Genomic DNA, 72,089 nt, shown 5'->3' with positions numbered 1-72,089 from the left:
CTTCAGGATGAGGAGTGGAAGGGGGCTAGACAAACACTCAGTATTAAACACAGGATATAAGGATATACACAGAGACTATGGCCCTTAACTCTTAGAAGCTGGTTGTGCAACTTGTGTAACTTCTATGTACTTAACTAACATTAGATCAGACATCCATTGTCTAGCAAATACTATGATTAGATTGTGTGTGTGTCCTTTAAACTCCTCAGAGCTGAAAGTCATTACAATAGCAAAATACATTTGGGTTATATACAAATAGCGATAGACATTTTATACTAAATAATTATCATGTCTATCACACCCGAGTGCTGCTGAACTGTTACTGGAATGAACCTCAGATGTTCTGCAGAACACCAACCACCAGCTGATGACAAGTCAAAGGAGGGATAAACATCATAGCTCCTCCCTGAAGACCTTGGGCAACAAAATAGTGTACAGCGGGCAACTGGAAGGGTGGAATTTATAAAGGAAAGGGGCTTCATAGTCAACTATGGATACCTGAACTTCTTACACCCATGGACATGGAGAATGGAGGATATTGATTGACACCAATGTAATGGGCGTGGACAGATTCCTCCTTAGGGTCTGTTCTTTGGCTAACCAGAAAAAGTAGTAAGGGCATATTAATCTCTTGTTTCCTTGCAGAGAGACTGTTTAGGTTTAGGGTCCAAAGCAGATCAAGAGAAGAGGAAAAAGGTACATTTTGTATTCAACATATAAAGGTTTTGATTTTTTTCCATTTTTGTTTTTCCTTGAACCTAGATTTGACAGGACTGGTTTTATGTTGATAGCAAATGAAAAGATAGGGAATAGTGTAATAAAGGTGAATGTATTGTTATGAAAACTATGGAACATTTCTAAGAAACACTTAAAAGTTAGTAATCATTCATGGATACAACCTGAAAATAAAATCATGTTGTGTCAAAAGGTATATTCAAAATCCTAAATTGGATGTTGACTTTGTATGCATTTTGATCACATTATGGAATTGTTGTATAATTCTTTTGAGTGATGATGGCTACAAATAGGCATGGGTAGATTGTGGTGAAAATATAACTGGCTATGTAGCCCTCCATCTTGTATTCGAACAGCCATGAATGGTCAATGTATAAATTATAAGGATTGTATAACTGAGTTTTATAGACCTGCTGGAACCTTGTTAATATCTGGACATAGTATCACCATTGTCTTGTAATTCTACCAACATTGCCTATAGAGTCTTGTGATTATATTGTCTAATTAGGCATGAAAATCTCTCATCACTGTATGAAGACTAAACTGGGGCCTTATGTATATTTGGAGCTAAGTGTTGTCATTGTTTTAACGCTTTCCAATCCACTGTCTGACCTCTGAAGACATTATGATTTAAGGCTGTACAGCTCCGATGTTGGAAGACGTCCATCGGGGTTCTCTTACTGTATATTGCCAGCCTCTCTGCTGTCGGAGTCTATCCAACGTGTCACCTCATGCAGTACTGGCTTTAGCCAGCATATAGCGCCGTTGCATAATGGCAGAAAAAGAGTAAGCCCCCTAGGAAAACCAGGATACAAATTGGATTGGAAAGGGTCAACAATCAGTTTTGTTTGATCTGGTTCTATTTGAGGAATGGTCACTTCAGATTGTGACCTTTTCAAACAAACAACTTTATGCATTGACTAGCTGATATACCCGGCTTCGCCCGAGTTAATTTGGTACTGGTGTTTATCTGGTGTTCACACAGAAAATCTTATGAAGTCGTGCTTACTTTAGAGATACCGGAAAAACATATGTTCACCATTTTGCATAATTCTCTGCGTTACCCAGGAAACACCACGTGGAGGTAACCATGTGACGTTTACTTTATATAAAATGACATCAGGAAGTGAGAGAATTACATTACGTACATAAAATTTGGACACTAATTCTTTTGCGCATAGAATTGAATAATCAAGTTGAGACCCATTAACTTTTCCTATTTATGACATAATCAATGCTCGTGCCAAAAAAATTACATTCCGCACGTAAAATTTGGATGCTAATTCTTTTGCGCTAGAATTGAATAATCGAGTTGGGACCTATGAACTTTTCCTATTTATGACATAATCAATGCTCGTGCCAAATTTCACGTTTCTATGACATTGGAAAGTGAGAAAATTAGATTCCGTACGTAAAATTTTGGACGCTAATTCTTTTGCGCATAGAATTGAATAATCGAGTTGGGACACATTAACTTTTCCTATTTATGACATAATCAATGCCCGTGCCAAATTTCATGTTTCTATTACATTGGGAAGGGAGAGATTTATATTATGTACGTAAAATTTGGATGCTAATTCTTTTGGGCATAGAATTGAATAATGGAGTTGGGACCCATTAGCGTTTCCTATTTATGACATAATCAATGCTCCTGCCAAATTTCACATTTCTATGACACCGGAAAGTGAGAAAATTAGATTCCGTACGTAAAATTTTGACGCCAATTCTTTTGCGCTTAGAATTAAATAATCGAGTTGGGACCCATTAGCTTTTCCTATTTATGACATAATCAATGCTCGTGCCAAATTTCCTGCTTCTATGACACCGGAAAGTGAGAAAATTAGATTCCGTACGTAAAATTTGGACGCTAATTCTTTTGCGCGTAGAATTGAATAATGGAGTTGGGACCCATTAGCGTTTCCTATTTATGACATAATCAATGCTCGTGCCAAATTTCACGTTTCTATGACACCGGAAAGTGAGATAATTCGATTCCATACGTAAATTTTGGACGCTAATTCTTTTGCGCATAGAATTGAATAATCGAGTTGGGACCCATTAACTTTTCCTATTGATGACATAATCAATGCTCCTGACAAATTTCAAGTTTCTATAACACAGGGAAGTGAGAGAATTAGATTCCGTACGTAAAATTTGGACGCTAATTCTTTTGCGCATAGAATTGAATAATCGTGTTGGGACCCATTAACTTTTCCCATTTATGACAATCAATGCTCCGGCCAAATTTTAAGTTTCTATGACATTGGAAAGTGACAGATTTAGATTACATACGTAAAATTTCGACGCCAATTCTTTTGCGCTAGAATTGAATAATCGAGTTGGGACCCAATTACTTTTCCTATTTTGGAGATAATCTATGCGTGTGCCAAATTTCATGTTTCTACGACATCGGGAAGTTGGAGAACTTTTGGTGAGTCAGTGAGTCAGTGAGTGAGTCAGTGAGGGCTTTCGTCTTTATATATATATAGATATCTGATTTCAATGGAAGCCGTCCCTGTGTATCCGCTCTGAAAATAGAGTATGCTGCGATTTTATTTTGACACGTAGCAGCCGCAAATAAAATCCGCTTGTGTGCGTGGAGTAAGGAATCTCCACATACATCAATGGGCACATTGAGCAGCGGATCGCCTGCGCCTGCTGACAAGCACAGGATCCGCAATTCAATTTTCCCGTGTGCATAAGGCCTTAAAGCCGTATCCGAACTTGTTGTTTTCAAGTTGGCAAAACACTACCCTTCTTGTCTTTTTGTTGCCATCTTCTTTCCCTCCCCCTGTAGCACCGTGGGTGCAATCTTGTGCATGGGGCTCAGAGGGATTACAGCTTCCCTGGAGTTCCCTGCTTCTTCTCTGCCTCCCCAGCTCTCCCTGCGTGGGAGGCAAGGGGATCGGGGAAGCCCACTTACACTGTTCTCGTCGTGGGGAATTCTCTGAGTCCGCTGCCTCTGGGACCCTTAGCTGGTCTGCGCCTGTGTCTACAGCCTGCACCTCTGGCTCTCCTCCTGTGTCCCATGCTGGGAAAAACTCTATCAGCCGCCGCGGTCCTTCCTTTGTCGGTCTTCTCTTCGGCATCTCTTCTTCTGTCCTACCCGTTGGTGAGTACAAAGTCTTTCTCTGCGTCTTTTTTATAGCTTGTGAGGTCACTTGTCAGCGTAGCTCAGTATTCCGTGTCTGCGCTCGCTGCCATCTAGGCCACACCCCCGAGAAGCTATCCAATTTCTGACTTTGGGAAGTAAATGTTAGTCAGTGCAGGCGGACAAGCCAATGCAGAATGTACTGGCCTCATGTTCACCACATGCGTTCTTCATACATCCCTATTCCTATCATTAAAGCCTCATGTGTAAAACTTCCAGCACATCAGCCTTTTCTCATCATATGTAGAGTATGTCAATTAATATACAGTAGAATAATAAACACTTAATACAATCATCAAAACAAATTTCAAATCTACCTACAGAAAGTATGTGATGAAGATGTTGTTAAAGTCAAATGCTGCAGAGAACTGTCAAGTAAGGTAAATGTCGATGCCGTGTGACCAAAATTATGAAGTGCTTACTGCTCCACTGACACAAAAGGATATAAAGCAATGAAGCTATACAGTAAGGCTGCACTGGTTTTGATTAATTTTCTAGAGGTGATGTGACAAATAATAATAGTTCAAGTGCAAATCATCAAAATGCTGAAAAACAATACAAATATGACAATAAAGCTTCAGTTTTTATAACCATCAACTCGGAGAAGAACATACTTGTCCTTCAGATGGCACAGGCTTTGTGTTCACACATCATCATACATGACAGTTTCAACCTGTTCTGCTCTTTACATCAAGGCCTTTCTTTGTCCAGCAGCAGCACAAGAACAGGCATTTATGTCTCAATGAGAAGTATATTGACGAATCAATATATACAATAAGAAATAATGGAATTCTCTGAATGCAAAAGCGATTACATCACTGAGTGATAGAACAAACTGATGTTCAGGGTCAGTACCATTTATGTCTCGCTTATCACAATGAGGTAAATGACCAAATTTGAACTCAAAACAATCACAGAAAAATGGCCGTTACTTACTGATTGGGGAGTGCATATAGATGCATCCTCCTCTCACCTTGCAGGTAGCTGACTACTTTCCCCTTCTGTGATGCACCAAATTTGAACTGGTACCAGAAATTCACCTATAATTAGTGAACCAAAACAGTAGAAGCCAATTTCAGGTCGAACTTTCTAAAAGTTAGGTTTGGCCTGAACATGAAACGAATTTTTAACAAAGTTCGACATGAAACCGGGTTCTACTGGTACAGTTCGCTTCACACTAGTCCTGAACACTCGTGTATAAAACTGTCTAAGGCCTCGTTCACACGAGCGTGCTTTTAGCGCATTATAGGCAGGCAAGAAGATTGAGTCTTGTAGAACCAATGGTTTCTTGTAGAAGTGTTCACATAAATGAACTTTAGACACGCAAAATACTCGCACCTAACAAAGATAGAACATGCTACTACAATGCTCGCGTCTAAGGTCCGTGGAGCGTGAAGGATTATTATTAGAGATGAGCGAGCGTACTCGGAAAAGCACTACTCGCTCAAGTAATTTGCTTTATCCGAGTATCGCTGTGCTCGGGTCTGAAGATTCGGGTGCCGGCACGGAGCGGGGAGCTGCAGGGGAGAGCGGGGAGGAACGCTCTCCCCTGCTCCCCGCTGCGACTCACCTGTCAGCCGCAGCGGCACCCAAATCTTCAGACCCGAGCACAGCGATACTCGGATAAAGCACATTACTCGAGCAAGTAGTGCTTTTCCGAGTACGCTCGCTCATCTCTAATTATTATATTAAAGTACTCAATAGTGACGGGGTCTGTTCCACTGTGTTGGTGCCTCGCCAATGTGGTGCTGTTATGAAGAAGAAAAGGAGAGTGGTGGTTGTGTGGGATTCCCTATTGAGAGGAACAGAGGCCCTGTCTGCAGATCTGACAACTCATGAGAGGTGTGGTGTCTTCCAGGTGCACAAATCAAAGATGTCTCTGATAGGCTGTCAAGACTGTTCAGTCGTACAGAACACCACCCATTCCTACTAATACATGTAAGGACAAATGACACTACAAAAAAGGACCTTGAAATTATATGCAGAGACTTTGCAGACCTCAGAAAGCAGGTGAGGGAACTAGGTGCACAGGTGGTCTTCTCATCCATCCTCCCAGTGGATGGCCATAGAATAAGAAGATGGAACAAGATTCTAGAGTTGAACAACTGGCTACGGCGATGGTGCCATCAGCAAAGAATTGGATTTCTAGACCATGGAGTGAATTACCTATATGATGGACTGCTTGCTAGAGACTGGTTGCACCTTACAAGAACAGGTAAGCATATATTTGGTTGGCGCCTTGCTTCACTCATTAGGAGAGCTTTAAACTAGAACAATATGGGAAGGGAAGTGAAAGGCCAGGTAAAAATATACAGCCAATGAATACATTTGAGAACCTTGCTATTAGAAGTGAAAAAAGAGAACAGATACAAAATTCAGAAGGAAAGTAGAGGAGCAAGAGACACCGATCACAAACTAATATGTTTCTACACAAATGTACAGAGCATGGGAAACAAACAAGGAGGATTAGAGCTCCTAACACAGGAAGATAAATATAATGTCATAGGCATCACAGAAACCTGGTGGAATGATACACATGGATGGAATACAAGGCTTGAAGGATACAACTTATTTATAAGAAACAGACCTAAAAAGAGGGGAGGAGGTGTTGCATTGTATGTTAGGAAAACATTAATCTCCACAGAGATTCAAGCTTCAGAGCATGGGAGTTCTGTAGAAACTGTTGGGTTAAGAATACAAGGAGAGAACAACAGAAAGGACACCATTGTAGGCATTTACTATAGGCCGACTGGACGCGCAGAAGATATTGATGAACTCTTTCTATATCAGATGGCCAAGCTCTCAAAAAAGCATGACATAGTGATCATCAGAGATTTTAACTATCCAGACATTTGTTGGGACTCTCTCTCAGGTAAAAGTAATGGATCCAACAAATTCTTATCCGCTCTTGCTGGCAACATTATCTTCCAAAAGGTCGAAGAGAAAACAAGGGAATCTGCTATCTTGGACCTAATTCCTACCAACAGGGAGGAAATGGTTGCGGAAGTAAGGGTGGCTGGGACCTTAGGAGGCAGTGATCATGCTATCCTTGAATTTTGGATAAAAAGGGGAAGATGACTTGAGAAAACTGCGGCCTCAAGGTTGGACTTCAGAAAGGCAGATTTTAATGAACTCAGAAAGAGGATAGGAAGAATCCAATGGCTGGATGTTCTTAAAGACAGAAATATCCAAGAAGGTTTAGAAATATTGCGAAATGAGATTCTCAAAGCACAATCATTAACAATCCCTAAAAGAAGGAAGAATGGGAAGCATTTAAAGAGACCAGGATGGATGAACACAGAACTTGCACACATGTTGAAAACAATTGAGGCTTGCAACAGAGGCCACAAGCAATAAAAAAAGGAATTTAGGGTATGTCAAAAGCAAAAGAAAAGTCAAAGATGCTATTGGATGCTTACAAGATGAAAATGGTCAATTGGTTAAGAATGATGTTGAGAAGGCTAAACTTTTAATTTCCTATTTTGTATCTGTTTTCTCTCAGAAAGTAGATGGAACATCAACGGATCTTCCTTGTGCTATTGGGGGAATAAAATAATGCAGGCTACCTATAAGCCGAGAGATGGTGAGAGAACACTTAGCTAACTTAAATGAACCACTTTTTATGATACAGGAAAACCCAATGAAACAGGACTATTACTTGGTGAGATATTACTCACAGTGGACAATGCGGTGAATAATAGCTAACTTAAATGAATTCAAGTCTCACGGTCCAGATGAATTACATCCTAGGATACTAAAGGAAGCAGCGGAGGTGATTGCTGAACCACTCGCCATAATCTTTGAAAATTCCTGGAGAACAGGAGAAGTCCCAGAAGATTGGGAAAGGGCAAATGTTGTCCCTATCTTCAAAAAAGGGAAGAAGGTGGATCCAGGAAACTACAGGCCTGTGAGCCTGACTTCTATACCAGGAAAGATTTTTGAACAAATTATTAAACAGCATGTATGCAAGTACTTGAATAAAATGGAGTAATTAACCAGAACTAGCATGGGTTTGTAGCAAACAAGATATAAACAAGATCTTGACTTTAGTAAAGCATTTGACAAAGCATTTCATACAATACTTATTGAAAAAATGATCAAATATGGGATTGACAAGGAGACTGTTAGGTGGATTCACAACTGACCGAGTGATTGTACTCAGCCAGCACATCCAAGTCAAAGAATGTATCAAGTGGAGTAGCACAAGGCTCTGTCCTAGGCCCAGTGTTGTTCAACATTTTTATAAATGATCTGGAGGAGGGAATTGATGGGAAACTGATCAAATTTGCTGATGACACAAAGTTGGAGGGATAGCTAAAACTAGGGAAGAGAGAGAGTATTCGAAAAGATCTAGAAAAGCTTGAACAGTGGGCAGCGACAAACAGAATGGTATTTAACAAGGAGAAATGCAAAGTCCTACATCTGCACAAGAAAAATGAAAAAAACGCATACAGAATAGGGGGAATTGGGCTAAGCAGCACATGTGAAATACTTGGGTATATTAACCCCTTCCCGCTCCTGGACGTACCTGGTACGTCATGCCATTAAAGTGTCGCCGCGGTGACAATCGCGGCGACACAGCAGTGATGTCTGCTGACATAGTCAGCAGACAAGTGCTGCGTCCGGGCTGGGGACCAATCAGAGCGGTCCCTCCCCCACGATCGCTGTGATTGGTCAGGGAAAAACTCCCTGACCAATCACAGCGCAGCAGCGGACTTCGCGCTGTTTACAGTAGGGGCTCCATGTGCAAGCATCCGGTGCTTGTAGATAGAGCACCTACTGTGATAAAAAAGAGCGATTAGTGTGTAGATTAGGCAGGGAGTGAGTGTAGTGGAGTGGAGTGGAGTGGAGTGTAGTGTAGTGTAGTGGAGCGGAGTGGAGTTAGTGATCAGTGTAGTGGAGAGGAGTTAGTCATCAGTGTGGTGTAGTGGAGTGAGTGTTAGTGATCAGTGTGGTGTAGTGTAGTGAGTGTAGTGAGTGATTGATCAGGCAGTGTAGTGTAGTGAGTGTAGTGAGTGATTGATCAGGCAGTGTAGTGTAGCAGAGTGGAGTGAGTGATCAGAAGTGCAGTGTAGTGAGTGAGGGATCTGTAGTGTGTAATCAGAAGTGTAGTGAGTGAGCTGTAGCGTGCGATCAGCAGTGTAGTGTAGCGCAGCGTGTAGTCAGTGTATCCCTTGGTGTAAAAAAAAAATAAATAAATTTAAAAAAAGTTCCTGTTGTTCCCATTTCGTTACCTGTTCCGTCACCCGTTATTAGTTAGTGTAGCGTGTCGTTAGTCCGTCTAGTGTGTAGCGTGTCGTTAGTCCGTGTACTGTCAGTGTATTCGTCTGTGTAAAAAAAAAAAAAAAAAAAAAAAAAAAAGTTCCTGTTGTTCCCATTTCGTTACCTGTCCCGTCACCCGTCATTAGTTAGTGTAGCGTGTCGTTAGTCCGTCTAGTGTGTAGTGTGTCGTTAGTCCGTGTTGTGTCAGTGTATTCGTCTGTGTAAAAAAAAAAAAAACACTTACGTGAATACACCACATAAGTTTCCGCGTTCTTTCCGACCCCCGTCCCGTGGTCACCCCATCCCGCAGTGTCCCATCTAATAAAACTTTTTCCCCGTGTGCCCCATTTTATATAAATATGGCCCGAAGGAGGTACACTTCAGAGGAACTGTATGCAATCATTGCATCAGACTCGGACTCAGGTAGTGGTGATGACGACCCCACTTTTTTGGCATTCTCCGACTCCTCATCCACATCCTCATCCAGCGAGTCTGAGCTCCCTGCACCCCCGAGAAGGCGTCCAAGGACCGCCACTGACCCCAATGCATCAGATGCTCACTGGAGTACCCCGGAAGATTACAGACCCCAGATCCCTGATTTTATTGGGAACCCAGGGATTCAATTTGACACGGAAGGGCTCAGAGGGAAGGACTTCTTCAAGTTTTTTTTTCTGAAGAGTTCATTGCCCATATTGTTACCCAGACGAATTTGTACGCCCAGAATTTTATAGAAGAAAATCCCACCTCCAGCTATGCCAGACCCGATAAGTGGACCCCTGTGGATGCACCAGAGATAAAAAAATTTGGGGGGCTTATACTAACCATGGGGCTAATAAAGAAGCCAACAATCAGGGCGTACTGGTCTACCGATATTTTGTACCACACCCCAATGTTCCGCATGGCGATGTCGAGGACGCGCTTTGAGTGTATTTTAAAATTTCTGCACTACAATGACAACCAGCTGTGCCCCCCCAGCGATCACCCCAATTACGATCGGTTGTATAAGATCAGGCCCGTAATAGACCATTTTAACGCCAAGTTTGCCCAGGCGTACGCCCCACAGATAAACATTGCAGTAGACGAGTCCCTGGTACACTTCAAGGGGAGGCTAAAATTCCGCCAGTACCTGCCCAGTAAGCGGGCACGGTATGGTGTGAAGTTGTACAAGCTGTGCGAAAGTACATCAGGGTACACCCACAAGTTCCGTATTTACGAGGGGAAGGACACTAAAATTGAGCCCCCAGAATGCCCCCCCCCCCCGTGCTGGGAGTAACAGGGAAAATAGTGTGGGAACTGGTGCACCCACTATTAGACCAGGGTTACCATCTGTACCTGGATAACTTTTATACCAGTGTCCCCCTGTTTCAGTGCCTCGCTTCCAGAGGAACAGTGGCATGTGGCACTGTTCGGAAAAATCAAAAAAGCCTCCCTAAGACGCTGCTTGGGCAACTGCTCAGAAGGGGTGAGAGCCGGGCCCAATGCAGCGACAATGTATTGTGCGTTAAATATAAGGACAAGAGGGATGTCCTTATGTTGACGACAATACACGGCCACAGCAGTACCCCCTGCCCAGTACGAGGTACCAGTGCAGAGACCCCCAAACCAGACTGCGTCCTCGACTATAATAAGTACATGGGAGGGGTCGATCTATCAGACCAGGTACTGGAGCCCTGTAGAGCCATGCGGAAAACACGGGTGTGGTACAAAAAACTGGCCGTGCACCTCGTACAGATGGCACTGTATAATGCCTACGTGCTGTTCCGAGGTGCAGGCCACAGGGGGACATTCCTTGAATTTCAAGAGGAAGTTATCAAGGACCTAATATTTGGGGACCAGGAGGTGGGGGAGAGGCCCAGTACTTCTGGAAGCGAGGCCACAAGAATTGTACCAGGGCAGCATTTTCTCAGTGAAATTCCCTCCACTGCGACGAAGGGAAGGACCCAAAAGAGGTGCAGAGTGTGCTACAAACAGGGGATAAGAAAAGACACCATATACCAGTGTGAAACGTGCCCCACACAACCCGGCCTCTGTATAAATGAGTGTTTTAAGATCTACCACACGTCCCTGAAATTTTAATTTTTTTATTGCCCTGACGTTTTACCCTGATGTACTTCGCACAGCTTGTACATAAAGCCACATGCTAAGTCCTTCCCTTCTGAGCCCTGCGCCCTAAAAACAGTTTAGATTCACATATGGGGCATTTCCCTGTTGGGTAACATCATGGGTTACGTTTTCTCCTTCTGCCCCTGGTAAAAAATAAAAATCTGGGCCTAAACTGAGCATTATTGGAAAAATGTGAATTTTTCGTTCTCAACTCAAATTGTTAAAAAAAATTCCTCAAATACCTGTGGGTTCAAACCGCTCACTACACCCCTTAAAAAATTCCCTGAGGGGTGTAGTTTCCAAAATGGGGTCAGTTGTTGGGGGTCTCAAATGCACTGGTACCTCAGGGGCACTGCAAACACTACACGGTGTCTGAAAATTATTCCAGCAAAATCTGCATTCAAAAAAAGCGCTCCTTTCTTTCTGAGCCCTGCTATGTGCCCAAACAACAGTTTACATCCACATATGGGGCATTTCCGTGCTCGAGAGTAATTGGGTAATGCATTATGGACTATGTTTTCTCCTTCTGCCCCTGGTGAAAAATGAAAATCTGGGCCTAAAGCTGAACATTATTGGAAAAATGTGAATTTTTCGTTCTCAACTCAAATTGTTAAAAAAAATTCCTCAAATACCTGTGGGTTCAAACCGCTCACTACACCCCTTAAAAAATTCCCTGAGGGGTGTAGTTTCCAAAATTGGGTCAGTTGTTGGGGGTTTCAAATGCACTGGTACCTCAGGGGCACTGTAAACACTACATGGGGTCTGAAAATTATTCCAGCAAAATCTGCATTCAAAAAGCCAAGAAGCGCTCCTATCCTTCTGAGTCCTGCCATGTGTCCATACAACAGGCTACGTCCACATATGGGGCATTTCCGTGTTCGAGAGCAACTGGGTAACGCATCATGGGGTACGTTTTTTCCTTCTGCCACTGGTAAAAAATATAAATCTGGGCCTAAAGCTGAACATTATGTGAAAAATGTGAATTTTTCGTTCTCAACTCAAATTGTTAAAAAAAATTCCTCAAATACCTGTGGGTTCAAACCGCTCACTACACCCATTAAAAAATTCCCTGAGGGGTGTAGTTTCCAAAATGGGGTCAGTTGTTGGGGGTTTCAAATGCACTGGTACCTCAGGGGCACTGTAAACACTACATGGGGTCTGAAAATTATTCCAGCAAAATCTGCATTCAAAAAGCCAAGAAGCGCTCCTATCCTTCTGAGTATTGCCATGTGCCCATACAACAGGCTACGTCCACATATGGGGCATTTCTGTGTTCGAGAGCAACTGGGTAACGCATCATGGGGTACGTTTTTCCTTCTGCCACTGGTGAAAAATGAAAATCTGGGCCTAAAGCTAAACATTATGTGAAAAATTGGATTTTTTCGTATTGAACTCAAACTGTTAAAAAAAATTCCTCAAACATCTGTGGGTTCAAACCGCTCACTACACCCCTTAATAAATTCCCTGAGGGGTGTAGTTTCCAAAATGGGGTCAGTTATTGGGGGTTTCAAATGTACTGCTACCTCAGGGGCACTGCAAACACTACATGGGGTCTGAAAATTATTCCTGCCAAATCTGCATTCAAAAAGACAAGAAGCGCTCCTTTCCTTCTGAGACCTACCATGTGCCCATACAACAGGCTACGTCCACATATGGGGCATTTCTAAAAACTGCGGAATCTGGGTAATACATTCCAAGTTTTGTTTCTTTGCTAACTCCTACTATTTTATATTAAAAAAAAAAGGTTTTATATTGAAAATCAGTAGAAAAAAGGAACTGTTCTAATTTTTGATGCACTTTCCTTTAATTCCTGTAAAACATCTAAAGGGTTAATAAACTTTCTAAATGCCATTTTGAATACTTTGAAGGGTGCTGATTTTAAAATGGGGCAATTCATGGGGGATTCTGATATACAGGCTCGGCAAAACTATGTCTGAACTGCATTGGTCCTTAAAAAATTAAGATTTTGAAATTTGCTAGTAAATGTGAAAAATTACTGCTAAATTTATATACTTTGTGGAGTCTGCAAAAAGTAAAATAACACTTAAAAAATGATTGCTGTGTAAAGTAGGCCTATGGGAAATGTTAATTAATAACTATGTTGTGGTGTTTGACTTTCTATCTTACAAAGAAAACAATTCAAAGTTTGAAAATTGTGAATTTTTCCAAATTTTCAGTAAATTTGGATTTTTTTTCCTAATAAGGACAAAATGTATTGATGAAATTTTTACACTAACAAAGTACAATATGTCACGAAAAACAATCTCAGAATCACCTTGATAAGTAAAAGCATTCAAAAGTTATTAGCACAGAAAGTGACAGATGTCAGATTTGAAAAATAAGGCTTGGTCCTTAAGCTCAAAATAGGCCATGTCATTAAGGGGTTAATAGATCATAGACTGAACATGAGTCAACAATGTGATGCAGCCAACAAAAAGGCAAACACAATTCTGGGATGTATTAAGAAATGCATAGAGTTTAGATCACATGAGGTAATTATCCTCCTCTACTCTTCCTTAGTCAGACCTCATCTGGAATACTGTGTCCAGTTCTGGGCACCCTACTTTAAAAAAGACAATGACAAACTGGAGCAAGTTCAGAGAAGAGTTACCAAGATGGGGAGCGGTCTGCAAATCATGTCCTATGAGGAACGGTTAAAGGATCTGGGAATGTTTAGCTTGCAAAACAGGAGGCGGATAGGAGACTTAATAGCTGTATACAAATATCTGAAGGGCTGTCACAGTGCAGAGGGATCAGCCCTATTCTCATTTGCACAAGGAAGGACTAGAAGCAATGGGATGAAACTAAAAGGGAGGAGACACAGATTAGATATTAGAAATAACTTTCTGACAGTGAGGGTGATCAATGATTGGAACAGGTTACCATGGGAGGTGGGGAGTTCTCCTTCAATAGAAGTGTTCAAACAAAGGCTGGACAAATATCTGTCTGGGATGACTTAGTGAATCCTGCACTGTGCAGGGGGTTGGACCCGATGACCCTGGAGGTCCCTTCCAACTCTACCATTCTATGATTCTGTCTTTCCCTCTCTAATTGTGTGGCGATGAGATCTCATCCTGGCTTTCAGTTTTTGTCCTGTTAGCTATTAAAAGGTATATTTACAAGAGTACTTGTTTTCTCTTACTGAGAACAATCAAATTTTGCTCTACTGGCTAACACGGTACCAAACTCTTTTCATTATTTCCATCATTACAATGAAGCTAGCTAAGGCTTGGAGAACATGTTACTTTATCCATCACCCCAAATCATTGTAATGTGACTTTCTGTTTTTTACCCAACAATAAATCCATTACATATCGCACAAGTAAAGAGCCTATCAAATGGCAAAAAAACAGACAACTCAATCATTTCAGAAGTGAAGTTGCATTTAACTTTTTTGAGAACATAAAAAGTTGGTGCAGTATTTAGCTTTACCCCTCAATCAAAGTTGACAGGGTTACAGGAGATGTGATTATAAAGATGTAGGTGCATGTAAATGGTGTACATTACGTATAGGATATAACATACATTGATGCATTAAAGAGCTGACAGCTTGAAAGCTTGTTTTACAGGGAATTGAGGCAGATTTCTTAGGTTGTCATGGCTTCCTCATTCTGTACGAACCACAAATTCCCCATTTTCTACCACAGGGACCAGAATTCCTCTGTATCCGTATGAAGCAAGTGACAGCTATGGGATTAAGAGGCAGAAGTCTCAAAGTCTGTACTGTAATGACATTCATTGGTGGTCATGATTTGATAATGTGGAAACATATGAGCTTGATGATTTGATCTATAAAAGGGTTGACCTACTAGGACAGTGGTGGCAAACCTATGGCCAGCGCGCCGGGGGGGCACTCATAGGCTTTTTTGTGAGCACGCGCTGTGGCTCCAGAATAGACGACAGTCGGATAAATAACTGTATGAGCACCGACATCACCCCTAAGGGCGTTAGCGTTCGTGCAGAGCATTTACACAGGCAGAATTCTGCCTCATTTAGATGGAATGAGCTGCCAGGCAAACGATGTCCAACAGCTCGCCCCAGTCATACTCGGTCCTGTGCGCTTCACCTTCAATGTGAAGCACTGAGCATTTACATCGAATTAGAAGACAGAGATCCAGCGAACGTTTTTATGCTGACTGAGGGGAAAAACACATGGGCATATGCGCAACTACGCTCGCCACACGCGGGCCATTGAAAATCTGCACCATAGCGCACAAGTTTGAAAAAAATTGAATACAGAAGAACAGGAAACTTCCTGATAAATTCCACAAAATATGGGATACTTGTGCAACTCTCCAGCCACAACATATGCAGAATACATTCCAGTATTTAATGGATATATTACAACCTCCTGCAACTCCTTGGACTAATTAATTTATAGCACTTTAATCTGCATGTTAATCTTAATGTTGATTGTGATAGGAAAATCTCTCTTTGATTGTGATTGCTGTACTCTCTTAGGGCAGAGTCACATGGGCATAAATTCATCTCGTATTACAATGTATGAGCACATAATACATGGTGATTGGAGTCAATGAAAGTACATTAATTTTCATTGACCCATTCACACTGGCGTTTTTTAATGGTGTATAATATGTGCATAAAAAAAAAAGAATGCAGCATGTTCTATTTTGCTGCATATTAGATGCGACAGAGCCCTATTGTTCTCTATGGGCGCGTAATAAATGCTGTACATATGCAATTAAATTGTGTATGTGCGGCGTTTATACACAACATTGCTAAGCGACAGAGCAGGAAATGTAAAAAAAAAAGAAGTCCGACTGCACATGATAGCGTGCGTGATATACGCTGTCAGGCGCAGTGCAAAATCGCTGCCGTAAGAAACGGTATGCCTGCTCACCACCGGCTCACACAGTGGTAAAAAACTGATTGCTATACATGCAGCGTTTTACGCATATGCTTGTGTGAGGCGGCCCTTAGACTCAGATTGTTTTTTATGCTTCTCCACCAACCATTATGTTGTGTAATCTTTGTTTGCACAAACACATATATATTATGTTCATGCTGCATCAGTTTTGTTGTATGTTATTTTTCAATAAAATGAGTTAAAAAAAATTGCTGCCCCTTGTTGCACCATCACTAATAATGCTGGCCATCAGTAATAACGATCCCCCTTGTTGTCCCTGTCATTAATAGTGCTCCTCCTTGGTGCCCCGTCAGTAATAATGCTCCTCCTTGGTGCCTCATCAGTAATAATGCTTCCCTTTGTTGCCCCTAGCAGTAATAATACTGCCCCTTGTTGCACCATCAGTAATAAAGATCCCCCTTGTTGCCCCTGTCATTAATAGTGCTCTTCCTTGCTGCCCCGTCAGTAACATGCTCCTCCTTAGTGCCCCATCAGTAATAATGCTTCCCTTTGTTGCCCCCAGCAGTAATCATGCTGTCCCTTGTTGCACCATCATTAATAATGTTGGCCGTCAGTAATAATGATCCCCCTTGTTGCCCGTCATTAATAGTGCTTCTCCTTGGTGCCCCGTCAGTAATAACGCTCCTCCTTGGTACCCCAGCAGTAATAATGCTGCCCCTTGTTGCTCTGTCAATAGAAATGTTGCCCCTGAAAGTAATAATGTTGTCCCTTGTAGCCCCCATCAGTAAAATGCTCCAAAGGCCCCCTTATACTGTAAAATATTAAAAAAAAACAGTATACTCACCTCTTTTGCTGTTTAGGCTGCTCCGCGCTAGCAGTTCTTCCCTTCTCTCCAGTCCTTCCTGAATTCCCAGTTGCACAGTCACACATGACTCCTTTCTCCAATTGGCTGCAGGGAACACATACCACATAGCACATGACCACGCAACGGGATGTCAGGTAGACTGCCATTCTTACAGCTTTACTAGAAAGTTCATCTGTTGTTACAAGCAGCATCTGTGTCATCTTACCTGTGAGATGGAGACTTCCCATCATGGGCAGTCCTACATCCATAAAGTGTGGGAGTAGCAAGTCAAGTCCAGTGATCTTCTATCTTCTAGATATGCATGTATTGTAGGACAGTTAGGATCACTGAATAATAAAATATGGTAAAAGGATAAGTGTGTTGTCAAAATTAGTACATGACCATAGTTACAGTTGCAGGAAAAAGTATGTGAACCCTTTGAAATTACCTAGATTTATGCACTGATTATATAAGATGTGGTCTGAATATTCTCTAAGTCATAATTATAAATAAACATATTCTAACTAAACAATACAAAGCATACAAATAGTTGTATCATGTCTTATATTAAGCATATTGAGTAAACTTCCACAGTACAGGAAGAGAAAGCAAGTGAGCTTGTTAATGACTTCTCCAAGAGCTAATTTGCAAATATAGACAAACGAAAAAGAAGAAAAGTCCTCAGCGCTCAGGTATATGGATACAGTAGGGCAAATGAAATGATGGAGATAAGAATAGAGTGAACTTACTTCACGGAGGCGTCCTTGTTATAGACGCCCCCGATCCCAGTAGGCGTAACAGATTACCTTTGGCTGCAGCAAACGTAGTTCCAAGTATTTATTTAAGCAGTAGACGCGTTTCGGCCTTAAAATATTATGGCCGTCATCAAGTACTTAGACAGATTAGACAGTACTTAGACAGTGGTTAGACAGATTATTACAGATGGAAAAAAGTCAGGACTGTTGCTATTCTCCCTAGAAGTGGGTGTCCTGTTAGGATCACTCCAAGAGGACAAAATACAATCCTGAAAGAGGCAAGAATGAACTCAAGGGTAACAGCAAAAGACGTACAGAAAACTCCACAAACTTCAAAAACTTCTGTACATATGTCCACTGCTTGAAAACCTCTAACCAAGAATAGTGTTCATGGAAGAGCACTATGAAGAAACCACTGCTGTCCAAAAATACATTGCAGCTCATCCGAAGTTTGCCTGAAACCACCTGGATGTTCCACGGTTCTATGGACAAATGAGACAAAAGTGGAACTTTTTTTTTTTTTTTTAATTAAATGTTTTTATTGAACATTTTACACTATAAATTGTAGTAGACATGATGATTAATTAGCGTAAAATGTCTATTGATCTGTATAAACTAGATGTATTACACAGTTGTAGTGATTGAACACTATAGAGGCTAATGGCCGCATAATTTCATTATGGTAATTGCTGGACAATGACATGGTGAAAGATGTGTTCTATAACATTAGCCTAATGTAAAGCTCTAGTGCAGCCTCTTAAAGGTTAAGTCACCTTGCTATACTCTCTCACAATAACTGTTCCAACATTAGAGATAGTCTGGGTGTCATTTGCAGGATTTCCTCTTAGGGCGATTCCTCGATCGGACCAATATCTGACTCCCATTTTGCTTCGAAGGGGATTGGGTTGCATGCATTCGTTATATCTTGAATATATGAGTATATCTGCGAGATTTTTCCCGCCGTAGTAGTTGCTGTTCCTATATCTGCCACTATATTTACTGATATCGTTACTTCCGCTATGTTCATTTCTGCTTGGATAGCGTGCCTACGTTGCAGATACCTATAGAATTCACTATTTGGAATGTCATATTCTTGTCTCAGTTGTTCAAAGGTTTTCATTCTCCCCTCTACTAATATGTGTGATATTCTCTTAATGCCTTTTTCTCTCCATCCCTGAAAGCCCAGTAATTTGTAAATTTCTGTTAAACATGGGTTGTACCATATTGGAGTATATGGTGTGCAACCTTTTATTCCCATCATACTTCTGGCTTTCCACCATATTTTGTGCATGAGTAACAGTGTGGGAAAAATTTGATTATTTCTCTTAAAGGCGTGTTTCTCCAGAGCCTCAAATAAATGTGACCTAGCGAAGCACCCCTTCAGCATCCAGAAGCTTGCGTCCCGTGTCTGTTCTGACCCCCAACCCTTAAAATGCTGTAGCTGTGAGGCAACAAAGTATGAGATAGGATTAAGCAGTGCCAACCCACCCTTGTCCTTGGGATTACACAGCATCTCCAATTTAATACGGGCACTCTTTCCACCCCAAATAAGCTCCCTAAATATACTATTAACTTTATAGAAAAAACGCTGCATTATCCAGTGGGGGGAGTTGTGCATTAGGTACAGAAGCTGCGGCATCCACACCATTTTGAATAAATTCATCCTCCCTATAACAGACAAGGGGAGCTTACGCCACACTTGGAACTTCTGCCTACCTTTAGTAAGGGGCGTATCCAGATTTATTTTCTTATAATCAGCAACATTTCTGGTAATATTGACCCCCAGATATTTAAATGTTGTGGTACATTGTATAGGTATCTCCCCATTGGTTATATACAGCTCCGAGATATCCACTGGCATCACCACCGACTTGGACCAGTTTATTACGAGCCCTGAGAAGGATCCGTATTCCCTAATTACTTGCATGGCTGTTCTAGAGAGGTTTCTGCATCCCCTAAAAATATCAGAATATCATCTGCATATAGGGCGATTTTTTCTTCCATATTACCACGTTTAAAGACCACTATAACAAAATGTGATCGTATTTTACATGCTAGGGGCTCCACCGCCAGCGCGACTGGAAGCGGTGACAATGGGCACCCCTGTCGTGTCCCTCTACATAGTGGGAACGTATCCGAAGATTCCCCTTTGACAAACACATTGGCCTGCACATCTGTATATAAAAGTCTGACCAGACGAATGAAAGTGGGTCCACAGCCCATATTCTGTAGTACTTTCCACAGGTATAGCCACTCGACACTATCAAATGCCTTGGCGGTGTCTAATGAGCATGTTATTCTGTTGCCTGGGTTGTCTACTGGTATTTGTAAGTTTAAGAATAGTCTACAGATATTTGTTCCTGTAGATGTGGCTGCTATAAATCCGCTCTGATCTGGATGTACCAGCAAAGACACTACTCTGGATAATTGGTTTGACAGTACCTATGCTATTGTTTTAACATCTGCATTTAATAACGATATCGGCCTAGCCAGGCGTTAGCCTCTTTCGGATTTTTTTAAAAAGGTGTTGTTCCTAAAGCAGCGACCCTTAATTTGGCTGGGTATAACATCACATATGGAATGTGCAAGTTCCGTAGTCGCCTCTTTATTTCAAGGAATGTCGCACGCTTCTTCTGCAGTTCGGTTAAAAAATCTGGATAGAATGACATCCTGGCTCCATTAAACTGGAAGTCACCCTTTTCGCGGGCTTTTGGCAAGATGGCGTTGCAGTCTTTAAAGTGCAACAGTATGCGGAGTATAGGTCTTGCAGAAGCTCCGGGGGGAAGGGGTCTTGTAGGTACACGATGGGCTCTTTCTATGGCAAACAGAGTTGTTAGCGAGTTCTTGCCATAGATCTCAGGGAGCCAAATTTCAAAGAATTCTGTCGGATTATTGCCTTCAGCCTTTTCTGGTAAACCTACTATTTACATATTGTTTCGTCTCGAGCGATTTTCCAGATCACCAATGTTATTTTGGAGAGTTGGAATGTTGCGTTAGGCTTTTTGTGTTTTCAATATCATGCTGTAGTGGTTGCACCACATCCTCCACATCGCCCAGTCGTTGCTCTGTTTCTGTTAGGCGTTCTGATAGTTTTGGTTGCTGTCGGATTTGGGTCATTTTCATGTGAAATTTTATTCTGTAATTTATTCTTATTTTTTTAACTATTTTTTTTACCATCCATGTCCCCTATTACATCATATAAGACCTATGGGGGTCATTCACATGGTCTTTTTTATATTACACACTTTTCCACTGAAGCTGGGGCATCCACAGGAGCCCCAGTTTCAGGGGTAAACATCCCCTGTAGTGACAATAGTCACTGGCAGAGCTAATCAGGGTTAGCACCCTGCAGCTCTGCTGTAACAGGGGGACCCAGTGGTCACGTGATCGTTGGGCTGCATAGTGGTAAAAACACTTCCACTTCTTTGTACATAGTGCTCATCGAGCGCTATGTACATGGGAAAGGAGAAGGAAAAAGCAGTTAAAAATACTTCTCCCTTCTTCTCCAGGTTCTCAGCTGTAACTAAGAGCTGAGAACCCAACCTGCTCCTGCCTGATTGCAGGAGCAGTGGCATTAATCCTGCACCGTATTTTTGCTATTGGTGGGGATTAAAGCCCAGGACCAAGCACCGTAAATTTACCATGCCTAGTCCTTAAGGGGTTAAAAAAGCAAAGAAGATCAAGCTAACAAACTCACAGAGCAGGGCTGTTGTGCTGAAGCATATAGCAAGTAAGAATCAAATATCCTCTGTTGTATCACTCACCATCTAGCAGTTTGATGAATTTATCTGGGTTGGTGGATGCTAGGAAAGTGACGTGGAGGAGGGATAATGGTCTGGGTTTGTTTCTCAGGGTATGGACCCTTATTTCCAGTGAAGAATGTAAAGAATGTTAATGCTAAAACATGCATAGACATTTTACATAATTGTTGCTGCCAATGTTGTGGCAACAGTTTGGGGAAGATCCTTTCCTGTTCCAGTAAGGCTGTGCCCCTGTGCACAAAGCAACATTCCTAAAGACATAGTGTAAAGGAACTTGAGTGGCTACACAAAGCCCAGACCTCAGTACCACTGAACACATTTTGGATGAGTTGCAGCATCAATTGACAGCCAGGTTGTTACGTTCGTCCTGGACTGCAATCAGGAACCTGGAACGGGGGACATCCAGAACGGACGCGCAAACTAGAGATACGGGTGGCTAGATGCAGGAAGGGTAACGCATTCAAACAGGACACGCTGGCTGGAACACCAACAGGACAATGAACTGCATATCGGGAACTGAACTCACAGACATACATAACATAGGGACTGAGAAACGACCAAAACACTCACCTTGCATACCTGCACACATAACAGATGTAATTGCTATGAAAGTACGAGATATTGGTTCATGAATTGGCCAAGTCACTTAAGCCCGCAAGCCACTTCAAGGCTCCTCATTGTCTCACGGGTCCCTACCCTAATGAGACAACATCCACCAGAACCCTGCCTGCAAGCAGGGCGATCGCCCTGATAAGGGTGGCCCCGCACTGGAACCTAAGGGCCACACTAGCCCAGAGAGGACAAACGATCTAGCAGGACAGGACACAGTTCACACCAACACACTAGGGCTAGCATGCAAGACAGAACACATACAGAACAAGACTATACACACCTAATGTCTGGCCATTTGCACAGACACCGAACAAGACATTGTTCACACACATAACACATGTACAGGCATGCAGGAAACCAAACCCTAGAGTGAAAAGATACAAGCATCCTCTTGCAGAGGGACTGGTATATATGTATATATACAGTGTGTGTTTGTCGTATATATATATATATATATATATATATATATACACACACACACACACATATATATATATACACATACACACACACACACATATATATATATATACATACATACACACACACACACATACATATATACACACACATATACACACACACACACACATATACACACACACACAAACAGCAGACCCATGGGGATTGGCTGGCAGGAGAAACTAAACTGCACAACCAGCCAGCTCAATTATCCCTCACCTGTGAAGCTGTGCTCATGGGAACTTGTAGAACCACAGGCTCCAGCAGCACAAACTTACACAGGCCTTCTTGTTCAGCATCAGTACTTGACCCCACAAATGCTTGTTTGGTTAAATGACATGCATTTTTATGTGAGTGACACATGTGAAGTAATGCATTTAATGTGTGAGATATGTGAATGAGGCTTGTGCTCAGTGTATAAGGCCACATTCATATCTGCGGGAAGCCTTAAGTATTTCTGTTGCATTTGGTTTATGTGTATTGCACTTCAGCAGTACTGAATGGATTAATGTCTGGGTTATGTCTAGAAAATGTATCGTTGTGAGTCATATGTCTATGTTTTATATATACATATGCATGCATATATTTATGTATGAGTTTGCAAGAATGCTAGAGAGTCTTGGAGAATACAGAGCAACAGCCAGTCTGAGCAGAGGTTTAGGAGCAGGCATCTGAGATTGGTCTGTGTGGGGAGCATGGAGGAGGCTGAGTGATGGTCTGATGCTCAGCCTGGGCCCAGTCTGACCAGGAAACCTCAATGCTGCTGGGTGCAGACAGTGAGACAAGCTGCTTCAAAGTGAGGAGAACGCAACTAACGTGAGTGTGAACTGGTAGAGAGTGAAAGAGAGAAGGAGTCGCCAGGAGTAAGATCACACAGATAACTTGGACTGTGGATCATCTGAGATACCCCGAGAATCCTCCCTGTCACACCACTCTGAGTTATTGCATCTGTGCCAGGACTGTTGATGTGATTTGGACTTTATCAAGTTACAGTAAATGGACATTACCGACCGTTCCCAGTTTAGTTCAGAAAGTTTCCCTGTGTGTGGACTACTTTATTTCATCATCAAGTTTCACTGCAGAGGACAGAACGGTGCTGTCATGAGTGACAAATGGACTCAAGGTAACCCCTGGTTACTTTCCCTGTGATCTCCCCCAGTAGTAACTTGGTTGGGTCCTGAGCTACCCCCAGGGTAGGAGATGGTAGAGCCCTGTGACAAGGTCTTTCTCTACCCCTGCTATCTTCTCGGCTGTGGGCCCACTCCTCGGATGCTGCATGACCTGTTGGGTGCAGATGCTGACCAGTCGTCCCAACGACGATCATTCCTGTGCTTTTATACAGGAACGATTATCGCTCAGTAAATGGAGGAGGAGCGGGCTCGGGTTCATTTTTGCCTGCCTGCCTCCATTCACAGAAAGCAGGCAGTTGTTCATAGAATACTCTCTGGATTGTGGGCATCTGGACGATTTATCTGCCCGTGTAACAAAGCCCTTAAAGGCAGGCAAGACTGAAGAGTCAGACATCACATATGACTGTGTTCAGACAAAGCCATAGACTAGACTCAGGCATGAAACAAACCTGAAAAGAGGGCACAAACGGAGATCTGACCAGCATGCATGATTAAACTGAAGATAACTGGCGCCTTCTGAAAGGAGGGGTTGGAATTAATGTGCACAGATGAATGATGATTGGCTGGCTGGGTTAATCCACCTCACAGCAAACCAAATTAACCAACACCTGTAGAAAACTGCTCCTGTCGGTGTCTAGCACCAGTATGATGTACCACATGTTGATACACCGTGACAGTAGCAAAGGTAAGGGTGTATTCATATGTAATGGTATTGTGCCATTAGCTAGTGCAGCACATGGTTTTTAAAGGTTTTTGGTCACGGGTTTTTAAAGGTGAAACACGTATTTCATCTGTAAATACATGGACAGCAAAACACTGAAAACATGGCAATTCTTGGTAAAACAAGTGCGGTTTTGCAGTGCAGTTTTTGACCTCGAGTGAATAAATTCTTCAAGATGCCAGTCATGTTTTTACATCATGCATACAAGAAATACGTGTCAGTTGTGGGGTGGATAATAATTTATTTATGGTAAATCAACATTTTAGTTAAAGGGGTTGTCCAGCCACGCAGGGTGAAATTGTTTTAGAATACTGCTTTCCTTTCACAAAGCATTGTAAAGCATAGCCTACAAAATGGAAGGCATGCTAGCTATAATGTCTGTTTCTTACTTTGTAAACGGATGCTGTAAGCAGCTTTCAAAGATGGCGCCATTCTCCTGCATTCCCATAATGCCCTGCGCCATTCCCCCTCTGCGTGCGAACTCCCGATGACAGCAGAACAAAAAAAAAAGCAGTCTCTCCTGGCTCTGCCCACCTCCATTGAACTCATTGGCAGTCTCTCCTGGCCCTGCAATGAATGAGCAGCATTAGTACGAAAAAAAAAGTTAAAACCATGCATCCATCCATCTTTGCATCCATCATCCATCTTTGCACCGAAAATCGTACCCAGAAGCACACCCAAAACCGTAACCAGCACCACACCCAAAACCAAATATTGACTCCCCCCCCAATTGCCCCAGCAGTAATAGTGACCCCCCGCAACAATTGCCCCAGTGAGCCCCAATAATTGCACCAGCAGTAATAGTGACCACAATAATTGACCGTGCACAAATAGTGATCCCCAATAATTGCCCCAGCAGTCAGAGTGACCCCCGAATAATTGCATCAGCAGAGATAGTGACCCCCAATATTTGCCCCAGCAATGATAGTGACCCCCAATAGTTGCCCTAGCAGAGATAGTGACCCCCAATAGTTGCCCCAGAAGTAAGAGTGACCTTCAATAATTGTCCCAGCAGTAATGGGGACCCCCAATAGCTGCCACAGTAGTAATAGCAACCCACAATAGTTGCCCAGTAGTAATAGTGACATCATCCAACCCCCGACACTGCCGCCAGTAGTAATGGTGACACCACCCGCCCCCAGACACTGCCCCCAGTAGTAATGGTGACACCACCCGCCCCCCGATAATGCCCCCAGTAGTAATACTTACCTGTCCGCTGATGACAGTGGATGCTGCTGTCAGGCTCGGCTTCAGCGTGGACTTCTGAGTAAACTGCGCATGCACGAAGAATCTGCTGCGCGTTCCCGTGCCGACAAGTGTTACAGCGCATGCGCGAAGAAGACGCGCAATCACGGCCTGACGAGTGCCACTGTGCATGTCCGACGAAAGAAAAGGACGACAGAATTTGTTGTAACCAGGGACGACAAAATCAACATGGTGGGGGCACTTCTGTAGGTAAGTATATGTATTCTGTATGACTTATTTACAAAGCACAAAGTATATTACAAAGTGCTTTGTAATGGCCATACAGAAGTGCAAACATGCATTTGCCACGGCCGGACAACCCCTTTAAAGAAAAGTAGGGGGATAAAAAAATTAGTTAAAAAATTATTACACTTTAATAGAAAATCAGTTCAATAAAGAGCTATAAATCTACCCAAGTATTGTGGTCAACCATATACTCAGTTGCTCTGTGTCTGCACTTTCCCATCAACCCTGAGCCCCCTTATTTTTAATACTTACTCCAATTCCCAACACCTCCTCTACATACAGCTTTTCTTTGGACTTAATCACTCATTTATCGTCTATATATTATGAGCAAGGCTAACTTCACACAGGCGAGCAAGATATGGGGCCATGAAACTCGGACCGATATGGCGATCGCCAACATGCAATTCCAAGGCGTTTTTAGAATCAGAGAGTTTCTCGTATTGTTTTCAGTTAGCAAGCCTTGCATCACACTGCGTGCATCTAGTACGTGGTGCTATGCTGCCGCCGGCCCCATTGAAAATAATGGGCGATGCAAGGGCACGCCCAAAGATAGGTGACAAATATCAGTCTGCGATGATTTAGTGATCCTACACTGAGCAGGGGGTTGGACCAGATGACCCTGGAGGTCCCTTCCAACTCTACCATTCTATGATTTTATGACATGCCGAGATTTGCTTCCTACATGGCATTTGCAGTGCGATGTGGGCAAATATCGCTCACGTGTATGACCCCCCATCAAAAGAATGAGTTCATATTCGTGCGAGATTTGTGCATTTTGCAACGCACAAACTCACGATTTTCTCAGCCATGTGAAAACGGCCTTATAGCAAATCCCAAAAAAGGGAAGAAACGAGAATACCAGATTGTGTTGGCATTAGCCTGGATTTCAATGGCCAGAGAACATCTGCCTCTGCATAAGCTTTCAGAATATAACAGGTAAGTGACATCCAGACGTCCTTCCTGCAGTTTTCACTTCCGATTTAGCAATTACATGTGTGGGTCTTTAAACAGTTAAAGATTACAGGAAAAATACAAATCGTCCCCCATTACTGTGGATCTACGAGAGTCATATGTTATCAGCAATGAGTAAATGAATCAGAAGCTCAAAAACACGTTTTATACATCTGCTACCAATGGAAACGAAGCCTGAATTCCTGTGTTTCTAAGTGCTGCACTAACAGTCGCTTCATTTTCTGCTTAGTTTTGCAGGTGTTGAGATAACGTCAAGTAGGTTCTATTGACTAGCGAGTACAGAGACTCATCTATCACGACACAAAGAATTTGGGATTGAGACAGCTGGTTGGGGATTTTTTAATAGTCTGAGGACAAGTGTTTTTACAGATTAGTTTCCATCCAACAATACAGAGTTTCTTCTGATTGAAATCTGCATTTTAATGAAAGAAGAAAATCAGGATAGTCTTACTAGCACAAACTGTGGTGATCTGCATGCATGGCTGTGCTTTTGCCCAGGATACATCCTATTATCCCATTATTGTATGGCAGCCATGTAAGGGTACGTCATGGAGCGTCGGGGTGTGTATGAAGAGAGGTCGCAGGGCAACCTCTCTTCATACAGCGCGGGCGTCAGCTGGTTAATACAGCTGACACCCGCAGGCAATAGCCGCGATCGGCCGTTCACCGCTATTAACCCTTTAAATGCCGCTGTCAATTCTGACAGCGGCATTTAAATCCTGCGAACTATGTTCGGGGGTCCCCCCACGGTGAGATCGGGGGAGCCGTGCAGGTGTCATGGCAGCCGGGGGCCTTCTGAAAGGCCCCAGGGCTGCCTTAGTAGACTGCCTATCAAGCCAAGCCCGTGAGGTGGCTTGATAGACTGCCTGTCAAATAGCAATATGACGTAATGCTACAGCATTACTTTAAAGTAAAGCAAAAAAAATTAAAAATCAATAGTGTTTTATTAATTGTAAAAAGAAAGTTATAAAAGTTTAAATCACCCCCTTTTGTCATATCTATTATTAAAAAAATCTAAATCATAAAAATAAATACATATTTGGTATCGCCGCGTCCATAAACGTCCGATCAAAGTAGTGCATTATTTTTTTCGCACGGTGAACGTCGTCCGAAAAAAAAATAAAGAACGCCAGAAATGCACTTTTTTAGTCACCCTGTCTCCCAGAAAAAACGTAATAAAAACCGATCAAAAAGTCGTATGTATTCCAAATTGATACTATCGGAAACTACAGGACATCCCGCAAAAAATGACCCTTGCTCCACTACGTTGACGGAAAAATAGAAAAGTTATTGCGCGCACAAAATGACCACAGAAAATAATTGAAAAAAATTAAATGTCTTTGAAAAAAAAAAAAAAGTAGTATAGTAAGAAAAAAAACCTATACAAGTTTGGTATCGTAGTAATCGTACCGACCCATAGAATAAAGTTATCATCTCACGTTTGTTACAGTTTGTGCGCTGTAGAAGCAAGACGCACTGAAAGATGGTGGAATGTTGTTTTTTTTTTTCATTTTACTCCACTTAGAATTTTTTAAAAGTTTTTCAGTACATTATATGCTACATTAAATGGCAATTTAAAAATACAAGTCGTCCCACAAAAAAACAAGCCCTCATACATGACATCGATGGAAAAATAAAGGAGTTGCGATTTTTTTTGAAGAGGGGAGGAAAAAACGAAAATGGAAACAGAAAAAAGGGCTGCGTCATTAAGGGGTTAAAGGGGTTGTCCAGTTGTAAACTAAGGATAGGTCATCAATAAAAGATCGATGGAGATCTGCTGCCTGGGACCAGTGCCAATAAGATTTCGCTGAGGCAATGCGTTAGTGCATGGAGCAGATTTCTGCAGGAAGCAGATAGCTCTGTTCCTGCTGCAGTGGTCAAGCTTCATATTACAAGTAGAGTTCCCATTCACTTCAATGGGAACCTAGTCTGTAATACCAAGCCTAGCCACTGCAGTGGTAACAAAGCCGGTCTGCTTCCTGAAGAAATCAGCTCAATGCATGAGCACATCGGCCCAATGAACAGCTGATCATCAGGGTTTTCTGATGGCAGACCTCCATCGATTTACTATTAAAGACCTATTCTGCACACAGGCCATCAATAGTTTACAACTGGACAACTCCTTTAAATATCGATGATCTATCCTAAATATAATCATCAAGGTAGTTTAATGGAGATTCACTTTAACTGCAGTGGGAGTAGTTGTATAGCAGACAATGATCTGTCCACGAATACTTAAATGGGTTGTGCCAAAATATAAAGTTATTCCTATCCACATGATAGAGAACTTTATGACGAGTAGTGGTCCGACCACTGGGACCCACACTGATCCTGAGTACTAGATCCCCAAAGTTCCTTGTATGAATGGAGCTGATAAGCCATCAATATCTCATTCGTGGGATTTCATCTCCTCGGATCCCGCCAATCAGCCATTCTGAGTGCTGAAGCCTTTCCCCATTCATTTCAATAGAATAACACTGCAGTACTCAGCATGTCCACAATGAAAAATATGGCATAGCTTCAAAGAGCAGCTTGCTGGACCAATGTAAATATTGAAAATTCCACTGCACTCAGCTTGAGTGCCACAGTCCCTTCAATCAGCTGATCAACATTAGTCCCTGGCGGCTGAGTGCCACCGATCAGATATTGATGACTGAACATGAGGATAGGCGATCATTTTTTTAAAGGCAGAAAAACCCTTTAAGAACCAGTTTGGTTCGCTTCCCTGGGATGTAATTTTATGATTGTAACATGTTTTTATCTTTGGATTAGCGCTGGACCTCACTTTCTTTTGTGCAGTTTTCACTGAAGGCAGGAACAGTTTTTGCGCTGTGCAACATCCTTTTGGGATCACCTTACTTCATATGATGATTTACCTGGAAGCAGCGAGTTAGTCTTCTCCCTTGCTTGTAAAAGTGCTATGATAAAATCTGAAATGCATGGTGGTTCGTACAAGTGTTTTAAAACACTGCGGGGGAAAAAACCTCTGTAAAGGAGCCATTCTGGAGAGAACTTTGCTTTTCTTGTTTTCTTATAGTCATACCTGTACACAGCGCAGATCAGCAGTATGCACAGGTGTGATACATGCAAGAAGCCTTAATATAGAATTCTGAAAAAGTGGCAGTTCATGGAACCGATCTTTTTCTAACCAGCAATTTCCAAAGATTTAACGCTTTTTGTTAAAATTTTGTGAAACTGGTTTTTTCCATCTTCCATTGTCCTCCCTGTTTCTGGGCTCTAGGTTTGTATCTAGTTGGGCTAATGGTTAAAATAGCCCTGGACACATGAATGCCTTAACCAGCCATTGCTTAATAATTTCCAGAGTGTCAGAAAAAATGGAAAATCTCCTTGTAGAGCTGATAGATCTCCTCTGTGTCAGTATTACTTGGACTGTATGTCATGATGGCAATAAAGTCAGACATATTGCATTTAAACATGGGCATTACAGAGGTAGGGTCAATGCAAAAATTGGTGTAAAAAGCACATCACTAAACCTCAGACAGGGAGTAATATGGAAGCAGAGTGTCTAGTACCAGAAGCATGACAGGTAGCAAGCGGGAGGAGTGGCCACTGCAGACAGGTCAGACCCATGGACAAAAACCGAAAGTGTTTGCTTAGCCTAATAGTACATTTTTGGGGACTGTAAAATTACAAATATACAGTAACGAGGATGATAGGAAATCCATTCTCACATTTCTACAGGTAAGAAACTTGGGAGTTTATCCTGTAACTTTCGCATTTTTCACAGATGCACATGAGCGCCATCTTGTGGTTGGCTGCAGATTTGTGATAGTTATGAATAAGACGTGACAGCCTAGATCTTCTAATCTTTTAGGATAAGTTTACATGTGGCAGTGGACTTTTCACAGATCTGTGCGGTTTTTTTTTACATTAGTTGGTACATACATGGAATTTTCTCCATGTTTATATACTAAGCAGCTATAGTGTCACGATCTTCCTCACCATTAGGTCACTTTCACACGGCTGTTAAACTCGCACAATGTGTTTAAGGTATTGGTAATGTTGGACATTGTATAGTGGGTTTTGTTCAGTAATAGCATGAAGGTAATATTAATAGTGATATTTGTACCTTGTGGTCTAGGGAAACATATCTGTGCTTAGCTGTTACTTTATTTCTAAGCCCATAAGGGTAAAGGCACACTTCACAGCCCAGAGGGTTGTTTTTGGAGGGGAGGTGTAGGGAGGTCAAGCGTAACCCAGCAGGAAAGAGTGTCATTGTATTAAATCTTACATAGGGCTGATGCCCAAGAGTAGCTCCATTCAACAACGTTGCTATGGGGTCTAAACTTCTCTAGTTACGCCCATGCTTGATGTTCCTCTCCTACCTGTGGCTTCCATGTAGTAATAGCCTGGCTTGTTAACTTGGGTTTATAAGTTAGCCTTTTTTTTTTTTAAAGCACAGCAACCTCTATTGCTCGATGACGCTGTTCTTAACACAATTCATGTGTTTGAAGCGGTTGTGTTTTTCTGATCATGCTCAGGCCTCCTCCGCACCTGCCCTGTAGGCCCTGCTTATAACAACTAATGATGGAATGTCACACTGGCTCAGTGGGTAGGACCGCTGCCTTGCAGGGCTGAGGTTCTAGTTTTAAATTCCACCTAGGACAACATCTGCATGGATTTTGTATGTTCTCCCTGTGTTTGTGTGGGTTTTCTCTGGTTTTCCCCTACACTCCAAAAAACATACTGAGAGGTAACTTAGAGTCTGAGCCACAATGGGGACATATTCTGCAGAGCTGTATATCACATTAAGTATGTGCCATATAAATGTATAAAATAAATTCTATGGGCACCGTTTGCAAGGTATAATGTGAGTACAGTTTGGCACCATGAGTATATGGTTAATCTATAGTACTCTGCCCAGGATGACACAGATGATAATGTAAGACTTTGTAGGTAGAATAAGGTACTGTGTACATTAGGGGGGCACGGCCTGTCTGTGGGCACCTTGTCCCTCTTTGTAGCTCGCAATATGGGTATACACTGGTAAAACATGGACAGTATGGCCGCCTGCAGACGGCCGGGCGAGACCCTGCACAGCCCTGTGACTCATCCGCACCCGACGTCTCCGAAGCTCTGTGATATATATGCCAGCTGTCGCACATCCTGCGCATGCGCAGAGCAGAGCTGGCAGGTGTTTACTGACATTTCTGTGCAGGCCTCTGCGAGACCCACACAGAAATAGAACAAGCCGCGATTTGTTTTCTGCGCGTTTTCACGCGGAAAAATCACAGCTGTATGCATAGGATTGCGTTTTGCAATGCAATCCTATGCAGGCGGGCTCGTGCGGAAATTCTGCGGTAAATACCGCCGCGGAATTTCCGCCCGTGGGCAGGGGGCCTATGTTGGTATTAATTGGCATTATATAAGAACATTGCTTGGACAAAATAGGGTACTCCAACATTATATATATATTTTTTTATTTTTGAGACAATGTGACACTAGCTTGGTTCTATATGTAGCATCTGTGTACTATATGGGGCTCATTTGCTATACATGTACTATTTATCTGGGTGTTACATGCCAATCTAAAAAAGGGATTCCAACCCATCAGAAACGGCAGTGGTATTTTTCCAAAACCCACTGCATGCGGGTTTCGTATCCCCAATCATTGTTTTAAAGACTTGTTTAAAGAGTCACACATTGATTTGAAGGAATGCTGCCATACAATAGATGGCGCTGCAGAGGTATTGTTCCATCTCCTTTATTTGCATATATTACCCAGAGAAGCATGTATGGCCTAGTCTCCTCAATCACCTTCTGGGGGTGTCTCCACATCCCTTCTGGGTGCTCTCCCTAGGTAGAGACAATGCCACTCCTAAACCACTCACCTCCTAGGTATCTCCACACACTTTCTCGGTGCTCTCTAGAGATGAGCGAGCATACTCGTCCGAGCTTGATGCTCGTTCGAGTATTAGGGTGCTCGAGATGCTCGTTACTCGAGACGAGCACCACGTGGTACTCGTCTCGATTAAACGAGCACTGACCATTGAATTCAATGGAGCCGGCAATACAGCCGGCTCCATTAAAAGCAATGGGCTGCCGGCGATCGCGGGATGAATTGTCGGGAAGGGGTTAAATATATAAGCCCTTCCCTGCAATTCATCCAGAAGTGTGTAAAAAAAAAAAAAAAAAAATATTATATATATATATATATATATATATATATATATATATATATATACACACACACTCACCTGGTCCCGGCAGACGGAGTTCAGCGAGGCCAGCGGCAGTCCTCCTGAACTGCTCTGAACAGCTGTGAGTAGTATTCAGCAGCCGGGGATTTAAAATCCCTGCCTGCTGAATGAGCTGCCTCTAATTGGTCACAGCCTGACCAATCAGAGGCAGATTCCACTCACGCACCCATTCATGAATTTATGAATGGGTGTGTGACTGCTGCCTCTCATCTGATTGGTCCCGCTGAGCCAATCAGAGGCAGCAGTCACACACCCAAGTGGGACCTGGGAACTTGAGATGCAGCCCAACATGTAGCCCCTCGCCTGCCCTATCCGTTTCTGTGTCGTTCCCATCACTTTCTTGAATTTCCCAGGTTTTCACAAATGAAAACCTTAGCGAGCATCGGCGATATACAAAAATGCTCGAGTCGCCCATTGACTTCAATGGGGTTCGTTACTCGAAACGAACTCTCGAGCATCACTGAAAGTTCGACTCGAGTAACGAGCACCCGAGCATTTTGGTGCTCGCTCATCTCTAGTGCTCTCCTTAAGGAGCGTCAACACTCCTCCCGATCCAAAACACCTTAAGGATTGTCCATTCAAATTTTGCTCCTCCTGTAAGCTACCTGTCCTTACATTAGACACTTCTGTCCTGAATGCGGATTATATACTGATTAAGAGCTACTACATTTCCTATGCAGATATGGACATACCTGTACAGACAGCAAGAGCAGAGGAGCCAACCTAGAAAACACTGTTGTATAAAATGCCTCCACATGAGAATGTACCAACATATAAATGACATTTAAAGAAGAAGAGTCATTGATCTTAGACTTACAATGCAAAGTAAATAATCAACATAATCCAAAACTGTGATTTAGCGCAGCTTGTCTTGCAGTACTACGGCTGTAATAAGACATTGGTCTTAAATGAGTAACATTGCAGTGAGTCATGTGTAAGTGTTACTGCAGAATTACTATCAATTCACAAATATTAAAAACACTTCATAAAAAGTAACTATAGCAACCAGCCAGGAAAATTCATGTACAATTAAAATGAAGCTGCTTAGGCCAGATTCACACTGCTGGATTGAGAGTTGTACCCGAGACTCTTAGGCACAACTTACATTGGAGGGGACACAGACAATCAGTTCAAGAAGATCTGTGCCTGCAATACCAACCCAGGGAAACCCCCGATTTTCTTTGAAGTCTCTTTTAGGGCTCTTACCCACTGGCGATAGACTTTCCTGTAATGTAAGAGTGAGTGAAAACACATGATTATGAAACCAATGATTTTCAATGGTTTCATTCACATTTGCGATGTCTTCACTCAAGCCTCGCAGCGCTAAGAAAAATCTGCGCTGTCGCCCATTGTTCTCAAATGGGGCAAGCGGCAGCAGTGATGGCCACATTGAAAACCTAGGAAGTACATGACGCTACCCTCATTTCCACGGTGATGTAGGAATTGCATTCAATGGGGTTGGCGCTGCTCATGCCCCATTGAAAGCAATGGGATGAAGGCATCCCCTGCAGCAATGGTTTTCAGGAAGCGGGGATCTTAAATTATATAAGCCCCACCCCGAAAATCATCCCTTGCTGTCTTATGGTGGCCGGAGATTGAAAAATCCCTGCCTCCAGAAAGCGCTGCCTCTAATTGGCTGTGACCAATCAGAGGCAATGCTCAGCCGTCATTCATAGCAATTTTTCAATCCCCAGCCACCAGAAGACAGATGAAGACTGACAGGGACGGAGAGAAGAGCCGGACAGCTCTTCTAGGGGAGTTAATTTATTTATTTTACAGATAGGGATGATTTTCGGGGTAGGGCCCATATTTGAAGCCCCCACCCCCCTAAAATCTTTGCTGCAGGGGATGCACTCATCCCTTTGCTTTCAATGTGGCAGTAGCAGTGTAGGCCCCAATGAAAGCAATGGGATAGCATCACTCCCCGCGGGGATGAAGGAATCCCCTGCCATAGCTGTCACAGCTGTGTCAGCGAGCACGATGTACAATGAGCGATAGCGCAGATTTTTCTTAGAGCTGAGTGATTTTTGAGTGAAGACATCACAAATGATAATGAAACCATTGAAAATCATTGGTTTCATAATCAGGTGTTTTCACTCTCGCATCATAGAAAAGTCTAATCGCCAGTGGGTAAGAGTCCTTAAACATAAGGAATTTTTTTTTTAAAGGTGAGATCAGCTAAATATGGAGGGTGCGGCAAGGGTGTCATGTCATTTTTCATCAAAAATTGCTCAACACTCAGCCCTGTGTGGGCAGGTGTGTTGTGATCATTTACTGACATTTCACCTAGTTTGAAACAGGAGAACCATTCAAGAACATGTATTTTACTCATGGCTGCTTCCTTATAGGCTCTCTGTAGCATAACAACTAGAGATGAGCGAACGTACTCGGATAAGCACTACTCGTCCGAGTAATGTGCCTTATCCGAGTACCGCTGTACTCGTGCTGTAAGATTTGGGACGCTCCGCTGCTGACAGGTGAGTCGCAGCGGGGAGCGGGGCAGAGCGGGCGGGAGAGAAGGAGAGAAAGATCTCCCCTCCGTTCTTCCCCACTCTCCCCTGCAGCTCCCCGCTCCGCAGCGCATCCCGAATCTTTCAGCACGAGTACAGCGGTACTCGGATAAGGCACATTACTCGGACGAGTAGTGCTTATCCGAGTACGTTCGCTCATCTCTAATAACAACCATATCTGTTGCTTTTTTTCACCCAAAAGGAAACAAAATTTCAGAGCTGCCCGCTCACACGAATCAGCCATCATATAATAGGTGAAACAGTGAACAACCTGCTGGGGGAAAAAATTCTCTCTCTATTAGTGAAGCTGAACGCAAGCTTCCGAAACAAGGTTGACTGTCATATTGCCTTAGAAGAGTCCTGCAGGTATTTACCTAACTGAGGCGGTTCTATTAAGCCCTGCCCACCAGAAGAGAAGATTCCGGCTTATTTTAGGTACCTCCTTGTATGTATGTGTGTATAAGTAATATATATCCATCCAACATTATCACAGGAAATACTGTAACACTGAGCAGAACAGGGGCTCCTGTGACAAATGACAGAAAGTGCTGCCCCTGATTGGCTGAGCACTGTAACCAGTCAAGGGCAGCACCCAGCCCTCATTGATTGACAGATGAGCGCTGCCTGTTATTGGTCACAGCGCTCAGCCAAACAACTCAGCGGTTCTGAAAGAAGACACCGACCTACCTTCACCACAGAGATCCGGCGGGCTGTAGGACCTGCGGTGATGTCACTGCTGTGGGAGGAACCATTTTGGAGTTTGGTAGAAAGTACTGCATACTGGATAAGCTGACAGAAACTACCAGGACCTGTGATGACGTCACCGTCAAGTGATCACCTGTGTGGGTGCAGTCAGGGGTCACATGACCAGGGTCTGATTACTGTATCCAGGAGCTGTGTGTGTCATGTGCATGTCACGTAGCAGAGCTGTGTCTGTGCCGCACGCATGTCCCGTAGCAGAGCTATGCCTGTGCCGCGTGCATGTCACGTAGCAGAGCTGTGTCTGTGCCGCGTGCATGTCACGTAGCAGAGCTGTGTCAGGCGCACGGTATGTAGCACAGCTGTGTGTCTGTCACATGCCCATGTACCAGAGCTGTGTGTGATGTGCATGTAGCAGAGCTATGTGGCACATTGCACCACCAGAAACACTGGTACTGTAATTTCCTAATAATTACTAGTAGGCATTATATCTGTCTCCAGTTTGCTGTGGCAAAAGAAGCATAATTCTTATTGAATTGATCTTTATTTGCTGCTTTACTAGGTCTTGTGACTTTTTATGGTCACAGCAGAGGGGCTACAATGTAACCTTGATTTACAGTGGTAGAACAATTTTTATTTTTTCATATATTACAAGATTGATGAGACACATATGCTCTTTTAGTAGCCTAAGTTGTCTGAAAAGTTAGGTATGCTTTAAGTATGAAAAATAAATGTAATTAATATCATCAGTTTATGCTCGGAATCCATTTGATGCAGCATGTATGTAAAACCTCTTCTTCCCAGTTTGTGTTCACAAGGTTTGTTTTTCAGGCAGTAAAGCGTGAAAACTTTTTATAAACTTTTTTTTAGCAAGTAATAGAATAAAAAAGAATCCAATTTAAGGGGAAGCTGCCACATTCTTTATGCTCCCCTAACCGAGGACAGCATAACGTAGTGGTACACAGGCGGATTTTAGCGGAGTGCCACTTATGACCTAATGCTTTCTAATTCTAGAGAACTTATATATTCAACGCAGAGCATGTGGCCAGGTCCGAGTCCTGCTTATTTATGAGGTGCCGCTAATTTGCCCTACTCACTGTGATTTCGCTTCCTCACTTCTACAGTGTATAGCTATAAAGTTATCAATCACAGCAAGTAGGCAGGCCTAGCAGCTCCACCTGAATAAGTAGAACTCACATCTGGCTATACGCTTTAAGTTGAATATGCAAGTTTTCCAAAACTAAAAAACAGTAGCCCCTACCTGACAGATGGCACTATTTTATGTGCTAATGGTAGCATAAACAATGACAGATTGCCTTCAGTATTTACTATAGAGATCTACTGCCATATTACCTGTTTTTAAATTATCTTATCTTAATGGTGGTCTATTTGTGTAATGATACAAGAGGAATAGTCCTTTAGGAATGTACAAGTATTCTTGTTTGGGTGAGGATTAGGTCAATGACGTCTGTGAAGTAAAGGTTCAGGGACAGCGTACCATGCGGTCTTCCAACATCTAGTTTGTGAAACAATGGATTTAAGTTGGCAATACACACAACTGCTCAGTAAAAGCCTCTCTAGCTGGCAGTTATAACTTTTGATCCCTTAAGAAAATCTAATTGGGGTCTGAAGATACATCATACAAAACAGAACAAATGTAAAATTATGCTAACATTCAAGGAACCAAAGACAGTGTGAACACTTAATAGGCCCATAAGGAGGTAAATATTGAGACCCCACTGTGCTTTTGTTAAAAAATATAAAAGATACAATTCACTTTTCGGAAGGACCATTGGCGTCTGATTTCAATGGGCCCTGCATATTGCTCTATGTTCCCCTGTAGTGTTGCTTTCTCAGTCGATAGATTCACCCAAAAACAGTTGAAGACTAGTAGTGAAATTCCCTCAGTCTTCAGCTTGCCAGAGAGGGTTTAAATGGAATGTGTCAGCTCGAACACGCTGTCCAAATCACATGCAGCATGTTATGGAGCAGGAGGAGCTGAGTAAACCGATATATAGTTTTACAGAGAAAGATTCAGTATAACTTGTATTTTATTCATTTATATCGCTGATCATCCTGAGCTGAACAGTCCAATGGGCGGCCCTACCAGGGATTGACAGCTATCTGTGAATGACTGTGCATACAGAAACAGCTGTCAATCCATGATAGGGCCACCCCTTGCTCATTCTGAGCTGAACAGTCCAAGGGGGAGGCCCTACAGGGGATTGACAGCTGCCTGACAGTTTATTTTTGTATATGCACAGACATTCAAAATCACTGATAGCGCCCCCCCCTGCTCGTTCTGAGCTGAGCAGTGCAGAGGTTTAAATGAATAAAGCACTAGTTATACAGAATCGTTTCTCATAAAACTATATAATCAATCTTCTCCGTTTCGTCTGCTCTATAACATGATGCCTACAGTTTGGACAGCATGTCAAGCTGACAGATTCCTTTTAATGAAAGGAGGGCAAGTCCAAAAGGGGGGCAAAACCCATGAATTATCACGGTTACATTCATATGTTGTAGTGCAATCAACCCTTGGCCCATAACCAGTTTTCTTTAACTGTATATTAAGTACTGTTATTTTTTTGCTTGTTGCTTCTGTTTTGCAGCCTTCTTCAGTTCACCATCTTGAGGATCAAACACATCATAAAAGATCCGATCTTCCTCTGAATGCTCTCGAATGTACAGCAGGTCCTCTACTGGGTAGATGTCGTCCTTCCCTGACCAGATAGTAAGACTGTACCTGCAAGGAGCCAGTGTTATTTGTCATCCATCTCTGCACTAAATTTTACCATAAGTGCACATTATTCAGTTTTTCTGAAGTGAACTCATTAAGCATAAATATGGAATACATAAAATATCACAATTATAAAGATATGGCTTCTCTAATTACGGCAGCTACTAAACCACTCAACAGGAGTTGTTTTTATGAACATTTCTTAGCAGCCTTGGGCCTATAGACAAATCTCTCAGGCAGCAGTGAAGATCTGCGATTCTTCTGTTTGTCCTGCCTGTCCCATGGGAGGGAAATATGGACTTTATGTTATCACCCCGTATCAACCAGAAAACATATTTAAGGAGCATATTTGCTCTGTTATATATTGGAGTTTTTCCCCCCTTACAGAAAAGTTAAAGGATGAGCACTATACTACTATGCAACACCACAGATTTTTTTTCCCCCTTACAGAAAATATTGAAAAAAAATAACAAAAAAAGAAAATCATCCTAATTAGTATTGCCACAACACCCTGTGCTATAAAACATTTATCCAGTAGAGTAAATTCTGTAAAATTTTTAAAAAAATCTGTAGACGGAAAAAGAAACATTAAGAAAAGGCTAACACGACTGTATGCTCATTGCATATTACCCGCACAGTTTTTGTAAAAAATAAAAAAAACAAAACAACAGTTTAACAAAAAGGACAAAAACAAAAGTGTGTAAATTGTGCAAAAAGTAGTAACACATAATAAACCCTCTAGCATAAAGCAAAGGATTACAACATTACAGCTTTATTTGCCACTTAGTGACCAAGCCTGTTTGCGCCTTAATGAACAGGCCAAATTTTAGAAATCTGACGTGTGTCACTTTAACATAGAATTACTTGGATATGCAAAACCTTTACAGAGTTATCCTGACATTTTTTGCCACATATTTTACTTCATTAAGGTGTTAAAAATAGACTATTTTTAAATTTGTGTCTAATTTATTAAAAGTGCCCAAATTGGGAACATTTTTAACCATTTAGGGGAACATTTTGTTTTCCTACACCAAGCCAAGATTGGAAATGCTCATAGGTGTCAGAATGATAGATACTCCCACAAATGACCCCATTTGAAAAAAAAAAACCCTGTAATTTATTCACTGAGGGGGTTCATGAGTATTTTGACCCCACATTTTGGTTTTCAGGAGTTAATGCAATTAAGAGGAGAAAAAAAATAAACTTTCATATATTTGCAAATATGTAATTTTAAACACAGTTTTTCTTCTATAGTGCACATGAAAATTAGGATTTGCACCCCAAAAGGGATACCCCTGTTTGTCCTGTGTTCAGAAACATACCCATTGTGGCCCCAATCTGCTTGCTGGATTGATGGCTAGGCCTGTAATGGAGGGAACACCCTTAAATTCCAGGCCCCAATGCTCACTTGTGCAGAAAAAAAATTGGCTCCCAAAAATAATCCCCCGTCCCCGCTTCTCCTTTTGGCATTCCCTAAATCTTAAGATAAAAGTAATAATGTAAAACTGTGTGGTATGTCCCTCCTTCTCTCTCGGGCTGGGGTTTCAGGATAATTTCCATTTTTCGTAATTTCTTATATATCCTCTCATGGATTTAAAAATAGTCTTGCATAATGTGCAGGGCTTTAACTTCCCCAAGAAACAATCCAAAGCTTTCTGCTATTCTAAAAGCGTCCATGCCGACATCATATGCTTACAGGAGGCCCACTTCTCTGACAGCTCCTCCCCGCGTTACCCCTCTCCTCATTACCCTATCTTCTTTTCGGCAACAGGACCATCTAAAACGAAAGGAGTGACGATTTGTTTCGGTCGCTCTGTTCCTTTTACCCACACATCTATCATAGTGGACCCAGAGGGTCGATTCTTAATCCTAACGAGTGTAATTCAGGATGTCCCGGTTACCATCATCGCATATTATGCCCCAAACTCCAGACAGAATAACTTCCTTACAAAGCTACTTGAAACCATAGAAGCTAATGAAAATAGTACCGTTATTTTGTGTTTGAGATTCCAATTGTATCCTAGACCCAAGCCTGGACAGAAACACAGTACTTCTCCCAGCGCCCCAATTATGACCACAACACTCTATTTCGCATACCTTTAAAAGATTCCTCTCACAGTTCCACTTAGTAGACTCCTGTTAGGAATCTAATCCCACTGTCAAAGTCTTCACACATTCCTCAGCCCAACATTCTCTATATAGGAGAATAGACCACGTACTAGTACCGGCCTCATTTCTACCCCAAAAAAAACGCACTCTAAAATGCTTTCTGTTTCTTGGTCAGACCATAGTCCAGTATCCATAACCTGTGATTCTTTAACCCCTTCATGACATGGCCTATTTTGGGCTTAAAGGGGTTGTCCGGCCATAAACATTAGGTCTCATTACTTCTGTTTGCCCAATACAATGCACTTTGTAATATACATTGTGCATTGTAAATTAGCCAAACAGAAGTTATTCACTTACCTTTTGGGGTGCCCCCCCCTGTGTTGCTCCTCGGTTGCCATGGGTTCCGACAAGTCTCTTGTCCTCTTCTTGTCGGGACGACGGGGACGCGCTTTTCCAGCACAGCTCTGCGCATGTGCAGAAGAACTTCAGCCACTGGGAAGCTCAGTTCTGCCTGAGGCGTGGCTGCTGGCTCTTCATCTCCAAGGTAAGAATGAGTGGAGGGGCGGGCTCTCGTGGGGGGGGGGGGAGGCTGGATGGATGGATGGATGTGTGCAAGTGGTGGGGGGCTGTGTGTGTGTGTGTGTGTGTGTGTGTGCAGTGATGTGTGCCACTGTAATGTCAGGAGACCCGGCTGTCAGAAGTCCGGGGGGGGGGGCGGGGGGGGCTGTGTGTGTGTGTGCAGTGATCTGTGCTATTGTAATGACAGGAGACCCAGCTGTCAGAAGTCGGGGGGGGGGGGGGGGCTGTGTGTGTGTGCAGTGATGTGTGCCACTGTAATGTCAGGAGACCCGGCTGTCAGAAGTCCGGGGGGAAGGGGGGCTGTGTGTTTGTGTGCAGTGATGTGTGTGTGTGTGTGTGCAGTGATCTGTGCTATTGTAATGTCAGGAGACCTGGCTGTCAGAAGTCCGGGGGGAGGGCTGTGTGTGTGTGTGCAGTGATGTGTGTGTGTGTGCAGTGATGTGTGCTAGTGTAATGTCAGGAGGCCCTGCGGTCACATAGACTTGTAGCGGTGGAGTGTGCGGTCGCATACACTTGGCGCGGTGGGGTGTGCGGTCGCATACACTTGGCGCGGTGGGGTGTGCGGTCGCATACACTTGGCGCGGTGGGGTGTGCGGTCGCATACACTTGGCGCGGTGGGGTGTGCGGTCGCATACACTTGGCGCGGTGGGGTGTGCGGTCGCATACACTTGGCGCGGTGGGGTGTGCGGTCGCATACACTTGGCGCGGTGGGGTGTGCGGTCGCATACACTTGGCGCGGTGGGGTGTGCGGTCGCATACACTTGGCGCGGTGGGGTGTGCGGTCGCATACACTTGGCGCGGTGGGGTGTGCGGTCGCATACACTTGGCGCGGTGGGGTGTGCGGTCGCATACACTTGGCGCGGTGGGGTGTGCGGTCGCATACACTTGGCGCGGTGGGGTGTGCGGTCGCATACACTTGGCGCGGTGGGGTGTGCGGTCGCATACACTTGGCGCGGTGGGGTGTGCGGTCGCATACACTTGGCGCGGTGGGGTGTGCGGTCGCATACACTTGGCGCGGTGGGGTGTGCGGTCGCATACACTTGGCGCGGTGGGGTGTGCGGTCGCATACACTTGGCGCGGTGGGGTGTGCGGTCGCATACACTTGGCGCGGTGGGGTGTGCGGTCGCATACACTTGGCGCGGTGGGGTGTGCGGTCGCATACACTTGGCGCGGTGGGGTGTGCGGTCGCATACACTTGGCGCGGTGGGGTGTGCGGTCGCATACACTTGGCGCGGTGCGGTGTGCGGTCGCATACACTTGGCGCGGTGCGGTGTGCGGTCGCATAGACTTGGCGCGGTGCGGTGTGCGGTCGCATAGACTTGGCGCGGTGCGGTGTGCGGTCGCATAGACTTGGCGCGGTGCGGTGTGCGGTCGCATAGACTTGGCGCGGTGCGGTGTGCGGTCGCATAGACTTGGCGCGGTGCGGTGTGCGGTCGCATAGACTTGGCGCGGTGCGGTGTGCGGTCGCATAGACTTGGCGCGGTGCGGTGTGCGGTCGCATAGACTTGGCGCGGTGCGGTGTGCGGTCGCATAGACTTGGCGCGGTGCGGTGTGCGGTCGCATAGACTTGGCGCGGTGCGGTGTGCGGTCGCATAGACTTGGCGCGGTGCGGTGTGCGGTCGCATAGACTTGGCGCGGTGGGGTGTGCGGTCGCATAGACTTGGCGCGGTGGGGTGTGCGGTCGCATAGACTTGGCGCGGTGGGGTGTGCGGTCGCATAGATTTGTCGCGGTGGGGTGTGCGGTCGCATAGATTTGTCGCGGTGGGGTGTGCGGTCGCATAGACTTGGCGCAGTGGGGTGTGCGGTCACATGGACTTGTAGCGGTGGGGTGTGCGGTCACATGGACTTGTAGCGGTGGGGTGTGCGGTGGGGTTCACACGGTATAATCATGCCTGTGCAGGGAGGGGAGGAGGTGAGCTGTGTCTGTTGTGAATGGTGGATCCTGTGTTATCTATATATAGGTATCACTGTACTTGTAGGGGGGAGGGGCAGGGGGTGCTGTTAGTGTACTTGTGTGTGGGCACTGTAAAGGGGGACTCTGTGGGGGAGGTCACAGGGGGGGGCACTGTATAGGGCCGCTGTGGATGGGGGGACTGTGGGGGGCATGTGGAGGGGAGCTACTTTGGAGTGCACTGGGGGGGACTCTGGGGGGGGTGGCACTGTTGAGGGGGGACTGTGGAGAATGCTGTGGTTGGGGGGAATGAGGGGGGCTACTTTGGAGGGCACTGTAGGGGTGACACTGGGGGGCACTGTGGGGGGGCATGTGTAGAGGGCACTGTAGGGGGGGACTGTGGGGGATCATTAGGGGGGCACTGTGGGAGAGTGCACTGTGGGTGGGGGGGGCAGTGTGAGGGGGGGGGGGTCGCTGTGGGAGGGGCACTATGGGGGCATGTGTGTGTGGGGAAATGTTTTGTTTTACTTTAGCAGGGTGGGGGGGCAGTAGGTAGCCTTGCAGTGGGGGGCTGCAGGAGAGTTCTCTCTCGGCTCTCCCCGGCCCCTCTCCATTCACTATACATAGTGCTGCTGTTTACACTCATGCCAGGATTTTATCCTGAACCATGAGTGTATAATGCAGTCTCCCCTGGCCACACCCCCTCTGATTATAGTATGCAGCAGGGGCGGGGCCTGGGCGGGGAGAGACTGTAGAGCAGTTCAATAGAGGTGGGCGTGTCGTGGGCGGGGCTAGGACGTGAGCTGAGGGAGGCCATGAAATCCTGCCTTTTCATGTCTCTTACTGCCATCTGGAGCGCGCACACAGAAGAGGGAGAGCGCAGAGCATTGTGGGAAGGCAGCACAGAGGCGCCATCTTTGAAAGCTGCAGTGAAGATCAGATTCTAAGGTAAGAAACTGACATTGCAGCTGATCTGACTGCCGGTTTGAGCCCCTGTATGCTGTCTGTTACTATCCTTACTGAAAGGGAAGCAGCAGCATTATAAAAAATTTTACCCTGTGTGGCCGGACAACCCCTTTAAGGACGCAACAATTTTTGGCGGATTTTCTTCTCTGTTTATCAAAAGCCATAACTTTTTTATTTTTCCGTCGACGCGGCTGTATAAGGGCTTCTTTTTTGCGTGGCGAACTGTAGTTTTTATTGGCGTCATTTTTGGGTACATTGACTATATTGTAAAACTTTTATTTATTTTTTTTATGATAGCAGGGAGAGAAAACGCATCAATTCTGCCATAGATTTTTTTTATTTTTTTTACAGCGTTAATCATGCAGCATAAATGAGACATTCTATTTTTTCTGCGGACCGGTACAGTTACAACAATACCAAAATTCTTAAATTGTTTTTTTCCACTTTTCTCCAATAAAAGCCCTTTTTTTGGAAAAAAATTTTTTTCTAAATCGCTGCATTCAAAGTCCCGTAACTTTTTTATTTTTTGATGTACAGAGCTCTGTGGGGTTTATTTTTTGCGAGACGAGCTGTAGTTTTTACCGGTACCATTTCGGGGTACATACAGCTTTTTTGATCACTTTTATTGCGTTTTTAGTGGGGCAAAATGCTAAAAATTAGCATTTTGACTCAGTTTTTAGCGGGTTTTTTTGTGTTTTTTACCGTGCACAGTCAAAAGCATGTGCATCTTATTGTACGCGTCGTTACGGACGCGACAATACCAAGTATGTGGGGTTTTCTTTTTTTTATGCTAATCTGAGAAAAAGCATAAAAAAATGTTTTTTTTACTCTTTTTTTTAATCTTTGTTTTTTTTACATTTGTGTCCCCCTGGGGGACTTTGACCACTGCCCTGATGATCGCTGTCATAAGGCATGGCAGAGCTACTGCTCTGCCATGTCTTATAGCTTATACAGCGATCTCAGGCACTGGTAACACAGGACGCCAGTGTCTGGCGTCCTGTTACCATGGCGACAGGCCGGGCTCTCGCGATAACATCGCGAGAGCCGGCCGGAGACACAGAGGGAGCACGCTCCCTCTGTGAACTCTTTCCCTGCCGCGATCTACTTAGATCGCGGCAGGGAAGGGGTTAACAGCGGGGGGCGCATCTCCGATGCCCCCCCCCGCTGTTGCAGCGGGACGCCGGCTGTGACTGACAGCCGGCTCCCGCTGCGGGATAGCGCGGGATCACATGTGATCCTGCGCTATCTCCAGGACGTAAGCTTACATCCTGTTGCGGGAAGTACCCCACTGCCAGGACGTAAACTTACGCCCTGCAGCGGGAATGGGTTAATGTCAAAACCTACTAATGCCTTCTGGTCCATCAATGATTCTCTATTAGCCCTCCCCGATATAGTATCATTAAGAACACCTCAACTTGAGGAATATTTTACTATAAATAGCCCTTCCCGTTTGTCCCCCATCACATTATGGGAAGCCCATAGAATAGTACTTCGGGGTATCCTGATCCAAATATCATCTCAGGAGGAAAAAAGAACGATTACATAGACAATTAGAATTAGAACAGAAAGTTCTACAGTTAGAAGAAGTTGCCAAAAAATGTCCCTCTTGTGAGAATACGAGAGCACTTTCTCAAGTTAGAACAGAGCTAGATTTACATATATCGGAATTAGTTGAGCGAAAACTACGTTGGTGTCACCAAAGATACTATATACTAAACAATAAACCGACAACACCGCTAGCTTGTGGACTTCAAGCTCAGCCTATAGGGAGCCCCTTTTTCAGGCTCCGGACCAAACACAGCACAGTCACGGCAAACCCATTGACGGTAAAATCCGCATTTAGACAATTCTTAACCAAATTATACTCCCAACCACAAAATACACCATCAAAACTATGACCTGCGTACCTCCGAGTCACCTCACTCCTCACACTCCAAGAGGAATTTTTGGACCAATTGGCTGCGAAAAATCACCCCAGATGAGGTAAACAATGCAATAAAAACACTGAAAGTGAACAAGCGCCCGGGGCCAGATGGCTTCTCCACCACATACTATAAAAAAATGCTCTCCACCCCTCCATATATATCTCGCAAACTATTTTAATGCAATACGGGACGGTCAACAAGTAGGAGAGACATCACTCACAGGCGCTATCTCTATGATCCCCAAGCCTGAGAGAGATCTGCTAGACAAGCAAAGTTACCGGCCTCTCTCTCTAATCAACATAGATCTAAAACTCCTCACTAAAATACTAGCCTCACAACTAAATACAGCTTTACCATCTATAATTGGAAAGGACCAAGTAGGTTTTATTCCAGGCCGCCAAGCCCCAGATAGCATTCGTCGGATGACACACCTCACACATATCTGCCAAACTAGCGGCATCCCTGCAATGTTGTTCTCCTTGGACGTTTATAAAGCATTTGATACTTTAAATTGGTCTTACCTGTTTTTGCTGTTGGAGCATTGGAAACTCCCCACCAAATTTCTAACATGGGTACAAATCCTGTATAACTCCCCTAAAGCCTTTGTACGTTATAAAGGCTTTTTGCTCAGATTATTTTATGATACGGAGGGGCACAAGGCAGGGCTGCCCACTTTCTCCACTGCTCTTCATTTTGGCCTTAGAACCACTAGCTATAAAAATCCATAATAACCCTGACAGAGGAGTCAAAGTTGCGGGGATCCACCACAAAATTAGTATGTTTGCAGACAATATACCTGCTATATCATCATCCCCTCATACAACAATCTTGAATCTTATGGCGGAGTTGTCCAGGTTCGGGTCGATCTCCGGCATAAAAAGTAATCAAACAAAATCAAAAGCTTTTAATCTTACTCTGCCCCCACACACACTCTCCCTTCTCCATTCCAACTTCCCATTTCAATGGATGACAGAGTCGCTGGGTTACTTGGGTGTAAGTCTGACTAACTCCTATGACTCGTTATATGCACAAACTATATACCGCTTCTCCGCAAACTCTGCCTATTTTTGGAAAGCTGGGACTGATACCATTTATCATGGATTGGAAGAGTGAACTCCTTAAAGAGGTTATTCCTTCCTAAACCTCTCTATTTTTTAGAGCTCTGGACATTTCTTGAAAACAATTAAACAGATGACCCTCCGCTTTATCTGGAATAACTATCCCTAGGGTATCACGTTCCACTTTGTATAGACATAGACAACAAGGAGGCTTGGGTACTCCACATATAATAAAATATTACCAGGCAGCCCAGTTAGCCTCCCTACATTCCACTAATGCCCCTCTTTGGCTTGCTATAGAGGCCATGGAAATACATTCCCTCAAAATAGATTCACTTCTGTGGTTTCCCCCGACACATAGACCTGCCATATCTAACCCAATTATAAAATATTCCCTCAGAGTATGGGACTCAATAAAATATTTCGGTAACCTGATCTCCCCTCACCTACCCCTATTATGTAACTCGTTATTTCCGCCAGGCTACGACTCCCCTCTAGCGTTCCAAAGATGGACAAATGGAGGCATTACCAAGGTACAACACTTACTCTCACGGGAAGGTGTGATTACGTTTCCCATCCTACAGAAAAATAAGGGCATACCATCCTCAGAAATATTTTGTTACTTACAATTTAAAGAATTGGTTGTCCTCCCTATTGAGGAATGCAAAACCCCCATACACCCTTACCACTTTCGAATCGTTCTGCCTTAAACATCCGCAGGTGAAAGGTCTTATTTCACAAATATACTCAAACCTTGTACATACCATGTACCGCACAAAATTGTCGTATGTAGCTAGGTGGGAACAAGACTTGTATTTCCCGCATCATTGCTTAGCGATGACGCAGATACCCGCAGCCCATATGGGGCTGACATACCCACAGCCCAATTGCATATGGGCTGTGAGTATATCAGCGACCATACAGCAAAATGGGCTCTATGTCGCTGATATCAGCAGTAAAATAGAACATGCTGCGTTCTATTTTCTGCCAGTGGATTACGTAATTCTGACCCACTAATGTGAGCGGAATTATGTAATCCAATGCATCTGATTGAACCGCGTATTACCATTGGATAATGGCGATCATGTGACTGGGGACTAGTCACCGCGTCCCTGCTGACATCTCCTAGCTCTCGACTACCTTTGGTAACCAGGAGCAGGGAGATTTTAAATTTCGAGCTCTCCCTGGCTTCCACGCACGTGTCTGACATTTGGCTGATGGAGCGCATTTGTAAGATCCGGGGACAGGTCCTCGCAGGAGCAGAACGTCGCAGGACATTGTGGAGGGCACAGGTGAGTAGTTTCATTTTCCCTCACTGACCGGATCTGTGAGAGGGGATGAAAGTAACATTTTTAAAAACTTTTAGATAACGGCGATTGCGTGACTGGGGATCGCACACCACGGCCCCCGATGACAGCGTCAGGCTCTTGGTTACCTATGGTAGCCGGGATCTGTCACTCCCCCAACCCCAGGGCCAGCGTGTTTTTACGGCCCTGTAGAATAAAGCCCAGATACCCAGGACATGAAAATGCGTATGAGTGGTCACTAAGGGGTTAAATCATCCCAGATACATAAAATGCAATGTTTTGGCAATTTTGACGCATCTGGGTTGTTTTAAATAAAGCAGCAATATTTTTATGGATCTCTTCTGTAATGCCGCGATTTTCTGCACACGCTTTAAGTTTGTTCTCTCAAGATGAGCTGCATGACTGGAGTTTCTTCTTGTGCTAACCCTAACAACTAGTGTTTCTGAATAATAAAACCCCTATAAATTTGGTGTTATCATAGTTGCAATGACCCGTAGAATAACAACCTAATATTTATACCACGCGGTGAACGCAGTAAAAAGGAGTTCCAAATAATGCTGTGAATACTTCTTCCCCCATTGCACCCAGCAAAAAAAAAATGTCCAAAAAACTTAATTCATTATAACTGCTCAAAATTGGTTCCTATAAAAACTAGAATTTGTCCTGTAACATACAAGGTCTCATACAGGTACACTGCCAGAAAAATCTCTCACATGAGCATTGCTGGCCAATCCGAAAGCAGCATCTGACTACAGATGCAGTGTACATGAGTTGTGATAAGAGCACCACAGCCTCCTGGGATAGTATGGCCATGGAAGAGGGCAACAGGTAATACAACAGCAGAATCTCTAAACTTCGTAATAGAAATGAGCGGAGTATCTGTTCCCCTGTAGTTGCATAAAAACATTAAGTATTGTGTGATTCTGACATAAGCGAATGAGTGAAAGCCACAAAGAGCAGCCAGTCACCTGTACTAATCCTAACAGAGCAGCGACTTCTCAGTGTGGTGCCAGATAAAGTTTAGGCAAGCAATCAAATATTAGGGCAGACAGATCCAGGAGGCTTTATGACTGGCAGTATAGGCACAATGCAGCAGAATGGCTCATGAAAACTTATGCTGTTTAGTCCAGTGATGGCTGCTAGAAGTATCCAAACGGGGGAGAACGTATGGCTTGCTTAAGCAGTAAACAGGGGATTACTGGCAGTACATATACTTGTGGCACATTTTATTTTCGATTCAATTTTATTGAATTTTTGCATAGTAAAACTATCACGATGCAGTACAATAAACAAAAATGTCCCATAGTATCCATTTTTACAGATTGTCTTCACATCACATCGATAAATCGTAGGATCAGAATTAGACAATACTTATCTGCATCTAAACTATTAGAAACTGAAAAATGAGTATAATTAAAACTAACTAGGTGGGAAGGGGAAGGGGGAATAGGTAAGAGTCGGGAAGTTAGGTTAGGGGAAGGGGGGGGTTTGGGGATAGGAAACGACCTCGCCAGGTGATATTGTTAACCTCTCATGGATCGAGTCAACCTATTTCCAACCAGGTTTTAAACACATCAGAGGATCTCATTGCAATCCATGGGCTCCAAAAGTCGTGTGTACCGAGTCGCTCCTGTTCGTTTTCAGTTCCCTCATCTACATATCTCATGAGCATATTGAGCTTCTCTGACCAGATTATTCGTGAAGGTGGCGACACGGATCTCCACAAACCAGGGACAGACATCCTCACTGCCAGAATAACCAGCCTCAGTAGGTCGGGCTCTAATCCTGGCCATAGATCTGGGCATCAGGAGAAGAGCCATCTCCCGCTGTTATGGACACCTCAGACCTCTTCATGGCATTATATAGTAATTCCACACTACTCCACAGGTCCCTGACTGGGGGGCACTCCCACCATATGTGGATCATTGTCCCAGGGCTCTTTTGACACCTCCAACATATCGGAGGATTCTATTATCCATTTGATGCAGTCTCAAGGGGGTCCAATACCAGCGGGATAGAATCTTAAAGTTCTGCTCCTGTAGCCTGCCGAACTTGGAGCTTTTATGGCACAGGAGAAAGGCCCTCTGCCAGTCCGATCTAGATCGGTTACCCCCTGCACATTTTATTTTAGAATGACGTTTTTTAGTTTAAGTCTGCTCACAGATTACATAACTCATTCATAAAGTGAATGTACAAGGATGGTATGAGTGGGGGTGTTCACAAGAAGAACTACAAGAACTCAGTTTAGTGAGGCCGTTCATGCAATGACAGCTATCCAAGGGCAGCTTCATAGGAGATGGGAGACTGGAGAACATGTTCTGTGCAAATGCCATAAGACTTAAAAAAAAAATTTTTTAAAGCAAAAAGACAAAAAACCCCAATCAAAATAACACCATCAACCTGTATAGTGGCGGTGGCAAAATCCTACTTTTACTTTAGGAAGCTTTTTGTTGTGCTTTGAAAAGAAGAATGTTAAATCAGCGTCGTCCCAAATAAGATGCGAGAGTCCCAGATTTGGAAATTCCCTTTTCAGGCACGGTTGGATCAGTGGTCCCATCTTAGCTGTATTGTCTACTGGGAAACTGGTGTAATCTGAAATCTACCTGGTGCTATCAGAGGCTTTCTGCTCCAGGCTATACACTGGCTTGTTTGCTCTGATTGTTGCGGTCTATAAACAGTGCGCAGAGTGAAGTTTTGACTATTGCGCACGGCATTCTCCTCTCATTCTGAAGCAGAGATAGATAATCTGAGGCTCCATTCCCATTTAGGCCTCATGTCCACGGGGAAAATCGGGCCCGCTACGGATTCTACATGTAGAATCTGCAGCGGGTCCCTCCTGCCCCGCGGACATGAGCGCTGAAAATAAGAATAAATGACAATAAACTCACCTCCCATCCGCTCCGTTTCTTCTCTTCGCGGCGGCGTCATCTTCTCTCGTCGCGGCCGGATCTTCATTCTTCGGCTCGGCGGATGTGCACGATGACGTCGGTGACGTGCCCCGCGCATGCGCCGGGCCGAAGCAAAATGATCCGGCCGCGGCTGAGAGAGGATGGCGCGGCGCCGAAGAGAAGAACCGGAGCGGGTAAGTAAAATGTGATTTTTGTGTCCCGCGGATCCGGACGGCTTCCATAGGCTTCAATAGAAGCCCGCGGGAGCCGTCCCCGCGGGAGACCCGCATGAAAATGGAGCATGGTCCAGATTTTTCCATGCTCCATTTTTTTTTAAATCACTTTTATTGACGATCCGCGGGTATTTATCTACCCGCGGGTGGTCAATGCATCCCTATGGGGTGCGGATCCGCACGCGGGAGAAGAGTTAAAATCCGCTGCGGATTTTAATTCTTCTTTTCCCCGTGGACATGAGCCCTTAGTTTTCGTCCCCGTCCAGGGGTTCTGTCACGGAGTCTGTTTAAATCCTGGACAGAACTCCTATCAACAATTATTGAGAGCTGCTGAAAAAGGAGACTAAAAAAGGTCTCTATTTTGGCAGGTTTCAGTATTTTTTGCAACAAAATGCCAAAAACGAATGGTTCACCAAGCTATTCTTTCCAGTACAAAATGCCAGAAATGAACGGAATGAACATGAAATGAATGATGGCCTGTCATAACAGACCTACTTAGTCTCCTTTTCAGCAGTCATTAATACTGGCTGGCATAGGTTCCATGCAGAAGTTCAGTTTCCAGGATTTTAAAACAAACACCATAACCGGACCCCTGGACAGAGCGAAAATGAAGTGTGAATGGAGCCTAAAATGCAATCCAAAGACCAAAAACCAGAATATGCCATGTAATACAAATAAGGCCTCGTTCAGATGGCTTGTTAGATAGGACATGCGAGTGCAAACTCACATCTAAGCTCCGTGGTGTGCGCAAAGATAGGACCTGATCTGTCTGTGTGGCCTCCACACACTCCTATAGGAGCTGGAAAGCACGCACCTCGGATCGGGTGAACGGGCTACTTCAAGTAGCTGGAATTAGCCCATTCACGTGCGGTTTACAGCAGTATAACCGCGATCTTTGCATGCAGCTATACTGCGCGCGGACAACACTTGTGTGAACGAGCCCTAAGAGCTATTGCATCAGTGCAATAAATGGAACATAGAACACTACATTACAGCCCCTGTTTAAGAAATACTCAATATAAAACAGGTTTTCTTTAACAGTAGCAAAAATTCAATTGGCTGCCTTTGCTCTGTATCTTAATGACTTGGGCACCAGAGCTGGTGCCACCTATTACACCAAGCATCAGGGACATATACTTCCCCAGTCCTGCCTGTAAATACTCACAAATCCAAATAGTCTAGGTGAATATGATTCCAACAGACGCATCAATACTAAGTTACCTGTCTGACGTCTGCATCAACCACCGCAGCTGAGGCCATGATTGTCGCACTAAGGCCGCTCTGACTGGCAAGGTCACAGGCTGGATCAGATTTTTACAGATCTTCTCCATTTCTCTCACCATATCCCAGCTGTAACCTGGAAACAAAGTTTAACATAGAAAGTTACAAATGCTGTCACTCACAGGTCCACAAGTAAAAGCTTGTAAAGGGAGAATAAATCTGCAATGCAACCAACCACAATGCAAACACGACTTTATATACACTTTACATGCATTTCAATACAATGACAGAAGTTGTGCAGAACAAGGTCCACCAACAGGAGAAAATTAGTATGTAGAGCAAAGTACAAGATGAAGTCTTTGTGGGATTGCAGGGAGAACATTTTCTGAAGGGTGCAGTATAGAAATGTATATTTAAGATAGGGGATATGTAAATTTAAAGAGACCTGTCACCATTTTACAGACTCCCATATCAGTCAAGGTTATACAGGTGTTCAAAATATGTCAGTCTGCAAGTGCTAATGAAAACAAAGATCTGGTACCGTGTTAGCCAGTAGAGCAAAATGTGATTGTTCCCAGCAAGAGAAAGTAATCTTGTAGATATGATACCTTTTAATGGCTAACAAAAATACATGATGTAATAATAGCGAGCTTGCGAACCAACGCAGGGTACTTCTTCAGGCTTATGGATTGGATCTGAAGAGGCATGCATATTTATACACACTTATAATATACATACTTATGACAAGGCACAGATATGGATGTGATTGGTTCGCACTTAAAAGGAATTCTGCAACAGCAAACAAACTTTTTTTGTCTAGGCACTGATAGCGGAGTGAAAGTTTTATGGTCCCTAAATTACTGTTGGGGGGGGGGGGTCCGTCAGGCCAGGAAAGCTACAAGAGATACACAAACATTTTTAGCTAAACACTGATAAGGGAGTGAAAGTTTATGGTCCCTGAATTACTGTTGATGGGGGTCTTATCTGTGCAATAAATGTCTCACACTTCCCATTCACGCATAAATCCTGGGGAATAATTTAACCCAGTATTCAGCGTGTCAAAGGTTGTTATCAATTTATATTCCCAAATTCTTTTGTGGTTTTGTGACTTGAAACCCCCCTTCAATATCACAACTCTCATATCTCCTATGTCATGTCCATGGTTAGAGAAGTGCTCGGCCACTATTAGCTAAAAAATGTTTGTGTACCTCTTGTAGCAATTCTAGCCTGACGGACCCCCCCAAACAGTAATTCAGGGACCATAAAACTTTCACTCCGCTATCAGTGCCTAGACAAAAAACGTTTGTTTGCGGTTGCAGAATTCCTTTTAAGTGCGAACCAATCACATCCATATCTGTGCCTTGTCATAAGTATGTATGTTATAAGTGTGTATAAATATCCATGCCTCTTCAGATCCAATCCATAAGCCTGAAGAAGAACCCTGCGTTGGTTCGCAAGCTCGCTATTATTACATCATGTATTTTTGTTAGCCATTAAAAGGTATCATATCTACAAGATTACGTGGTTTCTCTTGCTGGGAACAATCACATTCTGCAAGTGCTGGAACATATTTTTACGTTTTCCATGGCTTTCAGCAGTTTTTGCCATATTAAATTCAAACAGATATACATCTCACATATATAAATGTACAGTCTTAGTTGCTATTACACATCTATAGGAAAGGTGTGATATGGTTTTTGAAAGACAGCAGCCATGTTTGTCTATCTTGGATATGTTTCGTGTGACCCATTTGTAGTCAAACCAAATTAAAAGGCAAAAAAAAAAAAGAAAGATGGCACTTTTTGCATTTGACATGGCAGCAATATCACAGCTGGAGCGACCTAAATAATAATAATAATAATAATATTTACTTGTATGGCGCCAACTTATTCCACAGCGCTTTCAATAAAAAGGTAACCATCATGTTGTCAGGAATTACAGTTTTTTGCGGTTCTAGTAATCAAAACAGTGTACAACGCGCTACAGTCAGTCCCAGACCCGCATTTTTGGAGGGCTCAGGGGGTACACACACTGGGCGATATATACACAGACGAAACACTCCCCACATTCACACAACTACACGATAGGTTGCAATTCCCCGCATCTCCAACTATTTAGATTTTTCCAGCTAAGGCATGCACTGAACTGTCAATTTCCGTCCACCTCAACTCGTATATCCAAATTTCCCACAATCGGCGTCCTAAAATCTCAGGGACCTAAAGGGCTGTAAATAATATCCCAATAACATACATAGATCTAAACCATCACCTATCGCACCTGGCATGTGCTACTCCGTCACCTCCTTCGTGTCCAGGCACTATCAGCGTCTAGCAGTACTCACCGCGCATGCGCGGTAGTTGCTGGGATCTCGTGAGAGGCTGCAACGTCACTACAACCCACAGTCTGACATACCCATCGAGCATGCCCTGCGCATCACCCTGCGATAAGTGATGGTTTAGATCTATGTATGTTGTTAGGATATTATTTACAGCTGTGTATCTATTGGTTGAGGATTCTGTTGGGTGTTATTTATACCATGTATTTTGCATTGGCTCGTTATGCTTGACAAAGACCGGTAGCAGACTGGTCGAAACGTGGCAGCCAAGTTTTATGACTGAGGAATAAAGTTTGCTATTTTTATTGCATCCGAGTGCTGCCTCTACACTTTACTCTTTCCTTGGATTGTGGAATCGTGGTCCGGGTTCTGATTTGAGGCTTTGCACCATTGGATCCCGCCCTTGTGGGGCAACAGATGAGTGCTGCTTGTATGGTATTCCTTTTCCATATTCTCAGATATGTTCTTAAAACGCATAAACCACACAAAAATGCAAAAAAAACCAAAATACAGAGAGCTGCAGAGCACACACAAAGAAAACAGCGTAGATGGAAGTATATATATATATATTTCATTCACACACAGCTGGATAAGTTGCTGAATAGACCTATAGAGGTATAAATATGCAGTGCACGCCACTTTCTACCTACTTCTAGAAACTGAGGCATGGTCAAGTTCATCAATAGAAACACTGTATAATTATTGCAACAATGAAAAGCAATACAAAAGGCAACAATAAAGCTTCAGTTTTTATAACCACCAACTCAGAGAAGCACATGTTTGTCTATCAGATGGCACAGGCTTTGTGTTCACACATCATCATATATAACAGTTTCAACCTGTTCTGCTCTTTACATCAAGGCCTTTCTTTGTCCAGCAGCAGCACAAGAACAGGCATTTACCGGTATGTCTCAATGAGAAGTAGATTGACGAATCAATATGCAGTTTTTAGAACTCACAAGAATAATGGAATTCTCTCAAATCACTGAGTGACGGAACAAACTGATGTTCAGGGTCAGTACCATTTATGCCTCGCTTACCTCAAAGGAGATTAAAAAAAAGATGTGTGCACTGATGCCAGGAAATAAAAGGATCATTTATCCATATTAGTAATGCCTGCTATCCGTATACTTTTATCTTACAAAGTATTATGAACATATATAATCAGAAAAGCAAATGTTGTAAAACAAATATGCATCATCAAATACCTGCATATTACACATGTGGTGCACTACCCGTCTTCATACTGGTGGCATGGCTCTATTTTAAAGGAGCCATAACAGATACTACTTCTCCTGCTCCCAGATTTACACTCTATGACCAAAGGTAGGTGGACGCCTGACCATCCCAGCTGCATCAGCTTGTTTATATGGAGTGGACATCCTATTGTGGCTATAACAGCCTTCACTCAACTAGAAAGGACTCCCACAAGATATTGGCGAGTGTCTGTAGGAACTTGAACACCTTTGACATGAATTGATACTACAGCTGAATGAGCACAAAGGCATTAAGGGTCAAGGCTCTAGTCGGGCCCCTTGAGTTCCTCCAATCCGCATGATATCTCCATGACTCTTGCTTTGTACACAGTACAAATCAATAGAAGATCAGCTGTTTGCCGGGGGAATGTGTTCTTGCACCAAGCCGATTTTTGCGGAAAAAAAAAAAAAAAAGACAGCTCCATTCCCACTGCAGTTGCTTGATATTACATGCAAAGTTCCCATTCATTTCAATTGGGAACTTTACGTGTAATACCAGGCCAGACTGCTACAGTAGGCACCATGTTGTCTCCTCTCTGCAGAAATCAGCTCAGTGCACGAACACAATGGCCCAGAGAACACAGGAGTGGCAGGCGGCAAACCCCTCCCGTCTCCAAATGATGGCATATCCTGTGGAAAGCAATTCACTCAAAATTATCTCGCAGCACACCTCAGGATTCTTCCAACCAAACACAAAGCAGGGACTAATAAGTCCAGCGGATGCACGCCAACAGTATGGGGGTCAGAGCCTCCAAAGACCCCCCCAAGATATGTCACGATCTCTCACGAAAGGATAGTAGCAGCATCCAGGGCGTAGTATAAAAACATGTACTTTATTCCTCCAAAAACATGCTACGTTTCGACCCTCGTGGGGTCTTTATCAAGCATAAGGGTATCATTCATAAAAAAACACTATATAACAAAACAGTAGTTATCCCACCACCAATCACCTTCACAGATTCTCATGTGTGTGCAGTTATCATTACCTTATGGCTCTACCTCCTGGTCCAGTAGCTTTCCGTTACCAATAGCGTGGGGCCCAGTCTCCACGGCCGTCTCCATGTGCAATATCCGTTTCGCTAGTGACGGGCGTTTGCATTTGACCTATTGCGCATGCAAGGTAATGATAACTGCACACACATGAGAATCTGTGAAGGTGATTGGTGGTGGGATAACTACTGTTTTGTTATATAGTGGTTTTTTATGAATGATACCCTTATGCTTGATAAAGACCCCACGAGGGTCGAAACGTAGCATGTTTTTGGAGGAATAAAGTACATGTTTTTATACTACGCCCTGCATGCTGCTACTATCCTTTTGTGAGAGATCGTGACATATCCTGTGGAAAGACCATGAATAGTCTCCACCCCCTTCAACAGTGATGATAACAATAACATACTTAGGATGTACCTTCATTACTTCTGTCAGGATGCCACACAGTTGTCCAGCCCAATGACAGTGTAACATCTGGGAAGACAGAGGTGACCGTCTGAAGAAATTCTTTTGCATCCACACGAACATTTCCACCAGGCCCGGGAAGTATGTCTGCATTTATCCAAACAGGTTGATGAAGATTATCTTTCATTGCATCCAAGATCTTCATAGAAGGCAGTACAGCTTCCAAACTAAAGGCAAATACATAAAATGAAGCACATAACGCTACAGGACACAACAAAGAATGGCTAAATACATATTATTACAGCGATGCAGATTGGCTGAGAGGAGCTCAAAATTCGCTTTTCGAATGTCCTTTTCAGCTGGATGCAAAGTACAGTATACTGTACAAACCCTTGTACTCCGGTTCGGGTAGCTGCAACCATTTTTAAGAGCATCATACGGATGGCTTTCTGCACTTTAAGATGCACATTCCCTCTTAGAAAGCTCCACACACTCAGTAAAATGGGGTGGAATTCACTTCTTATGCTGACGTTGGCCCCCGAGTTTCAAGTGTAGTGTGTCCTCCACCCAAAAGTTAAATCATTGCTAATCCTGATGCTGTCAGTAACCCAGACATACCCAGTGGAAGAAAATGTAGATCATCTTTCACTGCCATTGTGTTGCACATATAGCAAAAGCAGTTTTGTTTCCTCCCATACATGACACCTAAGACCTTATCTGACTTTGGAACGTACTATCCTATACGGAACAACCCATTTAGTAATGTTTTGCCACAACCATATACTTGTAAATCAAATGGTTATAAGTTTGGTGAATTACTAAATCAGATGTTACAGCAAAGTTTTATAATTCTATTAGCTTTACTTCACATTATTAGCATTCTGTTTGGGGATTTCAAATGAAACAATAGGTTGTCATTTCGGATTTCGCTTCTCAGCTAAAGTCACTGATGATGATGAAAGAATGACAGATGACTGTTTCATACTGTTCTATGCACATAAGGTATTTGGGGATCCAAATGATCATTTATAACATTCAATTGATTCACTATTTTTTTTTATAAAGGAGCTTTCTAACTATTATTATTGGAGGCGACACCATTTTCTGAGAATGTAAAAAGTGTCAGTGGTACATCAGTCAGATAAAACATGGCAGCCGTCGATTGGAAAGGAACACCTCTTCATTAGGACAAGCCCTGTTCCAGCAATCTATATGGTACTCAGAGGGATTATCTGTCTGTGACCGATAAAATGAAATGAGAAACACTTTCTACGAAGGACTATCCATGAAGAGGCCTTTATGTATGTATAGGCTATATGAAGGTTTGTGGAGTGAGGTCACCGGCTGATGCCAGTTATTTCCACTGCAGGAGTTCATCACAAGGCGGACGCATCTGCCATCTGTGCTAATGCTCCTTTTACAGGAACAGAGAATTGGGCTCAAAGTTCCTTGAAGAGGTTATTTCGCTTTAAAAAAAAATCAGGATGCCCAAAAGGGACAATCAATCTACGAATGAATAAACGCTTGTTTGTTGGCTGATCAGTGTGTTTATGCGAGTACTGTGTTTTCCTGATAATAAGCCTCACCCTGATTTTCGGCATATATAAAACAGCATATATCCATTAGCACCAGTTAGGGTGCTTTCACATATTACATTTTGATATTTTTTTATGTTATGTTTGAAGCTAAAGCAAGAAGTGGATTGAAAAGGGTTAAAAAAAAATAAAATAAAAAATAGAATCTTTCCTATATACAGGGTTATTACAAATGATCTTCCTGATTTGGAACACTCATAACTCAAGTTTAATGACACTCAGATATATAAATTAGCAAAACCGTCTAATAGCAAGACTCTCCTTGTTGACCATATCAGCCGATCACAGAGCAGCTTTCATTTCTCAAGCCACTACGGTAAAATGTTAGCTGCGCTGTGATTGGCTGCTCTGGCCAACAAGAACAGTCTGTTAGACAATTTGGCTTAAAAGTTTTATTCTGATGTCGTCACTAGAGGAATATGAGAAAAAATGGCTGCCAACGAAGACAAGAGAGCGTTTTGTGTCCTTTATTTTCATGTCTACCAGTCTATTAGTGTGCAATGTCATTTTTGAATGCAGTTTGATGCAGATCCCCCGCAGGCGCACAAATTGTAAGTGGTACTGTATCTAAGTGAAAATCATCCGACCGTCCACCAGTAAGCACCTCTGAATGGGTGAACGGGCTACTTCAAGTAGCTGGAATTAGCCAGCTCACGTGATGTTTAGAGCAGTATAACAGTGATCTTTGCACGCGGTTATACTGTGCGCAGACAACAATCGTGTGAACGAGCCCTAAGAGAGCTATTGCATCCGTGAAATGAAAGGCCATCCAACAGTTAGCGTGGAGACAGCAGAGCACGTCCGAGCAACTTTTACACAAAGTCATCAGGAATCCACCATCAGAGCAAGCAGAGAACTAGATGTTCCGCAACTGACTATGAGAGATTCTGCACAAACTGCATGCTTTATCCCGTCCTGAGATGAGGAAACCTCTTTAAGAATCAAACCTCAGATATAATTGTGATCAAAACTTCAGCTCCATTCCATACAGCTTTGCAATTAAATGCCCTCTCCATAGACATGTCCATTATGGTACAGAATGCGGTCTGCTGTGGGGATTGGAGGAGAAGTAGGCACAATATCAGGTCCTCCATACTTGCAGTTTTGGTGAAAGTGACAATTATTAATAGTTCATGGATTTCACAAATTCTTTAGTAATAAAACACGTCCTTCTGTAACAGAATACAGTCTTGGGGTGTCGCTAAAAAGAAAAAGTCATAAGAATGCAGCTTCCCCATCTTGCCTCTATAACACAACTTACCTTTTAAAGTCAAGCTTAATGCCTTTATTAGATGCAGAAACCTCAGTCAGCCAGTCTTGCAGATTTATGTCGCTGTCAGTCGCAGGAGGATGCGCCATTATTGGTTCTTTATCTCCAACCCCTCGAAGAAGAATGTCTGCCTCAATCATATGTACATCACCTGTGAATGTTACCCAAAATACAGGCGTTATTATTATTGGTGCATGTGAACGTAAATGGGTGATCCAGGCAAAAAAAAGATTGCAGAGCGGCTCTGCCTGCTGAACAAACATAAAGGAAGCCATATTCCCTCACGTGATTCCCTGCTGCTCCTGTCCTAATGGTGCCAGGTCCCCTACTGCGCTCTACTTCCTGCCTGCAGCATCCCCAAGACCAGCGATGTGTGATCGCTGCAGATCAGCCACAGCGAGTCAGGAACTGGCTGTGGCAATCATTCCATGGTCATATACATACAACCAGGGCCATGTGATCTATCTGCTATGTATATGGCTAGCAAAATAAGAGTCAACTTGCACTGTAATTCATCATCCACATTTGGGTGTCACAGAGTATTGGTTCTGATGTATTTACCTGACTGTGCAAAAGATGTAGGCAGGTGTAGAAAGAAATGCTGCAAAGTAAGAATGCTTCCAAAAATTGAAGTGCTAATAGCTTATTTTTGTCAACTAACAAGTGAATACAAAAGAGAAATCTAAATCAAAATGTGGTTTGACTGCTCTTTGTCTTCAAAACAATAAGAATTCTTCTAGGTGTATTTGCACAGTCAGGGGTTTTGTAGGATTTTAGTCAGGTGTATGATTAACCGATTATACCAAATATTATTTTCATGTGTAGGATGAAACAGTCATTAATCCTAACAGTTGAGTAGGAGGAACAGCCAAACTCTGCAACAAAGGTGAAGCTGTGGAAGACAGTTTCATGCCACAGGTCATCCACCATGGCATGACTGATTACAGTAACAAGATACAAAAGGTAGTTATGCTGCATAAGCAAGGTCTGTCCAAGGCAAAGATTTCAGAGAAGACTGGAGTTTCAAGATGTACTGTTCAAGCTTTCAAAAAGAGGCAGAAAGAAACAACCAACATGGAGAAAGACAGACAGTGTTCAGCAAAGGAAACTTAGTGCAGCAAATGAAAGACGCATCATGCTCACTTCCCTTCCAAATCGGCCATCAGCTCTGAACTGGCAGAAACCAGTGGGGCATAGGTAGACCCATCTACTGTCAGGAGAAGTCTATCCAGAAGTGGTCTTCATGGAAGAATTGTGGCCAAAAAGCTATACTTTCAATATAGATACAAGGCCAAGAACTGAACTATGTACTAAAACTGGCACTGGGTGCAGAAAGATGTCAGCAGGTGCTCTGGACTGACGTGTCAACATCTGAAATATCCTGTTGTAGTAGAAGGCAGTTTGTTGGCTGGAGAGCGAGACAATAATGATATCTGCAGGCAGCAGTGAAGCATGGCGGAGGGTTCTTCCAAGTTTGGGGCTGCATTTCACCAGACGGAGATGGGCATTTGGTCAAGATTAATGGTGTCCTCCATGCTGAGAATACAGGCAGATATTATCCATCATACAATACAAACAGGGAGGCGTCTCACCGACTCCAAATATATTCTGCAGCAGAACGACCCCAAACATCCCACCAATGTCATTAAGAACCATCTTCAGTGTAAAGAAGAGTGCTATGTTCCCACGGAGCCCTGATCTCAGCATCATCCAGTCTGTCTGGGATTACATGGAGAGACAGAAGGATTTAGGCAATCCTACATCCTCAGAAGATCTGTGCTTAGTTCTCCAAGATGTTTGGAACAACCTCCCTACCGAGTTCCTGCAAAAACTGTGTGCAAGTGTACCTAGCAGAATTGATGTAGTCCTGAAGGTAAAGGGTGGTCACACCAAATATTGATTTGATTTAGATTTCTCTTTTGTTCATTCATTTTGCATTTTGTTAATTGACAAATAAACTATTAGCACTTCTATTTCTGGAAGCATTCTGACTTTGCAGCATTTTTTTCACACCTGCCTAAAACTTTTGCACAGTACTGTACATCGCTGATCTGAATCTCGGTACCCGTAGGTTCCAGTGATGTACACCGGATACAATACTCACTCTGCAGAGCCCGCTGCAACTTCTCCTTGCTGTTTGTCGCATGATCCCAGATTATTTCTAGTCCATCTTTGGATTTTATCAGATCCTTTCTCAGGAAATAGTCCAATACATTTTCACTCCAAGGGCCTAGTAAAAGGAAATAAAAAATAGGTAAAATCATCTGCCAGGCAGAGTAATAGGACAAGTTCTGGACTCGCAATCCCAAGGAAAGGGATAGAGGAGCAAGATAAAGCAATTGACATACATACTTCCTGGTCGCTCCCCTAAGGCCTCCTGCCCACGTCCGAGTCGACTGCGAAATCTCACAGCGGAATCGGACATTCTCACTAGTCCGGATCTGCCACGAGTGTCTTGGCCGGTGAGCCGGCGCACATGTGCAGTAAACGGCATGACGTGGTGGCGATTACATGGATTTGTGGCGATTTCAAAAGTGAAATTTTAGAATCACCGCGGATCGGACGACTGCTATTGACTGCAATGGAAGCTGCCTATGCGATTTTCCACACCAAATAGTGCATGCTTTGATTCCCTCCCGCGAGCGATTGATTCACAGTTGATTTCCACTCGTGGGCAGAGAAGAGTCTTTTAACATAGCAGGTCTATGGACGGACATTGCTGCAGAATTCACGGCGGGTGTCTGGATGCAAATTCCGCAGTAAAAATACATCCATGGGCCCTGGACCTAAAACAAAAATTATTAATGGCTATGAAAGTGTTAACTGAGTATTCTTTGTATTTTCATCTAGCAGGTAATTAACGGAGTGTCATCCTCCGCTGGGATCCAGTGCTGCAGCCCTGGGGATTCCTGTGAAGAAGGGCGAAGGGGACCATGATGCAAAGCTTTAGGCCCAATGTCGCACGGAACGCGAATTCCACGGGAAAGGGGGAGTTTGGAAAAAAAAAAGTACTGCGCATGTGCCTCAGCGTGCGGACATAAAGCTTCTGCCTGCCCTTTTGTATTAGTACATTAGTAAGTATATGGCTACTTTCTACAATTTTTTTATGCTTTCACACGAGACCGATAATCCCTCACTAAATGCCGGAGGAGCGCCAGAGATCTCTTCCTTCCTACATATGGAGAGGCTTGTACATGTAGTGCACCATGTAAAAAGTACAAGGTATTCGTTAATATTTTGCAATCCACATGAAGGGATCTCCTTATCTTACAAGTCCTAAAGGTCCATTTACATCAGCCAATGATCTCTTAGGGAAAAAAAAAGGCTAATCAGCGATCGTTTTAGCGATAATCTGTGCATATACATGTGCACCCATTGTGCGCTATTCGGGCACTGTTGGATGATCCTTAAATTCAGTCCAACCTAAAAATCGTCCTTCAGCCTTATGAGTAGTTCTCCACGGGGAGTGCTGATAGCATTGTTTCCCCTTGGAGAACAAAGGATCTGAGCTCAGATAATAGCTCTCTGGCTATAACTGCATTTATTGAAAGCTTCATTTGCATACATAATTGGTACATAAGTAGCTGAGTAGCTACTTAATACTTTATGCAATGATCGCTCAAAGCTGTCACTCAAACTGTCGTTAGAGGGATCATCTGCTGTTGGCCTTAACACTATTTCCTCCACCAGCATCAAAGACAAAAAAGGATGAATGACAAAAAACCATTCTGGCTTACATGCCCTGTGCTTGCATGGGATGATAGTTGTCCGTAATCGCTCTTTTGAGCTATTAATCAGGAGACTATCAACCTGCGTAAAGCCATCCAAATCCTCCTGAGTATAAAAATACTAGGTTGGCGATACCAGATTTAGGCCTCCTTTACTGGCATCTATGGTGCATCTGTACACGGAAAGAAAATAGATAGCAGGGATTAATTCTTGTGGGTTTGGGAAGCCTCCATTCTCTACCATGTGGGCACAATGTGGCATCAGATACTGGCATTCTGATAGGACAACTTTGTTATCCAGAACACATGATAAATGTGTCTGAAAGGGAGGCGCTTGGGTAATTTTTCTCTTTGTATGAGACAGAAGAGTGATTACTTTTATTTACAGAACCTGGCACTCACATCGGCACCATTTTTGTAACAATTTTACTTTGTTGTCACATTAGTAAAGACAGCTTATTGCAATGCCAGGAGAACCGCAGTGTTCTATTAACAGTAATCTGCCAACTTGAATAGTCAGATTGGAGGCGCAGAGGGGTTAAACTGTCCCACCCAGTGAAAGCTGACAATCAAGGTTTTGCCCAGAGCGGATGTGCCAACCACACCCTGGTAGTTTCACTCAGCTGTGCCCTGCCAACCAGGAGAACTCAGCATTTTTCTTGCAGCCGCTTCTGCAGCCTGTGAACATGTCTGTGGCTGCGTCCATCATGACCCAACTGGGAGCCACATCGCCACGTGGGCCATCATAGCCATTACTGGTCCCCGCGTGCCCACAGCTTGCAGAAGCGGCCAACAGTGAGAAAACTACAAAACTCCAGGCAACAGATAAGTCAAACTGGGGTGCAGCGAGCGGCTTAGGCAGACTTCACACGGCCGAGGATCTCGTGTGAGCTTGGTGCGTTGCGAGAGGCACAAAACGCAGGCGAAGATGAGCCCCGTTCTTCTGAATGTAATGATATTCAGCGGCGTTTTCCCGCATTGTGGTGCAAGAGAAAAAAAATTGCTACATGCCCTATCTTTTTACATTCCTCGGAACGCATAGCACATTGTTTTCAATGGGACAGTAAAACACGCTGCACGCCGTGTGATGTGCATGCGAACGCGAGGTTTACCATTGAAAACAATGGGAATCACTTGCTGATCCTCTAATGTGTCAGAAAGCTGCGCCGGAGAATGGCCGCTCACAGAAGTGATAAGAGGCGGTTTTTCCAGAAGAATGCCTTGCATCCATGTAAATACGCGTGTGGGTAACCGTGATATCGCACTTCCCGTATGCAGGTAGCCCAAGTTAGAAGGAGAAGACTGACTCTTTATTTCTCATCAGGAATGTAAATTTTAAATGGCCGTCTTATGAAGTCAACCCCTGTTCACAGGCCCCCTTGAGGCATATGGAGGACATGACGGAGGGGGCCACACTACAAACTCCCATATCTATGAGCCGTATATTAGAACATAAATCTGTTAGTCCAGGGTCATTACCCCTTCTTCACAAAAGCGGCAAACAGGAAACAGGACAGAAGAGTGGCAAAGCTTTTGCACAAGCGGCCCTTGCGCCAAGTTTTGCAACTTTTCTATGCCAGTTTTCTAGCGTAAAGCAATCATAAATGTCCCCAAAAGGTTTTTTTTTTTTTTTTTTTTTTTTTTAGAGATGAGCGAACGTACTCGGTAAGGCCGATTTCGCAATCGAGCACCGCGATCTTCGAGTACTTCACTACTCAGGTGAAAAGATTTGGGTGCGCCGGGGGGCGGGGCGTGGTGGAGCGGGGGGTAGCAGCGCGGAACAGGTGGGAGCTCTCTCTCCCTCTCCCCCCCACTCCCCTCTGCAACCCCCCGCTCACCCACGGCGACCCCCGAATCTTTTCACCCGAGTAGTGAAGCACTCGAAAATCGCGGTGCTCGATTGCGAAATCGGCCTTACCGAGTTCGTTCGCTCATCTCTATTTTTTTTTTTGTGCCTTTTATTGGGGTCAAATACATTTTTGGGGGGGGCAAACTACTACATGCAGTAAGGGCTTGATCACACGGGGTTTCAAGTAGCAGATTCATGTTGGATTTTTGCAATGCAGCGCTGCCATGTGATCTAAGCTTCAGAATTCCATCCCATTCAGTGGGCTAAACCCGTGCGCAGCCTCCATGTTTACTTGATGCACGCCGACATCCCCTCCATATACTGTAACCCCGCATAATGTCCGTCCATACACATGCTGTGTTCCCTGCCCACGAGCAGAAATCAACTGCGATTTTCCGATTGTGGGGGAGAGACGCAGCATGTCCATTTTGTGCGAGGGAAGAAAAAAAAAAACACAGCAGCGAATACAGACAGATGAGTCTAGGGTCTCTGGGGTCACTGGGTCTGATTGTGAAATCTTGCAGCGCAGTCAGAATCCGACCAGGCCGTGGGCAGGAGGCCTAAATCTGCAGCAACTCACATAAGGGCTCCTACCTACTTGCGTTTTTTTAACGCTGCAATATTGCTGCGTTTTTTAACCACAATTGTCAATGGGATTTTCTAATGTTAAAAACGAATCGCAAGTTTGTGCTTTGCGATTTTTGGGCGATGCGTTTTTAACATTAGAAAGTCCCATTGACAAAAGCGTTAAAAAAAACACAAGTGGGTAGGAGCACTGAGGGTGCCTTCATGCTTCCAATCGCGAATCGCAATATTGCAAATGTCAATAGGACTTTTTAATGTTAAAAGCACATCGCACAGAAATGGCAAAGCACAAACTTGCGATTTTTGTGCGACGCGTTTTTAACATTAGAAAATCCTATTGACATTCGCGTAAAAAAAAAACTAAGCGATATCGTGAACACAAGTGTGAAGGCACCCTAAGGGTGGGTTTACACAGGGCAGATTCCTGTCGGAAATCTCGCGGTTTGGCCGCAGCAAAAACCGCGAGATTTCCGCCGGGAGAACCGCCGCGGCCCGGCCGCATGCTTTTCCGTTGCGGCCGGCGCTCCCATAGAGAGCGCGGCCGCGACGTAAATAAACAAAAAAGGAAAGGTAAACAGACATGCTCAATCTTTGGAAACCGCGGCGGCCGCAGCCGCGGCTTCAACCGGATTTACCGCAGCGGATTAGCCGTCCCGTGTGGACGAGATTTCTGAGAAATCTCATCTACATGGCTGGCTAATCCCGAGATTAGCGGCCGCAGGCGGATCTGCTGCGGCAAATCCGCCCTGTGTGAACCCAGCCTAAGACTGCAAAATTTCTGCACAGATTTCACAAATCTGAAGAATTTCTGCACAAAAACGCAGATAATATTCGTGCATCAGGAGTATCGACTGCACTTTTTTACTCAAACTTTTGACTTCCCAATTGAACTTAAAGGGGTTCTGACATCAAAAATAAAAAATTGTACTCACCTTGCCTGGCCTGGCCCGATCGCCAGGCATGTCCCCTCCAGCCGGCATCTTCTTCTGTGCCTTTAAAGCAGAGCAGGAGCGGTCAAAAAGACCGCTTCCTGCTCTGGTCCGTCCGTCAGGCACCTCCGAGGTGAACGGACGGACCGCCCACAGCAAGCACGTCACAAGCAGTGCTTGCTGTGGGCGGCCCATCCATCCTGCTGAACTCCAGAGTGCTGCGCATGCGCAGTGGAGACGCGGCCCGTCCTGACTCCTGTCAGAGGGCACCTCTCCACTGCGCATGCGCGCGATCCCGGAGCGGCGCGGCTCGTGCAGACAGAAGAGGAGGAGCAGCGCCTGCCGGGAGATGACCCCCCCGATGTCAACAACAACAGAAGAACAGGTAAGTATTATCTTTTTATGCTTTAGCAGCCATTAAGCCATGGGTTCCCTGGGTCCATTAGGCACACCAGGGAACAATGGCTGCTAAAGCATAAAAACATTATTCATGTCAGAACCCCTTTAATGGGCAAAATCCACAACAGGAAATTGGTGTCAATGATGGAAAAATCTGCCCCGCAGGTCACTGTCTGCAGGAAGACTTCATGCACTTCGCTGCTCCTGTAGCTCGTCCATCTGCTCGCATGGAGGGTCTCCCTCTTGTGGTCCTACTTATGTACTGCAGCTGAGCCTCGTCTTAATGTACTAACACTATAGGAGTACAGGTGACAGCCGCCAGCTGTACCGGGCAGGTAGACCCTTACCGCGGCTCCCGGCCATGGTCGGTCCCGGCGGCAGCACGCAGCACAGCAGGTAGTAAGTAACGCACAACGACACCGCGCCGCCAGCGATATACAGCCAGTACCGCACAGGCCTCATCCACACAGCAGACCCAGGAAGAGGAGACACATGGCCCGTCACGTGACCTTCCTTCATCCACAGATGACGTGGCACGCCCCCGTGCGGACCGAGGTGCAATTTCATAGCATTTGAAAAGGCGCTAAATATAGTGGAGCTTATTTATCACTGATAAAGTGTGTTTATTCACCGGTTTATATTAATTCCTGACAGTTATTATAATCTACACCACATCTATGAAAGAGGTGAACGGGGCGTGTAAATATGGTTAATATTTAGCAGTGCCAGAAAAACTAGTAGATCCTCCAAAAGTTTTTGAAAATTTCATCAAATTTTGATGAGGTTTACGAAAAAGACGCCCACAGGCCAGGAAACCATCAATAAAAGAGGCATGAGAAGCCGAGATGCACCACAATTCATGCTAGATGGGCCAAAATGGGAATTTGTTTGCCCTCACTCCAAATTTACCTCAGAGTTGGTGCCGAGGTGATTTTTACAGCGAGGGGCTGAGAGCGTGGAGTCACAGATGTACGAAAAGTGGCATCCCACCGAAATAATAAATGATTGAAAACTTTATAACGAGTGATGAGCGCCAAGATGACGAGATGCGGCAAAGAATGCTTAGTTGCACAAAAAATGAAAAGATCTGCCAAAATGAAATTGCCCTTCTAGCTGTGCGCAAAATTTACTTTATAGGCTGAAAGATTGCGAAATGAAATTGCGCCAAATATGCAGTGAGCTCCATAAAATGTGCCAACCCATTACCTATGCTATTTAGACCAAGTTATACTCAAGTCTACTCTGCGCTTACTTTTTGCACCCATAAATATGTTGAAAAAATTGGAATGTGTAAGCCACAAGTGCAGTGCGAGAAGAGCACAGTGTGAGGAGCATGCATGGAGAGCGCAGTGCGAGAAGAGCGCAGTGTGAGGAGCATGCATGGAGAGCGCAGTGCGAGAAGAGCGCAGTGTGAGGAGCATGCATGGAGAGCGCAGTGCGAGAAGAGCGCAGTGTGAGGAGCATGCATGGAGAGCGCAGTGCGAGAAGAGCGCAGTGTGAGGAGCATGCATGGAGAGCGCAGTGCGAGAAGAGCGCAGTGTAAGGAGCGTGCATGGAGAGCGCAGTGCGAGAAGAGCGCAGTGTGAGGAGCATGCATGGAGAGCGCAGTGCGAGAAGAGTGCAGTGTGAGGAGCATGCCTGGAGAGAAGAGTGCAGTGTGAGGAGCATGCATGGAGAGCGCAGTGCGAGAAGAGTGCAGTGTGAGGAGCATGCATGGAGAGTGCAGTGCGAGAAGCGTGCATGGAGAGCACAGCGCGAGGAGCGTGCATGGAGAGCGCAGTGCGAGGGGAGCGCAGTGTGAGGAGCTTGCATGGAGAGAGCAGTGCGAGGGGAGCGCAGTGTGAGGAGTGTGCATGGAGAGCGCAGTGCGAGGAGAGCGCGGTGCAAGGGGAGCGCAGTGTGAGGAGCGTGCATGGAGAGCGCAGTGCGAGAAGCGTGTGTGGAGAGCACAGTAAGAGGAGAGTGCAGTGCAAGGGGAGCACAGTGCGAGAAGCGTACATGAAGAGCACAGTAAGTGGAGAGCGCAGTGGGAGGAGCATGTGTGGATAGCACAGTAAGAGGGGAGCGCAGTGCGAGGAGCGTGCATGGGGAGCACAGTGCGAGGGGAGCACAGTGCGAGAAGCGTACATGGAGAGCGCAGTAAGTGGAGAGCGCAGTGGGAGGAGCGTGTGTGGATAGCACAGTAAGAGGGGAGCGCAGTGCGAGGAGCGTGCATGGGGAACATAGTGCAAGCAAATTGCCCGTTCTGTCCAGCTCCTTTCTGCAGTTGTAATGACACTCGTCTCACGTACGGAATATTTCTGCCGGTCGCACCTTTAGGTTATTTTCACACGGCCAGCATTCGCAGTAGAGAATTCCACGTCTATAAACCGTGTCAAAAGCCGCGTCCTTCTGCTGTGGTTTCTGGCACGGATCCACGTGCAGATTTAGCCCCGTCAATGGCTGAAATCCCTGCGCAGAATTCTGAAGTGAAAGATCACGTTTCTCCGTCAGGAAGTGACGTCACTACTTGATGCGTAAACACACCGGACTTCCACTAATCGATCTTGCCCATTGATGGGGTTAATCAGCACGCGGAACCACATCAATAACTACAGCGGAAAGCCCCAGTTTATGGCACGGTTTTTATAGGTGGAGTTCGAACAATTTCCCATCAGTCTGAACTCATACGGGTTTCTCACCCGTGTAAACACAGGCTGGCGCCACACAGGCGAGAAAATCTCACCCGAATATGAAGCCCATTCTTTTGACTGGAGCCATACACACGAGGGAACATATCCTGGTCGTGCTCTCGCATCGTATCACCCATTGTTTTCAATCGGGCCGGCGGCCAATGCTAGGTTTTCCCACTGAAAACAATGGGAGAAACTCCGCGATCCTGACAGCCCATCTGCGGCAAAATCACATGTTGGCGAGCACAATATCGGTCTGTGATTCACGGCCCAATATCGCACTCGCCCGTGTGAAGTTAGCTTAAGGCTCCGTTCAGATGAACGATTAAAAAGTTTCACCCCATAATCTTGGCGCAACTTGCATCGGATAGCACACGAGCATCCCATGTGTGGGAAAATCATCCATGTGAATGTGCCCTTCAGGTGGCGGACTGGGCCGAGGGTGGCATGTGCCCCACAGGCTGGTCCCCCGGAGGCTTCAGGGTGGAGCAAGTGTTTCATGTAGAGCAACCCGGGTGTTCCGTTGGCTCACTATCGTAGAGACAGCACATCTGTTGTGCTGATGAACTGAACCTCCAGCGATCCTATTTCCCAGAAATACTTGGTCCCCCCGCACCCCTGCTGTATCTCTGAATAAAAAAGGCAAATTGTAGGGTTTTTGGGGGGGGGAGCTGTGGGGAAACAGGGATGATGGGACCTCAGGGGGAGCATAATTTATGTATGGGGAGGGGCCACAGAGGTGATATAATTAGTTTGTGAAGCAACTATGGTTTTGTGGGAGGCAAGGGAGGGGTTATTATTCCCTTGTGAGACAGCTTGGGGTTGGCGCTCTTTTAGGGTATGCTCACCCAGTGGATTCCACTGTGGAATTTGCCATTCGGAAGCAGCAGCAGAAGTCC

General features: G+C 44.1%; 1 protein-coding gene across 1 annotated transcript; it reads right to left on the bottom strand.

Annotated features, from left to right (window-relative positions):
* Positions 1-36,782: 36,782 nt before the first annotated feature.
* Positions 36,783-69,026, bottom strand: FAM151B (family with sequence similarity 151 member B). Its single transcript, XM_066602946.1, has 6 exons — positions 68,866-69,026; positions 63,133-63,258; positions 61,020-61,179; positions 58,176-58,390; positions 53,175-53,310; positions 36,783-39,003 (listed from the first exon to the last, which is right to left on the bottom strand). The coding sequence occupies exons 1-6, from the start codon at positions 68,978-68,980 to the stop codon at positions 38,838-38,840; spliced, it is 918 nt and encodes a 305-aa protein (XP_066459043.1). The 5' UTR covers positions 68,981-69,026; the 3' UTR covers positions 36,783-38,837.
* Positions 69,027-72,089: the final 3,063 nt, after the last annotated feature.

This window comes from Eleutherodactylus coqui, chromosome 5 (genome assembly GCF_035609145.1).
Source record: "Eleutherodactylus coqui strain aEleCoq1 chromosome 5, aEleCoq1.hap1, whole genome shotgun sequence".
NCBI classification, from domain to species: Eukaryota; Metazoa; Chordata; class Amphibia; order Anura; family Eleutherodactylidae; genus Eleutherodactylus; species Eleutherodactylus coqui.
The sequence above is the reverse complement of the archived record's forward strand: the minus strand, read 5'-3'. Positions and strand labels throughout refer to the sequence as shown.

What these genes read in the sequence shown, in the direction of transcription:
- FAM151B (XM_066602946.1), bottom strand. Translation starts at nt 68,980, where the DNA reads ATGAGGCCTGTGCGGTACTGGCTGTATATCGCTGGCGGCGCGGTGTCG. An exon ending in ATTAAGCTTGACTTTAAAAG is followed by an intron (nt 58,391 to 61,019) that starts GTAAGTTGTGTT and finishes ATTTGCCTTTAG; the next exon opens with TTTGGAAGCTGTACTGCCTT. An exon ending in TCCTGACAGAAGTAATGAAG is followed by an intron (nt 53,311 to 58,175) that starts GTACATCCTAAG and finishes CTTTGTTTCCAG; the next exon opens with GTTACAGCTGGGATATGGTG.